The 60948-nt window shown below is 41.9% G+C and overlaps 1 long non-coding RNA gene across 1 annotated transcript; it reads left to right on the top strand.

Annotated features, from left to right (window-relative positions):
• Positions 1–1900: 1900 nt before the first annotated feature.
• Positions 1901–21042, top strand: LOC148152157 (uncharacterized). The gene is made up of 3 exons (XR_015758603.1): positions 1901–2115; positions 2226–2339; positions 20973–21042. It is a non-coding gene; the product is annotated as an uncharacterized LOC148152157 (long non-coding RNA).
• The last annotated feature ends 39906 nt before the right edge of the window (positions 21043–60948 follow it).

Raw genomic sequence — 60948 nt, 5'->3', positions numbered from 1 at the left:
ACACCTCCTCCCTCACCTCCATCCAAGGCCCTAAAGGAGCCTTCCACATCCATCAAAGTTTTACCTGCACATCCACTAATATCATTTATTGTATCCGTTGCTCCCGATGCGGTCTCCTCTACATTGGGGAGACTGGGCGCCTCCTAGCAGAGCGCTTTAGGGAACATCTCCGAGACACCTGCACCAATCAACCAAATCGCCCCGTGGCCAAACATTTCAACTCCCCCTCCCACTCTGCCGAGGACATGGAGGTCCTGGGCCTCCTCCACCGCCGCTCCCCCACCACCAGACGCCTGGAGAAAGAACGCCTCATCTTCCGCCTCGGAACACTTCAACCCTAGGGCATCAATGTGGACTTCAACAGCTTCCTCATTTCCCCTTCCCCCACCTCATCCTAGTTTCTAACCTCCAGCAACACGATCCCCTGACTTGTCCGGACTTGTCTGACCTGCCCAGCTCCTTTTCCACCTATCCACTCCACCCTCTCCTCCCTGACCTATCACCTTCATCTCCTTCCCCACTGACCTATTGTATCTATGCTACTCTATCCCCACCCCCACCCTCCTCTAGCTTATCTCTCCACGCTTCAGGCTCTCTGCCTTTATTCCTGATGAAGGGCTTTTGCCCGAAACGTCGATTTTGCCTGTCCTCGGATGCTGCCTGAATTGCTGTGCTCTTCCAGCACCACTGATCCAGAATCTGTTTTCCAGCATCTGCAGTCATTGTTTTTACCTCTGAAATGTTAACTTTGATTTCTCTGCACACAGGATGCCAGACCTGCTGAGCTTTTTCAGCAACTTCTGTTTTTGTTTCTAATTTACAGCATCCACAGTTCTTTCAGTTTTTATTTTGTAAATTGAGTTGGTGTGGAATTTGCCCATGCAATCGAGTGTGTAGAATAGGGAGCTGGCTAGGATGCCTTGTAGGGTATAGGGTTGAGGGTTATAGTGGGGCAGCTGTGGTCGATTATCCTTCTGTGGTCTGTTGGTCAGGAAGTCAACAATCGAGTTACAGAGGTGGGGAGCAGAGATTTAAGTCCTGGAGTTTGGAGATGAGTTTATTTGGAATTATGGTGATGAAGGCAGGGTTATAATCAATAAGTAGGAGCCTGACATGGGTATCCTTATTGTCCAGATGTTCCAATGGTGAGTGTAGGGTCAGGGAGATGGCAGCCACTGTGGGCCTGTTCCATTGCTCAGTGAATTACAAGGGCTGGAGTCCAGGGGACATCCATTGAAATGATGTAGCAAGCCATTAGTTGGAAAACCTGTGTGCCAAGGAAACTAGTTAAAGATTGAACAACTTCCCGACAAAGCCAGAGCCTCCAGTAACAAGTTTAGAACCAGTTTGAAACCAGTGGCCTGAAAGCTGATTATAAATTAAAATTCCATTCCAGTTAAGTGGTTCCATTCAATTAATGCAGCAATGAAGAGAAAAACAATCTGAATGTACACTAAATTAAGGCTCCACATAAACATCGAGTTGAAAGCTTTTAAACCTTTTTAATTGCTGCCTAAAATCTAAAATCTACATGTTAGCTCTCCACAAGTGTGACCAGCTCTTTCTTGGGTTGTTTATAATGCTGTATCTCATGTCCAGCAATCTCCTTGTCAGCTTCAGGGCAGTTTCTTTAGTTCTAAATCAGTCAAGCAATGGCCCATTGTATTCTGGCTGATTTAGAAACAAGACTGCATGAAACACATTAAGTACATTTTCTCCGAGCTCCTTCTGACTTGTTTAGGAATAGTAGAACACACAAATGGATTTTGAAAAAAATAACTGCAGTTAATATGGATGAAGGCACAATATACTGAAAATGCAATTTTTATTTTTACATATTCTATGATATGATGTATATCTTTGATAAGATATATATTTGCATACATCCTATGGCAAAATACCCTATCAGGTTATGTAACAAATGAACACCGCTGTTGTACTGAAAAAGACTGAAAACTGATCAGGCTGGAGCATTCAGACCATTGCGTCATCAAACATTTTTGTTACATATGATCCAAGGGAGATGAAACTGAAGGGAAACCAGCCCTTTCCTTCCCTTGACTGCCATTGATTGAAATGCTTTAAAACTTCAAATATGTTTAACTGTTGATAAAGGTTAAAAGTATTCCTACAAAATACTGTACAGAAATTTCACTTACTGAGATTTTAAAATCTGTTTATCTTAGTTTATTTTCTATCTTATTTTCTCAATGTTCTTTTTTCAGGCAACCAACTCAAAATGTACAAACACAGCACCACGCCAAATCATGGTACCCCTCCGTGTCCCCATGCCAATCCCAAACCTCCACCAGCAATGCTCCTGAGCCATTCACTGGGAGGTGAGTGAGAATTGTGTGGGAGTAATTTGCCCATGAAATTTGTCTCTTCATAGAAAAACATATTCTGCTGATTGCATATTGAAATTTATGGTGTGGGCCTGGTGAATTGTGCTTTTCTCCTAATACTTGGTGATTTTAGAACATACAGAGGAGAGAACAGGCTGAGCTAAGTTGCTGCTTCATGCTGAATCCTATTATTATTAAGGCAAAAAGACAATCAATCCCTTGTATTAAGAAAGAACAAACAGGAATGCAACTTGACAGAATGTTTTGTGATTCATAGACAAGTAAGGAAGACCGCAGGGAGGTTTGCTTCCTTTTGCAACAGATACACCTGCTAAGGTTGTTACTTTTGCTGTCAGACAAAGCAAAGAATCTGTAAATCTCACAGCAAATTGAAGGTGATTAGCTTCGTACCTAGCAGTTCATGGAAGCAATGATTAGACTGTTCTAAACAGGCAGAAAAATAATGTTACTAAAGACAATGCAATTGTCAAAAAAAGTCCAGATATTATTTTACACAGATATTCTAAAAGGTTCTCTGATGTTTAAAGAAACCTTCATAACTTTATTTACAATGAAGAAAACTAGAGGCAATGCACTGATATAGGTGCAATGATGTAAAATGAAGTTTGACTTTGTTTTCTAAGAAATTCCATAAATTTTCTCTGTCATGATGATGAATCAGAATCCCAAAGGGGATGTAGTGAACTTTTAATTCCATGTGTGTGTTTTTGGAATGGATAATGAGTGGCTACATACCCCACCTGCAGGGAGCTAGCTCCTGCAGACATGTTTGCATTTTTGTACTTAACATTTCCAGAGTTATAAAAGATTAAAAACTGATTGCAACTGTTGCTCTGTGTGCGTGTTTGTGGTCTGACGCACTGGTGTGTGAACTAGCGTGTTATGAAGATGTTTGTGTGTTTGAACACAACTATTTCATACCCCTGCTCTCCAGGTAAAGAAAGGGCACCACACTCTCACAGTTGAATTCTTACAACCAGTCACCATCAAAAATAACCAGGATGAAAGAATTCCAATAAACCTGCAAAGCCAAGAATCTCAAAATACACTGGTCAACTACCAATGTGATACCACCCACAGCAACAATTGCAATGCTTTACCATCTAATTTTCATGAACAGCTGAGAAACTGATCCAAACATCTTCTTTTAAACTTTTGGCTTTTTTGGACTCAATTCTTATTCCTAATCTGTTACCTTGTGTGTTGTGTTATTATAGTAACAAATAAATGCACTGTCATGGCTATTGTGATGCAGTGGTAGTGTCCCTAGCCCCGGACCATGAGGCCCAGGTTCAAGTCTTACCTGCTCCAGAGGTGTGTAATAACATCTCGGAGCAGTTGGATTACAAAAATAGGTAAAATAAACCTACTCTTTTACTAACTCAAAAGCCAGGTCAAATTGGGTCATTTTAAAATAGAAGTCATTTGGTCTGGGAGAAAGGTAACCACAAGGAAAGGGATTCTTTCTGAATTAATCTTGTTGTGAGGGTTAAGCTTGTTGTGACTAACTGAGAGGGCAGGTGGATGAAAAAGTGCCCTCCTTACCCAAGAGTTTGATTTGGTGTATCTTGAGTGGAACCTTAGCAACTAAGGGAACTTGCTTAGAGACTGGTCATAACAAATTTGGGGCTCTGTTTGTTATCTCAATGTCAGGAGTAACTTGCCGCATTTTTCATTTATTGACCAAGCCTTAAGGTGAGATTTTCACAAGGCAGCTGTAAATTCCCAATTAAGAAGGATTATTTATTGTTAAACACCTTATTAATGGTCCAATCTGCCTCATTAGTATTCAGCTTCCTCTGCTACCAAATGCACCAAATAAACTGGATGTCATGAAACCTTGAAATGAAGAATAGAACAGGTACCTGGTGACTGCTGGCTGTAAAGAACCTTCATGTTGCTTAACACTCAATAAGACTTCAGGACATGATCCATGGGCACCCCTCATTCAAAGATGTTGGCATCCAAGATTTGCCAACTCCTCACAGTCCTCATGACGTCGCTCCGATCCACTTACAAGATGCTTATGAAGCATTGTAGAGTGCACCAGCAACTAGCATTGAAAGACTGCTTCAAAGATTGGACCAGACTACATTTCAGTGCTGCTCATTTGCTCTTTAGATTTGATTCCCTACAGAGTGGAAACAGGCCATTTAGCCCAACAGGTCCATACTGACCATCCAAAGAGTAACTCACCCAGACCTATTTCCCTATATTTACCCCTGTCTAATGCACCTAACATTATAGACAATTTAGCCTGGCCAATTCACTGGCCTGCACATCTTTGGTCTGTGGGTAGAAACCCATGCAGATACACAGGCAGTCATCGAGGCTGGAATCAAACCCAGATCCTTGGCGCTATGAGGCAGCACCGCTAACCACTGAGCCAGCGTCTCTTTATGCTTATTCATTTAAAAGCTATCTGCATGCTCACAGCATCCATGCCTTGCCAATTCAGCCAGAGCTTAGAAACTAACAATGCTACCAAATTGACATGCTCTTTTACATAGATGCAGAGACAGGCTACACAGACAGAAAGGGGAAACGTATCATCCCTCATCACTCAGAAGCCCAATTATTTTGAGTATCTCATCTGGAACCGTAATAAATGGGGAACTTCATCCCTGGACTGGTCATAGCAAAAGTATTCTGTACAAGAAATAGGGAAATGGTCTGTACCTAAATCTCAAGTCCTTGCACTGAAATGGATGAAAGGCCTTTGTATGAAACATTGGCCTTCATTTCTCATTGGCCCCATTGTGTCGGGTTTGGAGAAGGAAGTGGACAGGAGGATGTGGGGAAGTGAGATCGGAATATCTCCCAAGCACATTTCTGTCAAGGGATCTCTGAGGTGGCAGTGAAAGGTGGAAGCAGGATCATTTGCAGGAGATTCTGGAACCCAAAATGTATGAATGGGCCTGGCCCTATGTCACAATACTCTGGAACTTGATAATGGCCTATGTTGAGCATTGTAGAGAAGTCAAGGAGGTTGAGAGGAGATAATGCCCACGGCCATGATACCCCCCAAGATGTTTCTCTTCACTTGATTTAGAACGTCTTGCTGGTGTGAGAGCCTGGACACCAGACTTGATTGTTTCAAATAGTGGAAGCTACAGGAACAATGGGTGAGAAGCTGAGAAATGCTACACAGTCAAGAACTTTTAATTATACCATGCCCAAATTCCAAAGACTGTCATTGTCTGACTTGCCACTGAAGGAGTAGTCTTAATCATATGCGTGAATCAAGCTTGTCTATTTTCCACATTATTTTTAATGTCTTATGCTTTTGCATTGGTAGAATTTTTTAAAGTTCCTGATTCCTCAGTCTCATTAGACTCAATATTTGACCAGAAGACCACAGGGGACATCCAGAAGTTTTTTGGAGCTCTGAAGATTTTTTTTGTAGGGGCTGAAGCAGCCAGAAACATTCTTTCTCTTGAAAATAAATTGCTTAAGTGATCACATTTCCCAGGTTCATTACAACTTGGGCAAAACAAGGAAATATTTTCTAGTATCTGGAGAAATGCCAAGGGAATAATAATAACAAACCTGTATTTCACGTCTCTAATATAAAAACAAATTCCATGGCATTCTAGTCATAAGAAAAGGAGAGATTAAGAGTTTGGACAAAGTTGGGTTTTGAGATAGTTAGATGAAGGATATATGGCATTAGGACTGCCACTTGTAGAATTGATAAATTCCAACAAAGGTGGTTGGACGAAGGAACATGTTTCTATTCTGTAATCTCTACATAATTCTTGGAGGTTACAGTGATTGAATTTGATATGAGGCCTTGTATGATTTGAAAGCAAGGTACAGACATTTATTGGGGCCCAAATGATGTGTGCTATGGCAAGGAATGTGAAGCATCCAGCAGTCAGTCACAACTTGCTACATCTTTTAACTAAGTACCAAATGTTGAAATGAGATTCAGTTCTGAATAAGAGTTAATGAACTGAATTTGTTTTATTGTCACATGTACTGACATGAGTGCAGTGAGAAATGTACAAGCCTCCACTTACGGCGCCAACTTAAGTATAACGGTGCCTAGATAAAGATTTTTCAGTACAAACTCTAAGGGAAAAAAGAAGAAAAATTAATCAAATAAATCGACCTTCAAAAGTGCAAAATCGCAGTAATAAATTAGAAAAATAAAGAAATAAAATACTCAGAATAACAGTCCTTCCAGGATAGTATAATTTTCAAAAAATTTAAAAAGAGATATGAGTCCGCCTCACAGCTCTGGGCTCAAAGTCCTAATACCCCTGCTATAGAATCCCGGGATGTTCCCCACATTGCCGAAGAAAAGTGACATGGAGTTACAGACCGACACTGAAGCCGCCACAAGGAGTCCCACACCGCCGCCAATGAAAACCGCCATCGAATATGCTGAAAAGGAATCCCACACCGCTATTTGGAATCCCGGGCCTTGACCCAGCCACAAGGAACAGCCAGATCCATGATACATTCTCCAAAACAGCAGCCTCCTGAAACCACCCTCCTCTATGGCATTTAATCTGGCAGGAGCCTCTGAGGGTGTTGCTATCATGGGATCCAGGTTAACAGCCGCCAACTTCACTGACTCACCAACATATGTTGCCAAACCTACTGAAGTTCTTCAACCTTTCCTCTCTTTGTTATATGCTTTATGCTGCTGTTTTGTAGTAAATCCATGAGCAGTTTACTCCAAGGACAAGTTATTGCTGCCAAACAGAAGCGTGTTTTGCTTCCCATACAAATGAGTAATGAGATATTTGAGTTTCAGTGGTGGTGTAGTTCCAGGTATGTCGGCTGTATGTCTCAAAGATCAGTGCATCGTATCGACCATTCCATTGACCAGTACTTGTGAGCCTTTACAACAATAGGTACACCATTAGATGTGATTCTGTTATTTCAAATCATTCCTTAAATAACCCTGGACTCTGCTAAAAATTACACTTGAAATAAATTTTGTATTATCAGTTGTGCTGAAATATAATGCATTTGCACATGGTAATTTGTGAAATTATATATATTAATACATAAAACTCTGTCTTTTGCTTTCATTTTCACTTATTTTCCTCCTATTTTATCCAGAAGTGCTTTTACATGCTACAAACACTTATTTTACCCCTCACCTAATCACCTGTGTTTTCTTTTATCTATTAACCACCAGCAGTAAATCACCCATGTTTTCCAATTGAATAATGCACACACAAAGCTCATTAAGGGCAATGCAAACCATTGAAGGTGAGGGAGGGGGAAGGGGGGCTGGGTTAAAATGGAGTTGGGAACTTACTTGTGTTGTTCCTTGTTCTTGTAGGTGGTAGTGGTCATGGATTTCTGCAGTGCTGTACATGGCACGCACTGTTGCTACTGTATGTCAGTGATGAATGTTTGAGGATGTGGTGCCAGCTGTGGCCTATATGATGTCAAGCTTTTTTGAGTGCTGTTGGAGGTTCAATTATACAAGGGAGTAAACCATCACACTCCTGATTTGTGTCTTGTTACGGTGCACAGGCTTTCGACAGTTGGGAGTTGAGTTACCTTCTGCATTCCTAGTGTCTGACCTGCTCTGTATTTATATATCCAGTGCAGTTCAGTTTCAGGTCAATAGTTATCCTTAAGCTGTTGTTCGATTGTGTGAGCGTTTTACTGCTGAAGGGGTATGCAGTGGGGATGGGTTACCTAAAGTTGAGAAGAATGCGACTGTTAGGAATGGTAGGGTTCAGCTTTCACATGAGTGCTGCATCTACATTGGATGTGGCCCTATGGGATTTACTCCTATCTTGCATGTCAGAGATGAGCTTTCAAAGATATTCAGCTTTTATGACTACACTTTAGTATAGTGCAAGAGGTGGAAAACAATTGTAGTTACAATTCCAAGGTCCCTCATATTGAGTGCTGGAAGCAGACAGAATGGTTTAGGCGCATTGAGAAAACATTGGCCTCTGGAACATTGTTGTTGGCAAAGGGAAGAAGCAAGATCTGGACAGGCCATAGAGTCATAGAGGACAAAAACAGACCCTTCCGCTCAACACGTCCGTGTTGACTCGGTATCCTAAACTGAGCTAGTTCTACTTGTCTGCATTTGGCCCATATCCCTCTGAACCTTTCCCATCCATGTACCTGACCAAATGTCATTTAAATATTATAATTGTACTTGATTCTACCACTTCCTCTGGGTGTTCATTCCATATATGCACCACCCACTGTGTGAGAAGATTGCCTCTCAGATCCCTTTTCAAATTTTTCCCCTCTCACCTTAAACATATTGCCTCTAGTTTTGTACTCCCCCAACCTGGCAAAAAATTATCTTGGCTATTCACCTTATCTATGCCCCTCTTGATTTTATTAACCTTTATGAAGTCAGCCCTCAGCCTCCTACACTCTAAGGAGAAAGTCACAGCCTATCAAGCCTCTCTTTATAAGTCAAACACTCCTGTCCCTGTAAACCCTTGTAATTCTTTTTCGCTCCCTTTCCAGTTCAATAACCTAATCCTTCCTATAACAGGATGACCAGGATTATATGCAGTACTCCAAATGTGGCCTTACTAATGTCTTGTGCAGCCACAACATGACATCCTGACTTCTGTTCTCAGTGCTCTGACTGATGAAGCCAAGCATGCCAAATGTTGTTCTCACCACCCTGTCTACCTGTGACAACACTTTCAAGGAACTATACGTCTGCACCCCCAGACCTCTCTGTTTGACAACACTCCCCAGGGCCCTACCATTAACTGTGTAAGTCCTGCCCTGATTTGCCTTACCAAAATGCAACACTTCGCATTTATCTAAATTAAATTCCATCTGCCATTCCTCAACCCATTGACCCAGTTGATCAAGATCTCATTGTACTCTTAGATGACCTTCTTTACTCTCCACTATATCAACTATTTTGCTGTCATTTGCAAACTTGCTAACCTTGCCTCCTATATTCTCATCCAAATCGCCAATATAAATGACAAATAACAGTCGACCCAGAACTAATCATTGTGGTAGATCATTGATCACAGCCCTCCAGTCTGAATAACAACCCTCTACCATCAACCTCTGGCTCCGACCATCAAACCAATTTTGTATCCAGTTGCTAGCTCTCCCTGGATCCCATGTGACCTAATCAATGCACCATATGGAACTTTCTTGAAGGCCTTTTAAGTCTGTGTAGACAAAGTCTACCGCTCTTCCTTTATCTATCTTCTTGTTCACCTCTTCAAAAACTTGCACAAAGCCATACTATCGTAATTCAGTCTTTGCCTTTCCAAAGAATTACAAGGGTGTTACAGGGACTGGAGTGTTTGACTTATGTCTTTTATAATCCTTTCCAACAACTTACACACCAGTGACATTAGGTCTGTAGTTTCCTGGCTTTTCCTTGCAGCCTTTTCTAAATGACACATTCGCCACCCTCCAGTCTTCTGTTGTCTCAGTTTTGAACAACATCAATTGTACAGGCAAGTACATGCCTTCATATTGCATGGGAATGGTTAATATTAATATAAATTACAGCATGAGAAATATTATAAAGTAAGCACAGGCGCTAGACTGGGAAAGCAGCTGGGGAAAAGGAGGAGACAAGTTGCTTGCCATGAAGTCTTGTTTGTTGTAGCTATAACTGGAATGTTTAAAGAGAATTTTGCTATGCCTTATATCCAAGTCAGGCAGAGAGTTAGAAAAATCTCATTTCAATATAAACAATGAAGACAATGATCCCACACCACCATTGGCAATTGATATTCAAGCAACATATTTGCTGTACCTTTTGGCAACAGCTGACTTAGCAAATATCCAACATCACTGCAGTTCTGTAGACTTTATGCAAAGCATCCTCCTGTTTAACCTAAAGCTTGTTCCCTGCTCTTTGGATGGTACGATTACACAGCAGCTGGTGATGCTTTTGGAAACTTTGGTTGGACTGGTGAGCAATACCTCACCTGAGCAGCACAAACAACAAAATGGTTGCTTCAATATCCCCTTACTGTGCTTGATGGTAATTTGGCAATAGATGGGTATCATTGTTTCTGTGTTGAGTGCTCCTGTGGGGCTTTTAATTAAGGTCATCTGCTTTAGCTGAAAATATTAGTTCTGGTCTCCAACAAAACCATCTGTTTGTTCTCTCGGGATCTTCAAATAATGAAGGCAATGTGAATTGTAGCATGATGAACACATTCTGGCATTTTCTCAGACAACAGGCTTTAATGTGTAGGATCACATTTCTGTGGTGAGAAAAGACCTGCAATTTTCTGCTGTGGGATAACTTCCTGTTCTCTGTATATTGGAGTCAACGGGTGGAGGTTTGATGGAATACTAACCAGGTGGCCAAAATTCTCAAGTCTTTCAGTTTGTGTCTGATTTCTACTGGAAAAGAAGAAAGATTTCTCAGGCAAATGTATTGTCAGTCACATCTTTTATAGGAGAATGAAGAATGGCTTATTGGCTGCCTGTTCTCTTTCTGTGGCCAAGAATGTTCCTGTGGCACAGAACCTTTATTATGTAAGCTATCCTTCATAGCTATGGGTAGAATATTTCCAGTCCTTGTCTATAAATCAATCAGCAGCAAGTCAAGTGGAAGTGCTGACAATAGGCACCTTGCCACAATTCTAAGGTGCATAACCTATAAACAAATATCTTGGATACTGAAATGTCTTAGCACATGGAAAAGAGTTGTCTTCTCAGATATCGATCCTTATCAGTTCATGCATCACTATAGGGGGCTTTCTTTGCTGCAGTTTGAACTGCAGCCATCAATTGGCAAGATTACAGGAAAGAGTTTCTTAGTTAACAGAAGACTTCCACAAAAATGCAAATGTGTGGCAGCACAGAAAAGTACCCAGGAGAAAGTGAGGACTGCAGATGCTGGAGATCAGAGCTGAAAATGTGTTGCTGGAAAAGCGCAGCAGGTCAGGCAGCATCCAAGGAGCAGGAGAATCGACGTTTCGGGCATGAGCCTGAAGAAGGGCTTATGCCTGAAACGTCGATTCTCCTGCCCCTTGGATGCTGCCTGGCCTGCTGCGCTTTTCCAGAAAAGTACCCAAGATGTTTACTGTACAAAGAGACAATTACTCCTTCAAACAAAACAGATTCAACAGTGAATGAAATAAAAGTAACCTGGTTTTAACAGTCAGTCAAATCAAGGCAGGCCCAGTTCACTTGCACACCATTGTAGTGTCGTCCACATTGGTTGGGAGCAGAGGGGCTTTGGTACCTTCTTTGAGCATTACACCTTGATCCTTGCCTCACCTTTAAAATTGTTATTCTTCACTCCTGTGCCCAAGGTGCATCCTAGATTCTCAGAAATATAGCTTCTATTGATCAACTGTCACAACTGCAGTCTCAATCCATTTCCCAATAAACTGTTGATTATCCAATCTTCTTTTCTACTCCCCATTCAAGGTGACATTGCTTTAATAAAATCACCTTATCCTCTTCCTCAAACCCCTGCCACCAAGCATTCCACTACCTGGGAAAGACGTGGTTGAGCTGAAAATGTGTTGCTGGAAAAGCGCAGCAGGTCAGGCAGCATCCAAGGAACAGGAGAATCGACATTTTGGGCATAAGCCCTTCTTCAGGAGAAGGGCTTATGCCCGAAACATCGATTCTCCTGTTCCTTGGATGCTGCCTGATCTGCTGCGCTTTTCCAGCAACACATTTTCAGCTCTGATCTCCAGCATCTGCAGCCCTCACTTTCTCTCAAAGGCGTGGTTGAGCAGATTTTTAAAAAAATCTCAATTTTCCATTCTGTTCCAGCCCATTTCAGATATTTTCTTGCTAGCACAAGAACACTGGCTTCACTTAGATAAACCCCTCATGGCTGAATGCTAATTAAGATCCGACCTAATAAAGAAGTGGCATTGGAATGGGGACCGGAAGGGAGCAGCTGGTGTACCCAGGCCTCATATCATATTCTTGTAGACGTCAAAGTCGCAGATGCTGACAAATTGTGAGTTATTTTGTGTGGACAAGAGAGTATTCCTTGGACAAGAAGAGATGAAGGATTGAGGTGTCTCCTCCAGTGTAGAAAAGGAAGATGATAGTCTCAACATGGTCCAACAGGATGCTAGCAGACTGAAAGAAGCCACAGTGACAATCAGACATGCCGGTGGAAATCTTATTGTTAACAAACTCCAAAATGAGCAAGCTACACATATCTTTTAACCTTTTTAAAAAATCTACTTGCTGGGAGGCTTTTGCTCATCTACACAGCTTTATTTACTGGATTACATTTCTGTATTATTTATCTGTTTTACTATATTAATAATGTAATTGTTTTGCAATCATTCATGGGATGTGGGAGCCATTGGTGAGGTCAGTATTATTTCCCATCCTGAACTGCCCTTGAGAAGGTGGCATTGAACTGCCTCCTTGATCCACTGCAGCCCATGTGAATGGAGGACTTCATCTCCATAAGAACTTTGTAGTGGCCATACTTTTTGATACTGTCATCGAAGCATCTGCTCCAGGAATATTCGTGAGGACGAGTCAAGTATATTTTTCCCTCTTGTTGGTTCCTTCTCCAGACCCTTTCTAACAATTATGTCCTTTAGGATTTAGACAGCTCAGTAGTGGGGATGTCAATCCACAGTTTGTGATGGACATTAAAATCACATAGCCAAACTATTAGAATTTGAGTAATGAATAGAAAGGTCTACTTATTGCACTATTTTCCTGTGGCTGCACCAACACAACATTACGTATTCCCACAGTGCCGTGTTCCCAGAAGGAAGCATGATTGTGGGCCTTAATTAATGGGCAAGATAACTCCAAACAATTTCCTCCTGTCCTTTTGAGAATATAGAGGGCCCTGGCATGCTGACCATCCAATGTACAGGTGTGGATGCCCTTTCTTGCTCCATCCTTGATCTGATCTGCTAAGGGGGAGGTTGAGCAGCTGGGCAGCTCTGGATTGTTCTCAGAACTGGATGTCTGGCTGGTGCTGCACTTCAGTGTGAGTACCCAATGACTCCTTGGAAAGAGAGAAGTGATGGTCCTTCTGGCCCCTTGCCTAGACATTGCTGTACTGTATCCTTGGCGAGAATGAATTTTTGTGCAGGTCTGAGCTTGTGTCGAAACCAATGTGTGTATTTCAGGACTTCAGTTTCCAAGGCGATTCATATCCTTCTGTGAAAATATTCAAGAACCAACCTACTAGGGCCCTGACAATGGACAAATTATGGACAGATTTCTCTATCTTTTGATTTTTGTCTAGTGAGAGCCTCTGGCATCACTCCTCTTGCCAAGACCCTCCTCTCAGATCAAGGTCCATGGTATAATCAAAGGTCAGTGCATGTAGGGTTCACCTATGTGCACTGACATGCCAGTTATGATCAAGTCTAGAGATTTTATCATTGCCATCGTGATGAGGAGATGCCTAGTCTCCAGCGATCCTCTGAGGGTCAAAGCTAGGGTGTTGTTTTCTCTGGTGGTGGTGAACCTGTGCTTGTGATGTGCCCAGGAGAATGAGTCTCTGAGCTTCATTTGGCTTGCGCCCCTCCCCCTGCTGACTGTCTCTGTGGAGGAGCAGGGTATGAGTGAGTGCCTTCCTACAGTCTCCTCTACATTGTCAGTGCTGGTAGTGAAGGTGCTTGAGCTTTGAGGCTGAGGAGGGGTGGAGTCTCTGCAGAGAGGACACCTCCTCATCTTTTTGATGACTAGTACCTGGAAGGGTTAGAGAAAGATTTAGCTGCCGAATATTCACACTTCCTTAACTGTACAAACTCACATTTTCTGCACGTCTGACAACACAGCCTGAAGGTGTCCTCATTGACTTCCTGTGAGAGTCCCCTTTCTGCATTAGCACAGAAGTCCCCTGCCAGCTCAGCAGTCTGCTCTTCAAAGTGGATGAGGATGTGACAACTTGGTATCCTTTGGCCAGGAGGGAACCACTCCGTCCTGATGTCTGTGTTTTTGTTTGCAGTTGGACAAAGAGAGATGATGAATGTCTTTGCAGTGGTGCACAATCCCTTCAGAAAAATGCATAGCTTCTGACCCGAGTGAACAAACTGATTGGGGACTGGTGGAACGTGACAACAAGAAGTGACTTGTCCTACCAAACAGGCTCTGCACTGGCTCAGTTCGACTGAGTGTTCCTTGCAGTGTCAACTTCCAGTAAATCAATAGGCTCTTATCCTTGCAGAGCTCAGGACAGTGTGAATATCCTTCCTGCACCTGATCCAAGTTCTTTGGTGAACCCTACGTGCACTGACCTTTGATTATACCATGGACCTTGATCTGAGAGGAGGGTCTTGTGCTTTCATCCTGATGGAAGAGGACCTCCTGCTTTTCCTGGGCAACCCGGAGTAGGACTTCAAGTGTGGCTTTGCTGAACAATGGGGCCATTTCCTTCTTGTAGTGAGACTTCTCCAGGGTGAGTGGGGCTGAGCAACATAAGTTCCAGTGATCCTCTTGGTTTGGAATGAGTGAATGACTGTGCATCTTCCCTTTAAAACCGGGACCTGACCACAGAAGGTCCTGGCAGGGGTTAAAACATTTTGTCCACCCTTACCTCATCAAATTTACTGGTGTATTCATGCAAATAGTCATGTACTTTTGGGCAGCACAGTGGCTCAGTGGTTAGCACTGTTGCCTCACAGTGCCAGGGAGCTGGGTTCAATTCTACCTTCGGGCTACTGTCTGTGTAGAGTTTGCACATTCTCCCCATGTCTGCGTGGGTTTCCTCCAGGTACTTTGGTTTCCTCCCACAATCCAAAGATGTGCAGGTTAGGTGGATTGGCCATGCTAAATTGCCCATAGTGTTCAGGGATGCCTACGTTAGATGTATTAGTCAGGGGTGGATTACTCTTCGGAGGGTCAGTGTGGACTTATTGGGCCGAAGGGCCTGTTTCCACACTGTACATGCATATGTAAGGAACTTAAAAAATACAAGGCCATGTGAGAAATCTCTACCTACCTGGCCTGCCTCTGTGTTTAGGTTCAGTAATGCTGGATTTCGCCCAGCATTATTTCTTAGCCTAATAAGAGCTAGGGATTGATCTACTTAAATACAGCCTTAATATCAGTACCACAGCTACAACTCTTCATAACTTTGTCACTTTGATGAATGTACAGTAGTTATTAACTCAGCTAACAATATGCAAGATATTATGTCAAATCCAGTTAAAGTATAATTTTAAAAAATTACAGAAGCTGTAAAACCTTATAAAAGTGTCAATATTACAGATCACAATACAACACTGATTTTATTAAGTTCATAATTTACAAGTCAAAAGCATAAATTAATACTCTTGCATATATTCACATGAATGTTAGCAGGTTGCACTGTTTGTGGAGCCACTGTGTGTAAATATGTGTAGGCACTAAATACAAGGTCTATTCATGCCATCCAAGTGTCAGGCAATGACCAGTCCCAACAAAAGAATTAAACTATTTGCTCTTGATAATCAATGATATTTGCATCAACACGGTCACAATGGGAGTTAGCATTGACCAAAAATTAAATTGGAACAGCCATAAAAATATACCAAGGCCACAAGAGCACATCAGAGGCTAGGAATTCCCCCCCTAATGGCCATCTATGAATCCCAGGGACTGTAGCAGTTCAAAAAGGCAACTCATCATCCCCTCCTTGTGTGTAATATGCGATAGGCAAAAAAATGCTGGCATAGACAGCAAGACCTGCATTCCATGAATAAATAAATAACAAGAAAAAAGTCAAATACCCTTTAGAATGCAATCAAGTTTACATTTTCTAATTTCTAATGAGTATTTTTTTCATGGAATTCTTAACAAAATATAAGCAATGAATGAATTATTCCAATGATAAAGTGTGGAAGTACTGAAGGCAACTCACTTACGCCCATTGCAACCCAAACAAGTCTCACTATGAAAACAGAACACTGTTTTGAATGAAGTAATTAGTTCTGTTAATCCAGCCATTGACTGCTTCTTTGAATGGCTTAATATTTCTGACTAGAAAAACTGAGACAGCTTATTTTTCTCAATGGAGTAGACATTCTTTTTTTCAGTAAATTTTCATTAACGGGGTAAATGATAAAAAATTAATAAGGTGAGTAAACGACAGAAGTGCTGCTGTCAGATCCAGCACGTTGCAGCGCTTGATCTGATGGGTGAATGGCTGCTGTTGCAAATGTATTTGGAAAATTCAGCCACCTGAGGCATGGAAGTTCAAGTATACACTACAAATATCAAATACTTATGTTACTAGAGCTTCTAATTTGTATCGAACATATGTATCGAATTACTAACTGTAATAAATACTTCAGGATATGCTTTACTGGTTAGGGCACTGACGTGGCATAATTGAACACTTTAAATTTGTGAAGCTTACCTTTGGAAACATAAATATGCAGGAATCTTCACAACAGACACTTGTAGAAAAGATAAAAGCTGACAAGCGCCAATATTATATGTAGAAGCTTGCCCTACAGTATTTTTATCCAGCAAAGTCTTTCTAGGTGAGGCAGCGATTTAAAATGTGCTGTTATATGAATTGTTAGGAAATTGGCACTTGTTAATGAAGCTGCATAACTGATTTTAGCTGGATTATTCAGAGAATGGATTAAATTTTATTCTCCAGGTTGTTTTCTAGCAATTATGCAGCGGGAGGAGATCACAAAAAACAGGGAGAGTTGTGAGCCTGCAGAGGAATTTGAAAAGAGGGACTTGAGAAAGGAAAGTGAGGTTGGAAATGGTACTGCAATTTGCAAGGTTGATGAGGTCAAGAAACGTACTTTTTGAGAAGAGAAATGATGACAGCAAATTTGCAGGAGAGGGACAATACTTGAAGGAAGAGATACACTAACGTTGTCAGTGAAAGTTGGTACAAGGAGGAGAGGTTGGTGGGAAGCAGGTTTGGAGTATCAGATTAGGGGAGAATGAGATCACTCAAGATTGAGGTGGGGGGGGAGGAGTTGATGTTAGATAAGAAAGAAACTAGAGAAAGAGACAAGCAGGGTTAGGGAAGGGGACAGCAGGTTGAGTAGGTAACTTAGTAGAAAGGATGGATGAGCCAAAGGCAGTTGATTAGATGTTCTTGATTTTTGAGACAAAAAGTCCATGAGCTCCTGTCACTTGGAGGAGAGCATAGAGAAGATGGGAGAGGGGCTTAAACAAATGTGTACAGTCAAGACTAAAAGCTGTGGTTACCATTTGTATTCTAGGATAAGCAGTTTTGGTAGATGAGAGCTGGATCTGATAGTGTGTTAAATTGTCCAACCAGATCAGCTGGTGGTTAGTTTAATTGGTCATTTGTAATATTCTTTAGATGGAACAGTGATAAGAACTGTAGAATTAACATTCAGGTGAGAGAGAAAGTACTGATTTACTGGCAGCTAAAGGTGGAGCTCAGGGTGCTATTGAGGAAAGTAGAAGCAGAAATATGAAGGGCCAAAGACTCGACAGTTCGGAGTTTAAAAGTGCAGTTATAGAATCATAGAGTCATAAAGATGTACAGCACAGAAACAGACCCTTTGGTCCAACTTTTCTATGCCAATCAGATATCCCAACCAGAAAGAGGAATAATATTTTCCAGAATGGAGGTAGGGATAGAGTGTGGAAGGAGGATTTGTGTGGTGAGTGATATTAAGAATAATCGGACATAGATTTCTGTGTTTAAAAAAAACAGCCATTGAAGTTTCCAGTTCAGAAGGAAGCTTCTCAGTCCATTATGCTCTTTGTTAAAAACAATCCAAACAAATGACAGTGACCAGCATTTCCTGAGCTTCACGTATTTATCCCCTTAAAATTGCAATGGAGTCTGCTTCAACACTACCCCTTTATAGCTCCAACAATGCTCAGTGTAGTACTCCTCCTACCCTGTCACCTCACTCTCATTTACCATTCTAAATTGATGACCCTCAGAGAGTTATTATTGATAGGCAAAAAATGCTGGCCTTGTCAGCATCTCTCACATCCCATGAAAGAATACACAAATAATTAAGTATACTGATTATACACATCAAAATATAAAAGCTGAAAGAGAATGTCAGGAGGTAGCAACCATACAACTGTGGAGATGACAATCATTGCATCGAGACAAGAGGAAGCCCTTCCTCCTGTTCTGAGTATCGTCAAAGACTACTTTATTCGAAGATCAAAAAAGAAGTGGTTGCGGAGATAGTAAATGAATTGGTTTTAATTTTCAACAACTCCCTCAATTGTGAAAAGGTGCCATCAGATTGGAAAATAGTGAGCGTGACTCCTCTCTTCAAGAAATGAGGCAGGTAGAACCATAACTTTAGGCCATGTAGCTTAACCTCTGTCATAGGGAAGATATTGGAATCTATTATCAAGTAATTTATAACAGAATGCTTAGAAGTTCTCAACACAACCTGGCATAGTCAACTCGGTTTTGTGAAAGGGGAATTATGTTTGACAAAGATGTTGGGGTTCTTTGAGGAGGTCACAACCGATGTGGATAAAGGTGAACTTATTGAAGTGTCTGTTAGATTACAGAGGAGAAAGTGAGGTCTGCAGATGCTGGAGATCAAAGTTGAAACTTTATTGCTGGAACAGCACAGCAGGTCAGGCAGCATCCAGGGAACAGGAGATTCGACGTTTCGGGCACAGGCCCTTCTTCAGGAACCTTCTTAGAAGGTTCGGCCTGTGCCCGAAACGTCGAATCTCCTGTTCCCTGGATGCTGCCTGACCTGCTGTGCTGTTCCAGCAATAAAGTTTCAATTCTGTTAGATTACAGCCATTGGGAATGATGTCCTCACAGTTTTCTCTGCAGGACTGGTTACAAGATACTGCCAGCGTTCTATATGAACATCACTTGTGAAGACATTTGAGAAGGTGCCACATGTATGGTTGCTAAATTTGCTGAAGGCACAAAGATAGGAAAGAAAGTAAGTTGTGAAGGGGACATAAGAATTTGCAAAGGGATAGAGATGGGTTAAGTGAATTGGCAAAAAAATTGGGAAAAGGAGAATATTGTGGGAAAGATTAACTTTGACAAGAAGAACAGACAAAAGAGCGTATTATTTAAATGCAAAGTGATTAAAGAACTCTGAGGCACAGATCTGGACATCCTGGTGCATCAATCACAAAAGTTTGGTACACAAGTATAGCAAGTGATTGTGAAGGTAATTGGAATGTTGTAATTTACTGCAAAGAGAAAGGAATGTTAAAGCAGAGATGTTTACTACAGTTGGACACAGCATTAGTGAGATCACACCTGGATTTGTGTGTGCAGGCATTGTCTCCTTATTTAAGAGAGGGTTTAAAGGAATTATCAACAGATCTTAGAAGGTTCACGATTTATTTCTGAGATGGCATTGGAGGAGGCCCAGGACCTGCCCTTGGTGGAGTGTTGGGAGAAGTTGAAGTGTTCAGCCACAGGGCAGTAGGGTTGGTTGATGCAGGTGTCCAAGAGATGTTCTCTGAAATGATCCTCAAGTTGACATCCTGTCTCCCCAATGTAGAGGAGACCACATTGGGCGCAATGGATACAGTAGATGACATTTGTGGAAGTACAGGTAAATTTCTGTTGGATGTGGAAGGATCCTTTGGGGCTCTAGACGGAGGTGAAGGGGAGGGAGGGAGGTGTGAGTGCAGGTGAGAGTGCAGTAGCAGGGGAAGGTGCTGGGAATGGGGTGAGGGCTGGTTGGGGGGGGCGCGGACAAGGGAGTTATGGAGGGAATGGTCTCACTGGAACACCAATAGGGGTTGGGAGGGAAATATAACCTTCGAGGTGGGGTCTATTTGTAGGTGCGGAAGTGGCAGAGGATGATGCGATGAAGACGGAGGTTGGTGGAGTGGAAGGTGAGGACCGGGAAAGTTCTGTCCTTGTTGCTTTGGGAGGGGTGGGGTTCAAGGGTGGAGGTACAAGAAGTGAAGGGGATTGCCGACCCATGTGGGAGGGGAAATTGCAGTCTTTGAAGAAGGACGCCATCTGGGATTTTCTATGGTGGAATTGGTCATCCTGGAACAGATGCATCCAAGGCCCCAAAGGATCCTTCCACATCCGACAGAAATTTACCTGTACCTCCACAAATGTCATCCACTGTATCAGTTGCACCCGATGTGGTCTCCTCTACATCAGGGAGGCAGGACACCAACTTGCAGATCATTTCAGAGAATATCTCTGGGACACCCGCACCAACCCACCCCACTGCCCCGTGGCTGAACACTTCAACTCCCCCTCCCACTCCACCAAGGACACCTGCAGTCTTCAATTTCTCCCTCCTGATTCCTGAGATGAAGCATCATTTAATCAGGAGAGATTAGGTGGAAACATTGTACTTCAGAAGAATGAAAAGTTGAAATGTACAAATTCTTGAGAGGACGTGACACAGTGGATGCTGAAATGACCTAATTTGTTCGAGAGACTAGAACTCAGGGTGGCAGTTTAAAAATAAAGACTCACCCACTTAACACCAAAATGGAGGAGAAATCTTTGCATTCCAGTGTGTTTGCGAGTTTTTTTAGTTCTCTTCTACAGAGAGAGTGTTGGAGACAGAGTCATTGAATATCGTTAAGGCAGCAGTATTTAGACTAACACGAGTCAAAGGGCAATGGGATAAGTTGAGAAGTAGAGTAGTAGCCTCAGGAAGGTCAGTAATAATTTTATTAAATGGTTGAACAGTCTCAAAGGAATAGTGAAATAGCCTCCTTCTGCTCTTAATTCATATATTCATTGTTTGTAAACAGGAGGGACAATGCTGAAGTCCAGCTTGGATATCTGTGCAGAAACATAAATTTTAGCAAAATCATCAATGCTTCTGAGGACACAGTGAAAATACAGGTACATTTTCCCTGATTAACATTATATCACAATATGACATTGAGTATTGCCAGCAGGTTTGGGGCTACAGATGCCATTTACTGGGAAATAGCCATTTTCGTTCACTTCCTTCAAGGGCCTGGTTGAAATGCCATTTGGAAAGGTTGGTTATATGATCTTTCAGGAGAAAGTGAGGACTGCAGATGCTGAAGATCAGAGTCGAAAAGTGTGGTGCTGGAAAAGTACAGCCGGTCAGGCAGCATCCGAGGAGCAGGCGAGCAAGTGAGTTCTTCATCAGGAATGAGGGCAGCATGTACAAAGAGCTAATGCTCGAAACATCGACTCTCCTGCTCCTCAGATGCTCCCTGACTGGCTGTGCTTTTCCAGCACCACACTTTTCGACTCTATGATATTTCAGACATGTGACAGATCACAATATCGTTCAGCATCAAACTTGACGTCAGTGCTATTTTTTTCCACCTCACAGCTGTGGCTAAACATCTCTGTTATTAAATTCACAGCTAAACATCTATTTAACAGCAGGAAGGCTCCTGTCTGATTTCACACAAACTCTACCCAAGGGGAAGTTTAGTTGCTGACTACTTTCTACAAGCTCTGGTTGAATTTGTGGAAGGGCTGGGTGTTTTGCTTGCATTTGCTAATGATTGCAGGACAGATTGGTGCATTTGAGGAAACTGTTGACTATACTATTAATTCCTAGTCATCAGGGTTATAGCAGCAGTCCCTGTGGACTGCACATGAGAGGGAAATAGAGCATTGGCAGTGAAAACAGTGAAAACTCACAGAAGGAAGAAGAGGACGAGGCCTCATCAACTTTGGGATTCCCAGCGGTAACTGCTCTTCATAGAATCCCTATAGTGTGGAAGCAAGCCACTCGACCCATTGAGTACACACTGACCCTCTAAGGAGCATCTCACCCAGGCCCACCCTGTAACCCTGTATTCCCCATGGTTAACCCACCTAGCCTGCACACTATAGTCATTTTAGCATAGCCAATTCGCCTAAACTGCACTTCTTTGGACTAGATTAGATTAGATTAGATTAGACTGTGGGAGTAAACTGGAGAACCTGGCGGAATCCCATGCAGACATGGGAGAATGTGCAAACTCTGCACAGTCACCCGAGGCTTGAATCGAACCTGGGTCTTTGGAGCTGTGAGACCACAGTGCTAACCACTGAGCCACCATGCTGCCATCTTGTCTTTAGGTAGATCAGGAGCAAGGTGCACATTAATTGTGATTCACAAATGAGGTTCAGATCGAACACTGGTGGCATCCTATAACCAGTCTGACAGGATCAGAGCAATGTGAGGGCATCACTTTCATTAACTTTGGAGGTGATCAGTAGCCAAAACCTCTTCTAATCTGGTTACTTCTGGGCTCAAGCTGGATCAGATCAATACTCCTTATTCACTGTCCTGGTACCTGAGAGATAAGGTATTTACACCAGGGGAAGGGACTTTATCACTTTTTCTTCGAAGAGACAGGGGAAGGTTCAGCTAACCTATTGCTTTGAAAGGGCAGTGAATTTGCCCATTGTGCAAAGTACCATTGGCTGTATGCACATGGCTTTGGAGGGACTCAATGCTGAAGTTATACCAGCAGGGATTACCATTCCCTCAGTGTGTAGATGTCAATTACTCACACTCAGCACATCATGCTGGTGAATACTTGACATTTTGGCAGTAGCCGTGATGCTTTTATTCTGTTCCATCCTGCTGCTCCACTGTGCTCAGTCACCACCTGAGGGTCATTGCTGGACACCAAGGACTATCTATTCTGCACCATTCGTCAGCCCCTCTGAAAGCACAAAGGGTCAGCACTTGTAATCACCCTGCCATGAGACTCATCGCAAGCAGATGTTTGTGTGTTGAAGGAGCAGTTCACACAGGACTTCTCCAGTTTCTGTTGGAGTGGCTGCCCTGATTCAAGTTGGGGGTTGCTGTTTCCTCCATCCTTGATCAACATGTGGGCGGCACGGTGGCACAATGGTTAGCACTGCTGCCTCACAGCGCCTGAGACCCGGGTTCAATTCCCGCCTCAGGCAACTGACTGTGTGGAGTTTGCATGTTCTCCCCATGTCTGCGTGGGTTTCCTCCGGCTGCTCCGGTTTCCTCCCACAGTCCAAAGATGTGCAGGTAAGATGAATTGGCCATGCTAAATTGCCCGTAGTGTTAGGTAAGGGGTAAATGTAGGGGTATGGGTGGGTTGCGCTTCAGCAGGGCAGTGTGGACTTGTTGGGCCGAAGGGCCTGTTTCCACACTGTAAGTAATCTAATCTAATCTAATCTAAACATGAGGTCACAGCCCTTACCATCTCATTCAGCGACTATCTAAACAGGAGGAGATGGAAAGCAGGAGGCAGCCAATCTATCTATGTTCCAGCTGGGCTAAAAATAGAAAATGCTGGAAATGCGCGAGAAGTCAGGCAGCATCTATGGAGATAACCAGTTAATGTCTTGGGAAGATGACCTTCAAGTGTTCTGGTGTAACTTGACTGACCTGAAATGATAACTGTTTCTCTTTGCAGTGTTTGCCTGACCTGCTGGGAATTGCCAGTATTTTATATTTCTTTTAATATACCTTTTTGCCCTTCAGTCATGGACCAAGGCCCTTTTGACCACATTCCTGAAATAAAAATCAGGACAAAACATCCATTCCACAATAACTTTATCCAAAAGAAATCCCATATTCCATTTAACCCAGTAATAATCTTAAACAATTCCATAACTGCCAGTCCTCTGTGTGCTGTTGCCTGGCCTTATGCTCCTGTACAGTACCACTTCAATGGTTGCTAGTGAAAGGCTGCCGGTGGTTGGTGGGACTGCAGATGCCCTTACAGAATGCCATTAACATGCAACGGGACCAAAAGGCCTGGCTTCGAGCTGCACAACCCCCAACATGAGTGGCAGCAGCTGAAGCTGGCTGGTTACCAGGAAACAGCAAGCTCGGCTGGCAAATACCGGGAGGACAAATGCTGCTGTCATCTTGAGAGAGAGAGAGAGAGAGAGAGAGACACTAACCATTGCTACAGCACTTTGTGTACTCTGTTTACAGATGCAGAAAATCGTCTCAGCAAAACATAAAACTTGGTACGTGACTTACAAAGCATTAAAGAGTTTCAGCATCAGTCATTGGAATGAATAAGAGATGATCTGTAACCTGGGACTGAATAAGGTCTTGTTTAAGTACCTACATCAGCAGTAGTTCTTCAAGGGTCAGATTCCTCATCAATCTTGTTGCTAGATTACACAAATGAAATGAATACAGAAATTAAAGGTGAATTAGTTTAATTTGTAATTTTTTTAAAAAAAATCTGTTCTTGGGATACACCTTTTGGGATATAAGACATGCCTTAATCGCCCTTGAAAATGTGCCTACAACTGAGTGGCTTGTTCTGCCATTTTAGTTAAGGGGCTATCACATTCCTGTAGGTCTGGAGTCGTATTTAGACCAAATAAAGACAGCAGGACATGAAGGGCATTAGTGAGCCAGATGGGTTCTTGAGTTATTTGGTGATTTTGGTATGATTATTAATGAGATTATATTTGTATTTCCAGACTGGGGGATTAAATTTAAGGTCCCCAGCTGTAGGGCCATGCCTCCAAAGCATATAGCTGAGTCTCTGGATTGCTGCTTTGCTGCCAGGATTATTAGCATTTTGAGCAATTAGCTCTGTTGCTAAGATATTTGTTCAACATTGGACATGTTAAGTATCAAATTCAATCAATGCAGAACAGAAATCAACAGCAGGTTGGTGTTCCGTATATCGTTGATGGCAGTTAAGTCAGTGGTTATGTCACTGGACTAGAAAGTTTAGAACTCTAGGGTAACATCAGGGGAACATACATTCACAATCCCATCGTGGCAGATAGTGAAAGTTTAATTCAATAAACTCGATAATTAAAGGGTTATGATGTAATCATTTTCGATTGTAATCGGATTCACTAATGCCATTTGGAAAGGAAATCTGCCATGTGAATCTGGTCTGGCCTACGTATGTTTCATTCTTTGCTGCCCTCTGAAATGGGAGGTCTCAAAACAAACAGTTGAATCAAAACTGCGACAAAGCCTAAAGAAAGAAATGAAAATGACATTGGCGAAGACTCCATGATCAACAATGAGTCCTCCTTACTGACATCAGTGCGGAGGGGTGGGGGAGTAGGAAGGGGGGGAAGGGGGGGGGGGTGGTGGTGGTGGTAGTGCCAAAACTGGGAGCACTGTCCCAGAAGAGTGGTCAAGCAGCAGGAGAAAGAGAGGACTGCAGATGTTGGAGATCAGAGTCAAAACGTGTGGTACTGGAAAAGCACAGCCAGTGAGGCAGCATCCGAAGAATAACAGAGTCAACGTTTTGAGCATAATCCCTTCATCAGGAAGGTGGGGGAGGCCCAAGGGGACTGAGAGAGAAATGGAAGGGGATGGGTTTGGGGGCAAGGTAGCTGGGAATGCGATATGTAGGTGCAGATATGTGGGGGGTGATGGTGATACGTCAGAGTGGAGGGTGGAGCAGATAGGTGGGAAGGAAGATAGACAGGTAGGACAGTTCAAGAGGGGATGTTGAGTTGGGACAGTTCAAGAGGGCGGTGTGGAGGAGCAGTCTGACATAGTCATATTCAGGAATCATACCTCACACACAGCCGCCACCATCACCAAGCCTGGATTTGTTCTGTCTCAGAACAGACCCAGAAAAGGTGGCAGTCCAGTGGTGTAAAATTGGGAGGAAGCTTCTCTGGAAGTCCTCAATATTGACCCAAATCCCAAGAAATCTTATCATATGGAGTCAAATATGGGTGAGAAACTTGCTCCTAATTACCATGTACAGTACTGCACCCAACAACATTCCCCGACCCTCCAACACACCTCACAGTTGATTCCCTCCCAGACTGATGAATCAGTGCTCCTCTGTATTGTCTTTCACCAAGAGTGGATCAGTAGTACCACTATAGATTAAACTGCTTAAGTCTTAAAGGACATAGCTGCTAGACTGGGGCTGCAACGTGGATAAGGGAAGAAACAAGCGGGAAAATCCAAGTTAATCTCATCCTCACCAATATGTCTGTCACAGATATATCCATATATGACAGTATCGATAAGAATGATCACTGCATAGTTCTTGTGGAGACTGTCTTCAGACTGAAGATACTTTCCATTGTGTAGTTATCACCATGATAAATGAGACCTAGCAATTCAAAACTGGACATCCATGAGATGCTGTGGGCCAACAGCAGGAGAATCGTATTCAACTACAATTTGTGCATGGCCAGTTTTTTTCCCCATTCTTCCATTAACATCAAGTCAGGAGATGATTTCCAGTTCAATGAAAAGTGCAGGAGGTCATGTCAGGAGCAGCACTATTGGCTTATCTAAAAATGAGGAGTCAACCTGGTGAAGCTACAGCAGAGGACTACTTGCATTCCAAACAGCAGGAGCAGCAAGGGCTAAGCAATTCCACAACTAACAGAATCAATCTAAGCTCTGCAATCCTGCCACATCCAGTTATGAACAAAAACTAACAGAATATCCCTGTTGTCATTGTTGGAGAAACCAACAAATTAGTTAAAGATAAAGATAATGTGTATCAACTATGAGCCAGAAGTGCTGAGTGGATGATCCACCTCAGCCTCCACCAAAGATCCTCAGCATGACAGATGCCAGTCTTCACATAATTTGATTCATTCCATGTGACATCAAGAAATGGTTGGAGTCACTGAAAATGGCAAAGGCTTATGGTCCTTGACAACATTTCAGCAATAATGCTGAAGATTTGTTCTCAAGAAATAGCATCATCTTTCGCTGTTCCAGTTTAGCCAAAATACTGGCAGATAGATTTATTCTGTGCACATAAACAGCACAAATCTAACCTGATCTATTACCATCCCATCAATTTACTCTCCATCATCAGCAAAGTGATGGAAAGACCATCGATAGTGCAATCAATTGACGCCTGCAAAGAAATAACCTGCTCACCAAGAGTTCTGCCACGGCCACTCACATCCTGACCTTGTTACAGCCTTGGTCCAAGTATAGACAAAAGGATTGAATTCCAGAAGTAAAGTGAAAGTGACTGCCTTTATCATTAAAGCAGTATTTGACTGTATATGGCATCAAAGAGTCCTTGTAAAACTGAAATCATAGAATAGATCATAGAATTTCTACAGTGTGGAAACAGGCCATTTGGCTCAACAAGTCCACACCAGCCCTCTGAAGAGTATACCACCCAGACCCAATCCCCTACCCTATTACTCTACATTTACCCTTGACTAATGCACCTAACCTGTACATGCCTGAACACTATGGGCAAATTAGCATGGCCGATCCACCTAACCTGCACATCTTTGGATTGTGGGAGGAAACCGGAGCACCCAGAGGAAACCCATGCAGACATGGGGAGAATGTCAATGGGAATTAAGGGGAAAACTCTCTGCTGGTAGAAATCACACCTGCATAAAGGAAGATAGTTGTGGTTATTGGAAGTTAATCATCTCAACTTCAGGACATCTCTGCAGGAGGTCCTCAGGGTAGTGTCCTAGGCACAGCCTTCCTCATCTGCTTTTTCAGTGACCTCCATTACAAGGTCAGAGGGTAAAGTCAAACTGGCACTTCTGATGAACCATTCTTCAGGTATGAGGCAATTTTGGAATTAAAATGGAATTTGTATCACAGAGAATTCACAGATGCAATTTCCTTAGGGCTCATAAAAGGAGCAGGAAACTGAGTGGTTTTTATGTTTCTATTTCTAGATTACTAATGCCAATGTATTCTCCTTACTGTGACTTGGTTTGAGATCAGTTAACTCAGCAAAAAAAGACAAATTAAAACCCTCATTGTCTATTTATAGACTCTTTCTAATCTAACTGTTCTGAGACACCCCTCTAGAGAGGGGGGGACTAGAATCCATGCCTCCTAGTTCAGAGGTAGGGAAATTACCACTGTGCCATAAGTACCCTAACCAGCTGGCTTATCAGAAGATCCCCATAACTGGTGTGCAAGCCTTTCATTGTTGTGACATACCTTTTACACACTTTAAAATGCACAATGTATCTTACCCTCTCTAGAAAGACTCTATAAATAAATAGTTTCATTATTGGACTTTTTTCTAAATCAAAAAGTTCTTTTAATCTATTTTGTTCAAGTAAAGAAATAAGTAACATTTGTATGATATTATAATCAGTTTAACTGCATTAATGTAAAATTTAATTATTATCTGCTATAATAATCTGGTGTAAGTAACTGAATTGACTGCTCTCTAAGTCATCTACTCAGAATGGTTTAACAGCGACCAAATCTAACAAACTCTTTAATTATTGATAACAAAAATCAAGCAAAACAAAAAGAGAGAGAACTTTTAAATGCTGATCATATCTGTGATTTGTTCGTTCCATGATTGATTATATTGTTAATGACCTACAGATCCTGTATGGGTCTGCTGTCCACCGGGTAAATTTCAGCAATAACAAATGAAGCTGAGTTATGCAATGTTGGCAAAGGTGCAAACTCTTTGCAGAATCTGTCCTGTTTGGGGGAGGGGGTGGGGCGTAATGATCTTGCCACCAACTCAAATAGGGAATGGAACAATTTTTAATATTTCACAATAAGGTATAACTGTGCTATTCTGATTCAGGAACATTTCAGACCTTGCTTTATTTCTGAAATACGAGTTTATATTATATTATATTCAAGCCAAATAATGCAATTTTATGAAGAGCTGTTTAATATCAATATCTGTATCAGCAAGAGAAAATGGATTTTTAAAATTACATCAATGTATTGCTGAAGTTTCTTTGATCATATTTCACTCCGCCAGTTTCTGCTAACTCCATTATTCAAAGGTCCTTCAAATTCTTCAAGGCATAATCCATTGAATATTGATAATGGGACAAATCTCCTGATATCTGGATCATTGGAGACTGGAAAAATGCTAAGATGCAGAAATCTGGAAGCATGACCCTACAAAAGGATTGCCTGGGAAAATTCAACTTCTTTTGGGCAATTTTCTCAACTCCCTGCGACCCTTTACAAATGCCTTCAACACTGAGTTAGAATCAGAGACTTGGGACAGCTCCTATGTGTTTATCTGAGTAGATAATCAGGAAATGGTGGATAGATTGAAATATGGTCTAACTCTTGGCCCAGGCAATCTGCTGATCTCTTGACCATCTACTACCTCCCAAACTGACCACCCGCTCACTTGCCTATCTCACCCACCCAAACTTTGCCACCATGTAACAGCTACCCATCTCATCCACCTATCCTCTAACCACATATCCACCTACATCCTACCCATTTCTGCATATTCCCCACCTATTTGCCTCAAGCCACTGATAACCTATCCATTTACCCCCTTATTGCTTTACCTACTGTTCTGCCTAACTTATACATGTTTAATCACTTAACCCATTCACCCACCTCTTTGCTCCTACCTAAATACTCAACCCATTTATTTCCTTCATACTTATACACTTACCCATCTCACCTACTTCACCACCTTACCCATTTGCACAGCTACTCTTGCCCTATCCCCTACCCGCTCACTCCTTCACTAGCATTCAAACTGGACATTTAAACTTTAACATATTAAAAGCATGAGCATGTCTACTGAAAACCAATTGACCTCTCTGTCTGATGTTGCACTGAGCATTTCTACCTCGGAAACCCAGCAAGAAACATCTACTTGAGAGAATGATCCAGCTACAATGGCAATCCAAAGAGCTTTGCTGCTGCTGCTGCTACTGCTTAGGAGATCCAGACATTATTTTGATGCAGTTCACATTCTAAATTTCACTTTTTGCAACCTGCTTGGATTTTCCCCAATCAACCCATTCAGAAATGTTCTTAAGTACCACTTGGGCAGGTGGGGTTTGAATCCAGTGTTCTGAGCGCAGAGGTAGGAACACTACCACTGTGTCTCAAGAGCCCCTTTGTATCCTAAATCCTGTTACTACACACCTCTGGAGCAGGTGGGACTTGAACCCGGACCCCTCAGTCCAGGGGTAGGTATATACAGCACATCTCCCCAAAGACGTTCTGCCTGAATTGCTTTCTGCATCTTCTACTTTTTATTACAGATTTCCACCATCTCAATATTTATTTTTATTTTGGCATGTTTTGCACTGATCATGCACTGTGTGTCTCAAGTTAGTTGCTGTTAGGAGTAGATGGTGAAGGGGGGGAAGTGTGGGAATAAAGAAGAAAGAGAGTTTGGAAAAATGACCTTTGCCTCAAGCATTTCTGTATATAGGTTAGCAGGTCACGTTCCTGCACAGCCTTAACCAGCTGAACTGTGCTCAATGAGGTTTTGTTTATTCGTCAAGCTACCAGCTGGAATATCCCAAAGGGCAGACAATGTCTTGAGTGGAGATAAACTATAGGTACCCATTACCTGTCCTCCACCAGCCCCAACCTGATTGTTCCTAATGATACACTCCAGAAGACCAGTGACATTGATGAACATCACAAGAATGTCAAAAGCATCATTTATCTTACACTTTTAGTTAAAGAGACAAGTGTTGTTTAAAGTTAAGTGGTATCTGGGAAGAAACAAAATAACTGTGAAGTGGCAGCAGAATTTTAGGAATGTAGTCACCACAGTGCTTGGTTGCTAGGTGATAATTTGATATCCTGCAACTGATTTTAAATGAAAGAATGATGATGACTTTAAACAAGGTGGAAGAAAAAAAGTAAGCATTGGAAAGAAAATATTTCATCACAATTTCTTATGATTCAATTTAAAAGTAGACATTTGTTTTAGTAGCATGACTTCAAGAGTGAACTTTGTATATTCTGACATTGATAGAAGAGTTAATACTGCTCATTATCAAAGGCACCATTGCTGACTGCATGATTAGTGGTAGGGTTGAACTCATTGAAGGGGAAAACTCCAGATAGCCTGTATTCCCAGCCTTATCTCTCCATCAATGTCCCTGTCAGCAGTCAGCTGTGACTGTTGTTGACCAGGAAGACATGTCAACATGCCAAACTCTCCGAAAACTAAGCTGTCTGAGATTGACTTCTTAGGTTACCCTGCAGTCCCGTGGACTGAAAGCAAAGATAGTCATGTTTCAGCCAGTGGGGAGCACTAAAAAAAGCAAAGGCAGGCATGAAGGGAGTGCACATTGGTGATTAATATAAGTTTGTATGCAGTATTCTATGATTTAATTTGTAAATTTAGTTTAAAATTTTTACTTTGTATTCCACTGACCTTGCAAGTTATCATTCCACCTCCAACCTTCTTCACCAAAGTTCTTAAATCTCCCAAAATCATGGAGAAATGACTTTCTTGACCAGAACTGATAGAAACATAGAAACAAATAAAATAGGAGCAGGAGTAGGCCATTTAGCTCTTCGAGCCTGCTGTGCTCCTCATTATGATCATGGCTGATCATCCAACTCAGTAGTTTGTTTCTATTTATCCCCAATATCCTTTAGATTCTTTGGCCTCAAGTGCTATATCCAACTCCTTCATGAAATGATAGTGTTTTGACCTCAGCTGCTTTCTCTCCCACTCTCCAGGTTAAGAAATTTCTCCTCATCTCAGTCCTAAATGAATTACTCCGTATCCTGAGACTGGTTTGGACTCCTTTGCCTTAGGGAAACATCCTTCTTGCATCTACCCTGTCTAGTCCTGTTAGAATTTTATAGTTTTCTATAAACCACATTCATCTGACTTCAGCGAACATAATTATAGTTGATTAAATCTTTCTCCATATGTCAGTCCCACCATCCCAGGAATCAGTTTGGTCAACCTTTTCTGCACTCTCTCAAAAGCAAGAACATCCTTCCTCAGATCAGGAGATCAAAACTGCACACATGTTCCAGGTGTGGTCTCACCAAAGTTGTAGAATTTCAGCTGTAGAATCCCCGCTCCTGGACACGATTTCTCTTGCAATAAAGGCCAACATATCATTTTCTTTCTTTACCGCCCCCTGCACTTGCATGCTTACCTTCAGTAAATGTCAAAAATCTCACAACACCTGGTTATAGTCTAACAGGTTTAATTGGAAGCACTAGCTTTCGGAGCGCTGCTTCATCATGAAGGAGCAGCACTCCGAAAGCTAGTACTTCCAATTAAACATGTTAGACTATAACCAGGTGTGTGATTTTTAACTTTGTACACCCCAGTCCAACACCGGCATCTCCAAATCATGACTTCAATGACTGGTATATGAGGACACCCAGGTCCTTATGTACATCTCCCTTTCTTAATTTATTGCCAGATAATAATCCGCCTTCGATTTTTTGCTACCAAAGTGGATGACTTCACATTTATCCACATTATACCGTCTATGCTATGCATTTTCCCTATTCACTCAGCTTGTCAAATTCATACTGAAGCATCTCTATGTCCTCCTCACAACTCACCCTCCACCCAGCTTTGTGTCATCTGCAAATTTTGAGAGATTAAATTTATTTCCCTCATCCAAATCATTAATTTATTTTGTAAATAGCTGGGGTCCAAGCACTGATACCTGCAGTGTCACTGTCTGTCATTTGGAAAAAAGATTTGTTTACTCCTACCCTTTGTTCCCTGTCTGTCAATTGTTTTCTATGCATCTCAATACATTACCCCAATTACATGTGCTTTAATTTTACACAATAATCTGTTATGTGGGATTTTGTCAAAAGCTTATGAAAGTCAAAACAAACTGCTTCCACTAGAATCCCCTTACCAACTCTACTCGTTATATCCTCAAGGAATTGTCAAGCATGATTTCCCTTTCCTAAATCCATGCTGACTCTGTTCAATCCTGCCATTGTTTTCCAAATGCTATGCTATTAATTTGTTTCTCATGGACTCTACTGTTTTCCCCATTGCCGATGGCAGGCTGACTGGTCTATAATTCTCAGTTTTCTCTCTACTTCACCTTTTAAACGGAGGCATTACATTAGCTACCCTCCACACTGCAGGAACTGTTCAAGAATCATAGAATCTTGGAATACGACCACCAATTCATCCTGTATTTCACGACCCACTTCCTAAGGTACTCTGGGATTATCAGGACCTGGGGATCGGCCATCAATACCACTGATTTCCATAACACTATTCTCTGAGTAATACTGATTTCATTCAGTTTCTCCCTCTCAGTAAAACCTGTGTTCCCAAACATTTTGGGTATGTTGTTTTTGCAAATTCCATTGTTTCTGACTATAAGGTACGTACATTTGTCTTCACCAACCTTTTTCTCTTTCCATAGCTACAGAAATTTTTCTAGTCAGATTTTATGTTCCCTGCATGTTTACTCTCATAATCTATTTTCCCTTTGTTGATAAATCCCCTTGTCTTTCTTTATTGAATTCTAACCTGCTCCCACTCCTCAGCTCAGTTGTTTTTTTCTGGTGAATCTGTATGCCTCTTCCTTGCATTTAATCACCATGAAGCCATGCTTTGCTCACCTCTCCCATTTTACTTTTGTGCCAGACAGGAATAAACAATTGCTGCAGTTCACTCACATGCAGTTTGAATGTTTGCCATTGTCTTTCTGCCATCAGCCCTTTAAGTAAGCATCCCCAAACCATACAAAAAAAAGACCACAAAAGCTGTAAATCTGAAGCAAAATAAGAATTGCGAGAGAAACTCAGCAGTTTGGTACCATCTATGAAGAGAAGGTCACTGGACTTGAAAACATTAACTCTGCTTTATCTCCATAGATATTGAGTTTCTCCAACAATTTCTGTCCCTCAAAGCTATCATTTGTGTCTCATAACATCGTATTTCCCTCTATTTCAATTCAGCATCATAGTCTCAGAATCAACTATGCCACTCTCTGTCTTGATGAAGAATTCTGTTGCTCAACCCCAAGGGGCTTCGCACAATTAGATTGCCAAGTATTCCTTTTCATTTACACAATATCCAGTCAAGCTGGTCTGTTCTCAAGTTAGTTCCTCAATGTATTGGTCCAGAACACCAACCTTTATACACTCCAGGATTTCCTCCTTTATGGTATGGTACTGTTACTAATTTGATTTGCCCGATTTTGATACATATTAAAGTCAGGAGAATTGACATTTTGGGCATAACCCTTCATCAGGAATGAGGTTTGTGGGCCGGGAGCTTATGCCTGAAATGTCAATTCTCCTGCTCCTTGGATGCTGCCTGACCTGCTGTGCTTTTTCAGCACCACACACCCAACTCTGATCTCCAGCATCTGCAGCCCTCACTTTCTCCTGTGTATTAAAGTCACCCATGATTACTCATGTTCCTTTATTGTATATGTCTCTATTTTCCTGTTTAATGCCATTCCCAGCAACACACTATAGTTTGGGGATGTATGTCCAACCGCCATCAATGTTCTTTTGCCTCATGGTGTTTCTAAGCTCTATCCATATAGATTTCACTTTGTTAGAGCTAAAGTTTTTCTGTACTATGGCATTAATTTCCTTTTTAATCAGCAATGCAACTCCACCTTTTCATTTCTGTCTGTTCTTTCTAAATGCTGAATACCCCTGATATTCAGATTCTCATTCTTGGTCATCCTTTAGCCATGTCTCAGTAATACCAACTATATAATACCTGTTTTCATCTGTTTGAGTGAGTAATTTATCCACTTTATAGTGAGCTTTACACATTGTGTCTCAAAGCCTAGAGGCTTGTTTTTTTTGACATTGCTTGGCCTATTCCCATTACCTTTCACAGTGGCTCTGTTTGATCCTGGCCTTTGATTTCTGTACCACTTTTCTTATTCCCTATCTTTTCTTTCTGCCCTTCTTCTTGTCCTTCTTTTGACTGTTTGTAGAGATTCCCAACCCCCTGCCATTTGCCTTTGTCCAATATTTGAATTCATGTTTGAATCCATCCAATTAGATTTCCTCCCCTGCCACAGTGCAAAACACCTCCTATCAAAATCCCAAACAACAAATTTGTGACTGTGATAAATATGAACCATCCTTTCTCATCCATTGTGACCTCTTCAAAACCTTTGCAATAATTGACTATACTACACGCCTGCAATGCCTCACCATTGCCATCCAGTAAGTGATGCTGCTATCTCCTGGCTCTCATCATATCTATCTTCAGTGCATTACTTCTAACGTCCCTAAAGGTCGATCCTTCTCCCCTCCTATACCTCATTAACGTGTTGCTCTTCAGTAATCTCATGAAAATACAGCATTACATTCCATGTGTACAATGATAACATCTAGATCTACCTCTCTATCATCCTTCTCAATCCCTCCATAGTTGCTAAATTATCCAGCAGTTTATCTAATATCCAGTACTATAAGTAGCTATTTCCTTCAATTATTTATTGGGAAAACTAAAGCCAATGTTTTCAGTTACTGCTCCAAACTCTGTTCCAACTCTCAATCCTCTACTTTCTTTAGCAACAGTTTGAGATTAAGCCAGTCTGTTGGCAACATTTCTGTCATACTTGACATTGAAATGGGCTTCTCCACTAATAATCATATCATCTTATGTCAATCTATACGAATTACTTAGACAAAGAAACTGTAAGTAATATATATCAGTTCACTGACAAAACAAAGCTATAATTGGATCCATCATTAACTGATTCGGAAGTGCCCTTGGATAGGATGCATGTACAACTAGCTAACTTAGTATGACTTTGCATTTGGGAGTGTGGCTTATGATAGAATGAAAGGGTTGAATGCCTCTGAGTTCAGTGGAGAAAGGAGAGAAGTCATAGAGTCATATGGAACAGAAACAGACCCTTTGGGTTTCAACCAGTCCACACCGAACATAATCCCAAACTAAATTAGTCCCACTTACCTGCTCCTGGCCCATATCCCTCCAAACCTTTCCTATTCATGAACTTATCCAAATGTCTTTTAAATGTTGTAATTGTGCCCACATCCACCACTTCCTCAGGACATTCATTCCACATGCAAACCACCCTCCATGTAAAAATCTTGCACTCATGTCTTTTTTAAATCTCTCTCCTCTCACCTTAAAAATGTGCCCCCAGTCTTGAAGTCCTCCATCCTAGGGAAAAGACACCTACCATTAACTTTATCAAGGTCTCATTATTTTATAAACTTTTAACAGGTTCCCTCTCAACCTCCTATGCTCCAGTGAAAAAGTCCCAATCTTTCTTTATAACTCAAAACTTCCATTTCCGGTAATATCCTGGTGAATCTCTTCTGAACTCTCTCCAGCTTAATAATATCCTTCCTATAAGTGGGCAATCAGATCTTGATATAGTATTCCAGAAGAGGTCTCACTAACGTCCAGTACAACCTTAACATGACTTCCCAACTCATATATACTCAAATGTCTGAGCAATGAAGGCAAGCATGGCAAATGCCTTTTTAACCAACCTGTTGATATTTGACGCAAGCTTTAAAGAATTATGGCCCTGCACCCCTCGGTCCCTCTGTTCTACAAAGCTACCTAAGGCCCTACCATTATTTGCATAAGCCCTATCTTTGTTTGTTGCAAGATCTCACATTTATCCAGATTGAACTCCATCTGCCATTTTCAGCCCATTGACCTATTTGATTAAGATCCCTTTTGATTGGTGAGTATTTCCTGACTTTAAAGTGGAAACAAAGTCTTCAGTTTGTATTTTGGTCTCTGGTGTGATTTTCTCTTTTTTTTAGAAATAGCTTGTTAGATATTGATACTAATATATAAAAAAAAATGCAATAAAATTTTAACAGTGGAGATTCTTCATGTATAAAGACACAGATAATTTTGTGGGGACTTGGTTTCAAGCCCTGGCATAGCAGATTGTGAAATTTGAATTCAACAAAAATAAAATCTGGAATAAAGAGGCCAACGATGACCATGAAACTGTTGTCAATTGTTGGCAAAACCCATTCGGTTCACTACTGCCTTTTAAGGGAGGAAACAGCCAACCTTATGTGGTCTGGCCTATACGTGACTTCAGACCCAAAGCAATGTAATTAATTCTTAATTGCTGTCTGAGGAATTAGAGATGGGGAATAAATGTTGGTCTTGTCAGTGACAGCCAATGCTGTAAATGAATAATAAAAATAAATACTAAAAGAGCAGATCAAACAATAGCTCAGCTGGTAGGGTGGAGGACAGTAAAGTTCATAAAGGCATCCTTAGGTCGTTGGTTCAATTCCAACTAGTAGCGTAGTAGTAGCGTCCCTATCCCTGAATCGGGAGGCCTGCATTCAAATCCCACCTGCTCCAGAGGTGTGTAATTACATCTCTGAACAGGTTGATTAGGAAAAACAGGTTAAATGAAGAAAAAAGCAGATCGAAGGCTATGCATCCTGCAATAAACAACTCACCTCCTGTTTCTCCAAAGATTGCCCACCATGTATAAAGTGCATGTTAAGGGTGTAATGGGATATTCCTCATTTGCCTGGATAAGTCCAAAAATGCTCAAGGACAAAGCAGCCTAGTCATTTTGCACCACATCCATCACCGTCACCATCACCAATGCACAGTACCATTTACAAGATGCTTTGTAAAAATCACCATGACTCCTTAGAACAGCACCTTCAAAATCAACGATCACAGCCATCCAGAAGCACAGGACATCAAATACTCAGGAAAATTACAATACTTTTCAACATTTGGTGCATTGTCCTGCACTTGAAGTGCATTCAGATTTTATAAATGGGTTGAAGTTTCTGCCTCAATTACTCTTTCAGGAAGTGAGATCCAGACTCCCAGTACCTTTTGGGATTCCTAATCTTCCCTCTAATCTTTATCGCAGTGATATAAAATCTTTGCCTTCTAATCACTCACCTCACTGCTAAGGTCCTTTCCATCCATTCTAAAACTTACAGAATACTGAAAGGCCTGGACAGAGTGGATGTGGATAAAATGGTTTCCCCAGTAGGAAAGACTAGGACCTGAGGGCACAGTCTGAGTGAAGGAATGACCCTTGACAACTGAGATGATGAGGAATTTCTCCAGCTATAGGTGGTGAATCTGCGGCACACAATGATGCAGAAGGTTGTGGAGGCCAGGTCATTAAGTGTCTTTAAGACAGAGATAGATAGGTTCTTCATTATTTAGGGGATCAAGGGTTATAGGGAGAAAACAGGAGGATGGGATTAAGAAACATTCAACAATGATCAAATGGTGGAGAAGACTCGATGGGCCAAATGGCCTGATTCTGCTCCCCTATCTTATGGTCTTATCTATTCAGACACCTCACAATTCTCTACATCTCGATGAAATCTCCCCTCAGACTCCTCTGTACAAAAAGAACAATTGCAGGATAACCCATATTTTCTCAGAATTACATTTTTCAAGACCTTGCAACATCGTCATAACTCTTCTCAGTACCCTCTCTTGTGCACTTCTCCAAGTTGTGGCCTAACTAATGATTTAAACAGTCCCAGTATGATCTCCCTTAACCTTACCACATTCTATACCTTGGTTAATAAAGGAAAGGATTACATGCATCTTCTTGATCACCTTGTCAACCTGTCATGCTCACTTCAGCAAACATTTACTCCAAGATCCTTACATCCTGTACACCTCTCAGTATTCTCCCATTTATTGTGTCTTCCTTTACCTTGTTTGACCTCCCCGAATAGGTACCTCCCACGACATGGGGTTGACACCATCCATTGATCTTAGAGTCATAGAGATGTACAGCACGGAAACAGACCCTTCGGTCCAACCCCTCCATGCTGACCAGGTATCCCAACCCAATCTAGTCCCCTCTGCCAGCACTCGGCCCATATCCCTCCAAACAGCTTCCTATTCATATACCCATCCAAATGCCTCTTAAATGTTGCAATTGTACCAGCCTCCACCACATCCTCTGGCAGCTCATTCCATACACGTACCACCCTCTGCGTGAAACAGTTGCCCCTTAGGTCTCTTTTATATCTTTCCCCTCTCACCCTAAACCCATGCCCTCTAGTTCTGGACTCCCTGACCCCAGGGAAAGGATTTTGTCTATTTATCCTATCCATGCCCCTCGTGATTTTGTAAACCTCTATAAGGTCATCCCTCAGCCTTATAGAGGGATGAGGGATGACCTTATGGTCCAGGGAAAACAGTCCCAGCCTGTTCAGCCTCTCCCTATAGCTCAAATCCTCTAACCCTGGCAACATCCTTCTAAATCTTTTCTGAACCCTTTCAAGTTTCACAACATCTTTCCGATAGGAAAGAGACCAGAATTGCATGCAATATTCCAACAGTGGCCTAACCAATGTTCTGTACAGCTGCAACATGACCTCCCAACTTCTGTACTCAATACTGTGACCAATAAAGGAAAGCATACCAAACGCCTTCTTCACTATCCTATCTACCTGCAACTCCACTTTTAAGGAGCTATGAACCTGCACTCCAAGGTCTCTTTATTCAGCAACACTCCCTAGGACCTTACCATTAAGTGTATAAGTCTTGCTAAGATTTGCTTTCCCAAAATGCAGCATCTTGCATTTATCTGAATTATCTGCCACTTCTCAGCCCTTTGGCCCATCTGGTCCAGATCCTGTTGTAATCTGAGGTAACCCTCTTCGCTGTCCACTACACCTCCAATTTTGGTGTCATCTGTAAACTTACTAACTGTGCCTCTTATGCTCGTGTCCAAATCATTTATGTAAATGACAAAAAGTAGAGGACCCAGCACCGATCCTTGTGACACTCCACTGGTCACAGGCCTCTAGTCTGAAAAGCAACCCTCCACCACCACCCTCTGTCTTCTACCTTTGAGCCAGTTCTGTATCCAAATGGCTAGTTCTCTTTGTATTCCATGAGATCTAATCTTGCTAATCAGTCTCCCATGAGGAACCTTGTCGAACGCCTTACTGAAGTCCATATAGATCACATCTACTGCTCTGCCCTCATCAATCTTGTTTGTTACTTCTTCAAAAAACTCAATCAAGTTTGTGAGACATGATTTCCCACGCACAAAGCCATGTTGACTATTCCTAATCAGTTCTTGCCTTTCCAAATACATGTACATCCTGTCCCTCAGGATTCCCTCCAACAACTTGCCCACCACTGAGGTCAGGCTCACCGGTCTATAGTTCCCTGGTTTGTCTTTACTGCCCTTCTTAAACAGTGGCACCACGTTTGCCAACCTCCAGTCTTCCGGCACCTCACTTGTGACTATCGATGATACAAATATCTCAGCAAGAGGCCCAGCAATCACTTCTCTAGCTTCCCACAGAGTTCTCAGGTATACCTGACATGGTCCTGGTATACCTTTTAACCATTTCAAGACATCCAGCACTTCCTCCTCTGTAATCTGGACAGTTTGCAAGATGTCACCATCTATTTCCCTACAGTCTTTATCTTCAATATCCTTTGCCACAGTAAAGACTGATGCAATATATTCATTTAGTATCTCCCCCATTTTCTGTGGCTCCACAAAAAGGCCACCTTGCTGATCTTTGAGGGGCCCTATTCTCTCCCGAGTTACCCTTTTGTCCTTCATATATTTGTAAAAACCCTTTGGATTCTCCTTAATTCTATTTGCCAAAGCTATCTCATGTCCCCTTTTTGCCCTCCTGATTTCCCTCTTAAGTATACTCCTACTTCCTTTATACTCTTCTAAGGATTCACTCGATCTATCTTGTCTATACCTGACATATGCTTCCTTCTTTTTCTTAACCAAACCCTCAATTTCTTTAGTTATCCATCATTCCCTTTACCTACCAGCCTTCCCTTTCACCCTGATAGGAATATACTTTCTCTGGATTCTTGTTATGTCATTTCTGAAGGCTTCCCATTTTCTAGCCGTCCCTTTACCTGCGAACATCTGCCTCCAATCAGCTTTCGAAAGTTCTTGTCTCATATCGTCAAAATTGGCCTTTCTCTAATTTAGAACTTCAACTTTTAGATCTGGTCTATCCTTTTCCATCACTATTCTAAAACAAATAGAATTATGGTCTCTGGCCCCAATGTGCTCCACCACTGACATCTTAGTCACCTGCCCTGCCTTATTTCCCAAGAGTAGGTCAAGGTTTGCACCTTCTCTAGTAGGTACATCCATATACTGAATCAGAAAATTGTTTTGTACGCATTTAAGAAATTCCTCTCCATCTAAACCTTTAACACTATGGCAGTCCCATTCGATGTTTGGAAAGTTAAAATCCCCTACCATAACTACTCTACTAATCTTACAGATAGCTTGGAGACTGCTCCACAAGATCAGAAGGAATGAAATGAGTGAAGTATTTTCGAAATGGATCATATATCTACTGAAAGAGAGGAAGCAAATAATAAAAAAATGGAAGCTTGTCTTGGAAGGTGGAATCATTGTCGATGTTTGGATGTTTTTAATGTAGCTAACTTTTGTGGAAGTAAGATTCTTTCAATGGCCTTATCCAACTCTCTTCTTGTAACCTCCTTAAGTTCGAAGTTCTCAAAGTCTCCAGTGCTCTGACTCAACAGACACTTTGCATTGCCTCCTCCTTTCACACCAACACTGGTACTTGTGGCTTCAGCTGCCCAGGCCACAATCTTTTGATTTCATTCCTTAAAATCTGCCTCCCTCCACCTCACCAATTCCTCTGAGATTGTGACCTTTGACCAAGTTTTAGATCAGCCTTTATAACACCTCATTTATTGGCTCAGTGCTTCTGGGAAGTGCCTTTGGCAGGTTTCCTGCATTAAAAGGTGCAACATAGTTGCACGTTGGTGACGAACTCCTGAAGCTTGCAGATGATGCCAAACTGGGAGGTAATGTAAACAGGAACTGCCTAATCACATACAGAAGGACCTGGGTACATTAAGTGCTGGATTGACAACCAATAGATGTTATTTAATGTAAAAACAATGCAAAGTTGCTATGGCAGGAAAGAATAATAAACAGTGGGATTATAACTAGATATTATTCTCCAGAATGCAATATATAAAAGGATTTTCAGAGTATTGCCAACTATATACACAATGTGAGGGAGCAACAAAGATAGCAAAATCAGTTTTGTGTTTGGAACCAAAGCAATAGAGCACTGAGTATTGCACAATCCTGGTCACCTTCTTATGAGAAATATATCCAGTTATGTAGAAGATACAGTGAAAGAGAATGAGACTAAGTGACATTGTGATATCTATGGAACTGAGGAAAGGCTCATTGATGATGTTATAGAAGTATTCAAAATCCAAAAGGGCACAGGCAAGATAAGGCCAGGATTTTTAGCATTATCATAAATTTGACAAGATTTCACAGTCATAAACTTAGAGGAGAGAGGGTGAAAAGACAATTTGGATTAAATTGTACTTGTTGTATGTGTGGGCTGGTCACTAAGCGAAGCAGTGGGGGGGTAGCTCGGAAAATTCAACTGCAAATTGGTTAGGTCCTAAGGAAAAATGTCCCTGCACTGCTTGTGAGATATTTTGTATTTTGTTATATTTTATATTTTGAGATATATTATGGTTCATGAACACTGAAATCAGGAAGTTTTACTTCAAAGGTCTTCTTGAGTCCTGACCACTACTGTAATGCGGCATACCCTCCCCACCAAAGGAGGGAAAGGTGGTGGGAGAGGAAAATAATTGGCTGGTTACCTTTCTGTCACTACAAAAATTCATTTCTAGGTAGGAAGGCTTTTCCATCCTATTATCAATTATCGCCCTTAAAGTTGAAAACATCCAGTTAAAGACCACACTTTATTCCATTTCTGTTGGGCTGGAATGTTGCAGCCTTCCTGACCAATACAATGGAGCAGTCAGCGTGCTGAGTGAGTGTGGCCTTTAATCTGCCTCTATCTGGGGGATGGGGATGCAGGGAGGTAGCTGCTGAAAGCCACTCCTTCTCTTCCTTCTGGCCCCCGAGGCCTTTTTCTCCCAGTACACAACCACCTTCCCCAACCCCACTCCAACCCCCACTACCACCACCACCAGACAGGAATCAGCTCCAGTACCTGCTGCTCCATCAACATTGAGGTTGTGAGCTACCAGCAGTCATGACCTTTGACAAGTTGCAGTGACTCCCACTGCCTGTTAGCTTCTGATTACCCTGTCCTGGGAAGTGATCCCTTGGTGGATTGCCTTAAGTGCTGGGCTCAAGATTAGTTTTTCGTTCATTCACAGGATGTCAGTGCCATTGGCTCATCCAGCATTTATGCCTATCCTTAGTTGCCCTTGAGAAAGTGGTGCTGAGCTGTTTCTTCAACTGCCTCAATCATTTGGTTTATGAACTCCAACAATTACCCACAGGATTTTGATCCAGTGAAGGAATGGTAATATATTTCTAAGTCAGCATGATGAGTCTCTTGGAGGGGAACTTGCTGTGGTGGTGGTGTTCCATGTATCTACTGCACTTGTCCTGTGAGATGGAAATGGCTGATAGTTTCAAAGATGCTACTTTTGGAACCTTGTAGAATTTCTACAGTGCATCTTGTAGACAATGCACACAGACTGAGTGACGGTGATGGAGAGAGTTGATTTTTTGTGGATGTAGTACCGATCAAATAGGCTGCTTTGTCCTGGATGGTGTGAAGCTTCTTGAATGTTGTTGGAGCTGCACTCATTCAGGCAAGTGTGGAATATTATATCACACTCCTGACTTGTGCCTTGTAGATAACGGACAGGCTTTGCAGGGTCAGGGATGAGTTACTTGCTGTAAGATTCCTAGCTTTTGACCGATTCCTCTAGCCACAGTGCTTATATGACTAGTCCAGTTAAGTTTCTAGTCAATATTAACTCCCAGGATGTTAATAATGGGAAATAAGCTTCTTCCCCACTGTTATTAGACTTCTGAATGGACCTCTTAAATTTTAAATTAGATGTTGATCTCACTTGTTCTGCAGCCGACATATTGTATTCCTCACTCTGTTCTATTACCCTAATGAACTTTGTACTGTATAATCTGCCTGTACTGCATACAAAACAAAACTTTTCACTGTATCCAGGTACATCTGATGATAATAAATCAAATCAAATCAAATGTCAGCGATGATGATGTCAATGAATGTCAAGTGGCAATGATTAGACACTCTCATGTTGGAGATGATCATTGTCCGACACTTGTGTGGCATGAATATTAGGTTTCATTATCAGCCCAAGCATAGATATTGGAAGATTCTGCTCAGTCTTTATCCTTGTGCACCCAGTTCTGCACCATTTTGTTGGTTTTAGCAGCATTTTCTGAATCAACTTGAAAATGCTAATGTTCGGGTGTTTTCAAAGATTTGGGATGTGCTTGGTTGTGGATGAGGTGGTTGATGACGATGCCATCTAGCGAGACGACGAAACGCCTGCAGAAACACACACCAGCTCAGTGAACAAATCTATGACCTAATACTAATATTCTTTTTGGCACTTTCAGTTGCAACAGTGCACATCTGCATAAGATCACAGCATGTGTGAAAACCATAACTTAGCATTGCGAGTATTTTATCAGTGCTAAAAGAGTTTATTTGTACCATGACTGGCATAAAGTTCAACTTATCAGTGGTCAACATATAGAAAATTGAATAGTGGTCCTTGTGTAATCCTATATAAGCACCTTTCAAGAGTGAATTTCAGCAATGCTGTGCAAAGTGAATCAAAGTTTTGTGCAGTGAAGAAATAGAAGGGTCAAGAAGCAGTCAAGCTACCATTATGGAGGCAATATTCGTAAAAGTTGTTAAACACTAAAGGCCACAGCTGTTGACTGGTGTCTGAAAATCTGTGGCAAACAGTACATTTTTTGTATCAGCATGTAACCTTTACTCATGTGGGTTTCATTTCCTTAGGGCATGTTATTGTGACACAAAAACCAAATGCAGGCTAGTTGGATACTATTATTCACTGTTCTAAACCTAAGGGTTGACTTTGTCAATTCTTGGAAACAAAAAGAGAACAGATAATATGTAATTCAGCAGCAGCATTGTATGTTATAGTTCACAGTATTGGTCATGCCGGTAGTGAATCTGTAACTAAGTCAGGAAAAATAACGGCAAGGTAACAGAAAATTGAAATTGAAAACTTCTTGTATGTTTATTGGGTGTGACATAGCCCAACATTTGTAAATTTTCAGTATGACTAACTGAACTTTATTTGAGCAGACGTTGGCTGGCGAAGAGTGAGACCTCACCGGATGGATGCGTTTATATCATCAGACCCACCCATTTACTTTACCTGACAACGCACTCATGCCACCAATGCAAATAACCCCATCCCTGTGGGCCAGAACTCCATCCTACTCTACAGTTTCATGATTGCCCACTTGTCTCCATACTGCGCCTAGTACTACTCCAAACCTTCCTGCTCAGCAGCAACTTTGGGCTTCAGTGAGTAAAACTAGGCTGATTATTAATATGCTTGAGGATCAATTTTGGGCCAGCCTCGGGCCTCCTAGTGTAGCTGCCTTAGTGTCTAAAGTTGAGCACTGACAAATTTATACGCAGGGCCTTCCACACTGGACCAAAATAAATAGGAACTCTAGTCCTGCAGCAGGGCCCTGGAATCTTCAAATTTGTCTCTTAGATCATGAGGAATATTAGGTATTGTTACGAATTCATGCTTCTCGAACAATAAGAGAATTTATACATTCACACTGCTGGTAGGAACCTTTGTGCAGAGATCAGGAGGCCCCAAAGAATTTTCTGTCAAGCACATCTTAAATCCTGCTATGGAAATAAAGCACTGATGTTGTCCTGTGGTTGCTGAGTGCATAACTACAGTACATTGTTTCTGGTGTACCAAACTGAAAAATAGAAAGCTTTCTGGCAACAATGAGGATATTTATCAGAACACACATCACTAAGCTGGATACCTCTTGCGTTTCCAGAATAGGTATGTCAGGAATAAAAGAATGACTAGGGTAGGAATAGGTCCAGTCAAGGATAGTAGTGGGAAGTTGCGTGTGGAGGCTGAAGAGATTGGGGAGACACTGAATGAATACTTTTCGTCAGTATTCACTCAGGAACAAGACATTGTTGCCGATGTGAATATTGAGTCACAATTAAGTAGAATGAATGGCTTTGAGGTATGTAGGGAAGAGGTGTTGGAAATTCTGGAAAGGGTAAAAATAGATAAGTCCCCTGGGCCTGATGGCATTTATCCTAGGATTCTCTGGGAAGCAAGGGAGGAGGTTGCAGAGCCATTGGCCTTGATTTTTATGTCCTCGTTGTCTACAGGGGCAGTGCCAGAAGACTGGAGGCTAGCAAATGTGGTTCCCTTGTTCAAGAAGGGGAGTAGTGATAACCCTAGTAACTATAGGCCGGTGAGTCTCACTTCTGCTGTGGGCAAAGTCTTAGAGAGAATTGTTAGGGATAGGATTTATGAACATCTGGATAGGAATAATGTGATCAAGGATAGTCAGCATGGTTTTGTGAAGGGCAGGTTGTGCCTCACAAACCTTATTGAATTCTTTGAGAAGGTGACTAAGGAGGTGGACGAGGGGAAAGCGGTAGATGTGGTGTATATGGATTTTAGTAAGGCGTTTGATAAGGTTCCCCATGGTAGGCTACTTCAAAAAATACAGAGGTATGGCATTGAGGGTGAGTTGGAGGTTTGGATTAGGAATTGGCTGGCTGGAAGAAGACAGAAGGTAGTAGTTGATGGTAAAGGTTCATCTTGGAGTGCCGTTACTAGCGGTGTTCCGCAAGGATCTGTTTTGGGACCATTGCTGTTTGTCATTTTTATAAATGACCTGGAGGAGGAGCTAGAAGGTTGGGTGAGCAAGTTTGCGGATGATATGAAAGTTGGAGGAGTTGTTGACAGTGAGGAAAGATGTGTCAGGTTACAGTGGGATATAGATAAGCTGCAGAACTGGGCAGAAAGGTGGCAAATGGAGTTCAATGTAGCTAAGTGTGAGGTGATTCACTTTGGTAAGAGTAACAAAAAGATGGGGTACTGGGCTAATGGTCGGATACTTGGTAGTGTGGATGAGCAGAGGGATCTTGGTGTCCATGTACACAGATCTTTGAAAGTTGCCACCCAGGTAAATAGTGCGGTGAAGAAGGCATATGGCGTACTGGCTTTTATTGGTAGAGGAATTGAGTTCCGGAGTCCTGAGGTCATGTTGCAGTTGTATAAGACTCTGTTGCGGCCGCATCTGGAGTATTGGGTGCAGTTTTGGTCGCCATACTATAGGAAGGATGTGGAGGCACTGGAACGGGTGCAGAGGAGGTTTACCAGGATGTTGCCTGGTATGGTAGGAAGATCATATGAGGAAAGGCTGAGGCACTTGGGGTTGTTTTCATTGGAGAAAAGAAGGTTTAGGGGTGACTTGATAGAGGTGTACAAGATGATTAGGGGTTTAGATAGGGTTGACCGTGAGAACCTTTTTCCACGTATGGAGTCAGCTATTACAAGGGGGCATAGCTTTAAATTAAGGGGTGGTAGGTATAGGACAGATGTTAGGGGGAGGTTCTTTACCCAGCGAGTCGTGAGTTCATGGAATGCCCTGCCAGTAGCAGTGGTGGACTCTCCCTCTTTATGGGCATTTAAGCGGGCATTGGATAGGCATATGGAGGATAGTGGGCTAGTGTAGGTTAGGTGGGCTTGGATCGGCGCAACATCGAGGGCCAAAGGGCCTGTACTGTGCTGTATTCTTCTATGTTCTACACCATAAGGACCAGTCTAGGAACTCACCTTCGCACCCACTATTTACTGATCCTATTTGGCAAATAATCAGTGATGTGTTTGCCCCAGAGAATATGAGCTTACAAAAGTGGATAGAGAAGAAATTACGAGTAGAAAAGAATGTCAACCTGAAGTAACAAATGTTACTACATTATTCCCCTGGTTTCCAATTCAAAACAACTTTGAATTACATCATAAGACAGACAAAAATGTTTCACTTGGACTGTTGCGGTTGTAGTTTTCTTTTGTTCGTTGTGGAAACAAGATGCAATAAATTAGAAATCTATCAGACCAAAACTTTGCAGGGTGTGTGTTTTAATGTCACCACATCATAACACTGTAGGCATGAATCTTTCTCTTGGGCATATTATTTAAATCAGTTACCTCTGGAGACATTATAAATGCATCGATTGATATTACTTTCATGTTTCGTCTGTGGTGGCGCATTGCAAAAAGAAACTGCTGCACATAAATGCTACTTTGATACACATAAGCAGTACTCCATCTCTCATGCCTGGGAATGTTGTTGCCTGTGAGTGCCTTGTCACAAAACGTAAGAGGTATCCAGCTTAGTGATGTGCAATGGTTTGCATTGAGAAGAGGATAAAGCTAGTCTGACACTTGATTTTAATGTGTCAATACTTCTCTTCACTTTTTTCATTTTATTAATGATCTGTGGTAAAACCTAACTTTTTGTAGCACATAGTGAGAAAGAAGAGAACATTGAACTCTGGAATTTACCCTGTTACAGTCATTGTATTATAAGTGCTAGAAGAACCTATTCTAAAATATGGAATAAATTATTAATATTGTTTGTCAGTTTTATTTTTAAAATGTTACTTTAAATAGTGTGAGCAAAATGCATTTTAACTGTTCTGGGACCGAGAGCACTTCTGGAGGAATAGGTAATTCATAAATTACATTAATAATCTAAAAGGGCAAAATCAACATTTAAAGATTTCCTCAGTTAGCACTGCTTATCTCTACTTAAACACAGAGAGTAATTACATAGAGTCATAGAGATATACAGCACAGAAACAGACCCTTCCATCCAACTTGTCCATGCTAACTAGATATCCGAAACTAATCTAGTCCCATTTGCCAGCACTTGGCCCATATCCCTTGAAGACCTTCCTATTCGTATACCCACCCAGATGCCTTTTAAATGGTGTAATTGTAGCAGCTTTCACCACTTTCCTTGGCAGCTCATTCAATCCATGCACCACCCTCTACGTGAAAAGATTGCCCCTCACATCCCTTTTAATTTTTTTCCCTCTCATCCTAAACCTTTGCCCTCTAGTTCTGGACTCACCCACCCCAGAGTAAACACCTGTCTATTTACCCCATCCATGCCCCTTATGATTTTATAAAAGAGAGAAAACAGTTATATTTTGGGTCTAGTTTTGAAGAAGAGTCACTCTCCAGAGCTGCTACCAGACTGGCTGAGATTTTTCAGCAATGTCTGATATTGTTTCTGAAGTCCAGCATCTGCAGTTTTTTAATGCTTGATATCAACATTTATTTTATGAGATGTGTCAACTTTCAATGTCAGTCATTTTGAAGAGTAAAAACATTTCACCAAAAGTAAAGGTGGGTATACAAGGGCCAATTCATGTACCGTAGGAAATCCTTGATACTGGATTGTCCAGTAACTAAAATTAAGGCAAGGAAAATAATGAATATGTCGATGTTTTCCCACAATTCAGTGCTCTTCTCTACTCAGAAGGCCAAATTCCAGAGCTTGCTCTATAAATATGAAGAGGTCAAATATTCTCTAATTGACAATTTTGACAATGTGGCATGTCTGATCCTTTGAATAAAGCAATGGTGACCTGGGTGACGCATTCCAACATATGCATGACTGCTTGACTAGTTACATCTCTGTCTGGTAACAAAAAAACATAGGCCTTACTGTTGTAGATGGTTTGTGATTCCTTTCTGTTCCACTTATTTAGAGCATTCGAAATTCAAACATATTTCTTTCACTTGAGAAGAGAAAGAAATAACTGCCTTTTAAGTAGCAGTTTTCTCTCCCTCAGTCAGTGAATTACTTTTGAAGTGCCACTAATTTGCTCAAGATCCTGCAAAACAGCTTTGTTAGTATAGAGGTTAGTATTGTTGGTCAGGACATCAGGAGAACTCCTATGTGCTTCCTTAAATTGAATAATAAGATCATTTAAAACTGGTTTAATATCTCATCTATAGGAAGGTGGTCCAACGACACCATACTATCTGAGTACTACTTGTAAGTGTCAGTCTGAATTATTCATTGGAGTGGCTTGAACGCGTGAGTGTTGATGAGAATGTGGCTGTAAAGGTTAGGCTGACAAAAACAATTTGCATTTATATAGCACCTTTAATGGAATAGAACAACCCAAGGTACTTTTCTCAACACAATTTTGCTCTTTAATTTAGCTTTCCTGCTATTTATGTCTGTGTGAGCCTCAAATAGTGTCTTTGTTACTTTGTTGTAATTAATTATTTCTACAATTCACAAGTAAGATTCTAAATAATAATTGCAACTGAAAGAGCAAAACAGTTGAATGGAAAAACCTCTGCAGTAGTAACATACGCTTGGCGATGTTTTAGCTGCTATATGTGAAAGGTGTCTAGTCCTTCCTCTAGCTTGTATTTACGTATATGCCACAAATCTATGCATGACCCCACTGGGCATCACACCTTAGGAAGGATATATTGGCCTTGGAGGAAATACAATGCAGATTGACAAGAATGATACTGAACTTCAGGCCTTAGATTATGTGGAGATTACACGAAATAGCCCTGTTTACTCTAGAATTTAGGAGTTAAGGAGTGGTGTGATTGAAATCTTCAAGATATTAACAGGAAAAGACTGGGAAAATAAAGATAAAGATAAAGATGGTTAGGGATTTTAGGACTAGGGAGCATAGTCTGAGGATTGGGCCAGACCATTCAGAAGAGATGTTAGGAAGCATTTCTATGCACAAAGGATGGTAGATGTTTGAAAGTCTCTTCCACAAATGACAGTAGATGGCTGATGACTGATAATTTTAAATCTGCGATAGATAAGTTTTTGTTAAACAAAAGAGCCAAAGGCAGTTATATGGAGTTAGGCCACAGATTAGCCATGATATCATTGAATGGAAGGATAAGGTCAAGGGGCTAAATGGTCTACTCCCATTCCTATGTTCCTACGTTCTTATTGTCATGGGCACAAATTCACAACAGCAATTTCTAATACAGCAAGTTTCAGATTTTGACGGTGCCAGGATTAGCAGGCAGCAACTGAGTTACTTGTTTAAAGATACAGAGGGAAATTGCCAGGCAAACGTTCTTCCAGCCTCCTGCTTGTCTACTTTGGATTCCAGCATCTACAGTTTTTTTGCCTCTAATTAAGATTTTTGTGTATGGCTGACTGCTCAAAAGGAATCTTCAAAATCATTGAACCAGAGGAACATTACAGTCATTCTGCTCATTGTGTTCCTGCCAGCTGAATATACTAGTCGTCCACTCTAATCCCTCTTTCTGGCACTTGGTCCATAGACAGTGCTCAGGTGCAGATCCAGGTTCCTTATAAATTAGTTGTGGTTTTCCGCCTCAACTACTAAACTGGGCAGTGCATTCCAAACACCCAACACCCTCTGTACGAAAAGATTTCCTCCTTTTGTCCCTAATCATTTTAACGATTACCCTAAATCTGTGCCCCCTTGTAATTAACCTTTTCCTCAAGGGTCAACTGTATCCAAGCTCTTCATTATTTTGACATCTCAATTAAGTCACCCTTCAGCATCCTCAGTTCTAATGAAAATCACTCTGACCTATCCAATCTTTCTTTATAGCTGCAATTTCCAAGTCTGTTAATGGTGTTTTAAACTTCCTCTGTATGCTAGCTGGGGAAATCATGTCTTTCCTGTTCCATGTGACCAGAAGCCTAGAACCATAGAAATGGTACAACACAGAAGTGGGTCATTTGGCCCATTTTGTCCATGCCAACCCAAAGACACACAGGTTCCTTTTCTAATCCCACCTTCCTGCACATGGCCCATGGCCCTGCAGTTTACAAAACTTAATGTGTAGATCCAGATACTTTTTAAAGGAATTTAGGGTCTCTGCCTCCACCACCAATTCAGGAGCGAATTCTAGACAATCATCCCTCTCTGCATAAAAAAAGATTGTCCCTCTAATCCTTCTGTTACTTAGCTTGGATCTATGACTCCTTTTTTGAACTCTCTGCCAAGGGAAACATGTTCCTTCTGTCTAATCTATCTCCTCCCCTCACAATTTTGTATACCTCAATTATGTCACCTCTCAGCCTTCTCTGTTCCAAAGAAAACAACCCAACCTCTTCAATCTCTCCTCATTGCTATAATTATCCAGCCCTGGAAACATTGTAGCAAATCTTTGCGGTCTCTCCAGAGCCAGTACATCCTTCTTGTAACATGGTGACCAGAACTGCACATGATACACCAGTTGTGGCCTCACCAGTGTCTTATGCAGTTTCATTATCGCCAGTTTTGTTTCTATACCTCTAGCAATGATAGAGGACATTCTATAAGCCTTCTTTACAACCATATATATCTTTACTGCAGCCTTTAGGGACCTATGCACTTACATGCCAAGATATCTAATTCATCTACCCGTCTCAGTATTTCTCATTTAGTGTGTATTCTCCTTAAGTTCATTATCTCACATTTACCAGAGTTGAACTCCATCTGCCACTTTCCTGCCCACTCCACCAACCCATCTGTATCATTTGATTAGATTAGATTAAATTCCCTACAATGTGGAAACAGACCCTTCGGCCCAACAAGTCCACACCGACCCTCCGAACAGTAACCCACCCAGACCCATTTCCCTCTGACTAATGCACCTAACACTATGGGCAATTTAGCATGGCCAATTCATCTAACCTGCACACCTTTGGACTGTGGGAGGAAACCGGAGCACCTGGAGGAAACCTGGGCAGACACGGGGAGAATTTGCAAACTCCAAACAGACAGTCGGCCGAAGCTGGAATTGAACCTGGGTCCCTCGCGCTGTGAGGCTGCAGTAGTAACCACTGAGCCACTGTGTCTCCCAAATTTTGGAGATCACAGCTATCTTCTGCACTATCCATTACATAGCCAAATTTTATGTCATCTACAAATTTCCCAATTTTTCCCTCCATGTTCAATTCCAAATTATTAATATATGAAACAAACAGCATGGGTCCCAAAACTGAGCCCTGTGGAACACCTCTTGATACAGTTTTCCATCCACAAGAGCATTATCCTCATTGATCCACCTTGTCAGTCGCTCAAAGAATTCAATCAAATTTATAAGGCATGATCTTCCCTTAATAGAGCCATGCTGATTATCTCTGACTAGCCCATGCCTTTCTAAGTTATAGTTTATCTGATCTTTCAGTATGGATTCTATCAATTTGCCTACCATCAAAGTAAGACTAACTGGCCTATAGTTGTTTTGCATTTCCTTTGTACCTTTTTTAAAGAAGAGATCCACATTTACATTCCTCCAGTTGTCTGGAATCTCACCTGTGTTTAGTGAAAATTGGAAAATATCCTTGGAAAATCTACAATTTCCTCCCTGACCTCCTTTAACATCTTAGGGAACAATCCACCTGGCCCTGGCGACTTATCCACTTTCCAGGGATTCCAACACCCCTAACACTTCCTCTATCATTATGATTATTTTAATAGTTCATACTGCTCTGCTTGGATTACCACATCCATACCATCTCTTTGTAAATCCGGAGACAAGGAATTCATTTTAAGTTTTTCTCATATCCTCTGCCTCATCACACAAATTTTCTTTGTCACTTCTGATTGGTTCAACATTTTCCTTGAGCATCCTTTTGCTCTTTATACACTGGTAAAACAAATTTGGGTTGTCCTTTATTTTGCTTGCTAATATTATTTTCATGCTCCCTCTTCAATTTCCTTATTTCGTTTATAACTTGATCCCTATTTTCTATACTCCTCTAGGCTATCTGCAATATTGAGTTCTTTTGTGATTATCATAAGTTTTCTTTTTCTGTTTAGTCTGCCCCAGTATTTTTCTAGACAACCATGGGAGTCTAGATTTGGGAGTGCCATTCTTATTTTTGGAGGGGATATGTCTGCATGTGCCTTAAAGATGTTACTTGTTAGTGGCTCCCACTGGTTTTCCACTGATTTATTCTTTAACAGCCCTGTCCAATCCGTTTTAGCTAAATCACTCTCAGTTTCACAAAATTTGCCTTCCCACAGTTTAAAACTTTTACTTTTGATTTATCTCTGTTGTTTTCCATAATAATACTAAATCTAACTGAATTCTGATAGTTGCCCACTGTCACTTCTCCCATTTTCATTTTACAAAACTAAATCCTATTCTTGTATTACTTAGATTAGATTACTTACAGTGTGGAAACAGGCCCTTCGGCTCAACAAGTCTACACCGACCCGCTGAAGCGCAACCCACCCAGACCATTCCCCTATATTTACCCCTTCACCTAACACTACGGGTAATTTAGCATGGCCAATTCACCTAACCTACATAGTTTTGGACTGTGGGAGGAAACCGGAGCACCCAGAGGAAACCCACGCAGACACGGGGAGAATGTGCAAACTCCACACAGTCAGTCACCTGAGGCGGGAATTGAGCCCGGGTCTCTGGCACTGTGAGGCAGCAGTGCTAACCACTGTGCCACCATGCCGCCTACCCAAAGGAGCATGTCCCACTTCTTTGCCACCTCACCTGACCCATCGATCAAGATCCTAGCATCCCTCCTCCCCAGGCCTTCTCACCAAGAAAGGATTCCCTTACGTGGTCCTGGTCACTGGGGCCTAAAATCGATGGGTGCAGTCCTGACCACTGAGTTGCTAGAGTTGCTGAGGCTAATCAATCATAGGTGTTCTCATAACCATCTTCACTATAGCTCATCACACCCCATCCATCCCATTCACCCATTCCTTCCCCTAAGTCGCAGGGTTGAGAAACCTATCAGCCTTGATTGAATGGTGGACCAGACTCAATGGCAGGATGGCCCAATTTCTGCTCCGGAATCTCCTGCTGCTGTGGTTTTCTCTATTTGGATCATGCCACCTTCTAAAATAGTGTTGCTGACATGGCTTGCTTCTTCCATAACTGTGGTTTCCCACCCACTGTGGTTAACAAGACCCTCAACTGCATCTGTTCTATCACCCGTGCTTTCACCCTTGCCCCTTTCCATCGCTCACAACAGTGTGATCGGGTTCCCCTTGTCCACACGTTTCATCCCAACAGCTTCTGCATTCAAAAGATCATTTTCTGCTATTTCAGGTAACTCCAGCAACAAATACATTTTCCCCTCACTCCTCCTGTCTGCATTTCAGAGGGATCATTCCCTCTGAGTCACCTTAGTCCATTCATCAACCGCTAATACTAATCACCCTTCCCACTGCACCTTCCCATGGAATCGCAGAAGGTGCAATACCTGCTCCTTCATCTCCTCCCTGCTCACCATCCAAGGGCCTACACAGTCTTTCCAGGTGAAACAGCATTTCACCTGTACCTCATCCAATCTTGTGTATTTCATTCACTGTACCCAACGTTACCCACTCTAATTGGAGAAATCAATTCAATTCAAACACAGACGGGAATACCACTTTGCAGAACACCTCCGGTCTGTGCACAAGCAGAACACTGACCTTCCCGTAGTCAGTCATTTGAACACAGCGTCCTGCTCACATCCCACATGTGAAGTACTAGAAATTATTTAACTCATAAATTTGTATAAATTAATTGAATAGGTAGAGATGGCTGGACAGGTGATGTGCTGTAGCTGTATGATGCGGGAGCTGGCTGATCCCATTGGGATGGCTGCGAACAAATCTGCAGCAAGTGTTGGTTGCTGGAAGAACTCTGTATCACAATTGATGATCTGGAATCTGAGCTTCAAACTCTGTGGCACATCCAGGAGGGGGAGAGTTACCTGGATGCTTTGTTTCAGGAGGCAGTCACACCTGGTAGATTAAGTATTTCAAATTCAGTTAGTGATCAGGGACAACAGGGTGTCACTGTAAGTGAGGCAGGTAGGAGGATTCTGAGTTCAGGAGTGGAGGAGCCTCAGCCCTTGACCTTGTCCAATAGGCATGAGATTCTTGCTCCCTGTACAGTTGAGGGAAAGGGATGTGGACAGGATGAGCCAGCTGACCACGGTACCATGGTGCAGAAGGCCATTCAAGAGGGGGGAGCAAAAATACAAGTAGTTGTTATAGGGGATTCTATAATAAGGGGGACAGATAGTATCCTTTGTGAGCTGGATCAGGAGTCCCTCATGATGTGTTGCCTGCCCAGTGCCAGAGTGCAGGACATCTCCGACCGGCTTGAAAGGATATTGGAGTGGGAGGGAGAAGATCCAGTTGTTGTGGTCCACGTTGGCACTAACAACATAGGCAAGGCTGGGAAGGAGGATCTGTTTGGGGATTATCAAGCATTAGGAAGGAAATTGAAGAACAGGTCCTCAAGAGTCATAATCTCTGGATTACTGCCCAAGGCACGGGCTAATTGGCATTGGGATAAGAAAATTACGGAAGTAAACATGTGAATTGGAGATTGATGTGGGAAAGAGAGATTCCATTTCATGGGACATTGGCATCAGTTTGCAACTAAGGGCATCTGTACCAATGGGATGGTCTCCACCTGAAACAATCTGGAACCAGTATTCTAGTGAAAAGGATGAAGTGGGTAGTCATAAGGACATTTAAACTTGTGAGTCAGGGGCAAGGGAAGGGGAAAGCGACAGGGAGTATGGAGTCAAGTAGAAAGATAAGCATCAGGTTAGCATGTATACAGGGTTTAAATTCATGCAGACTAGGAATAAAGCTAAAATTTTTAAGATGTTGGAAATCATGAAGATAAGAAAATTAGCATTTAAGGCGCTTTACCTGAATGCTCGTAGTATTCATAACAAAGTAGATGAATTAGCAACACAAATCATTGTGAATGATTATGATAGTAGGCATCACAGAGACACGGTTGTAGGGGGTTCAGGACTGTCAGTTAAACATTCAAGGATTTACAACTTATTGAAAAGTCAGGGAGGTGGACAGAGGGGGCGGGGTTGTCTTGTTAGTCAAAAATGAAATTTAATGTATGGCACTGAATGACATAGGGTCAGATGATGTGGAGTCTGTGTGGGTGGAGTTGAGGAACCACAAAGGCAAAAAACCAGAATGGGAGTCATGTACAGACCTCCCAGCAGTGGCCAGGACCAGGGATGCAAGATGTACCGGGAAATAGTTAAGGCATGTCAGAAAGGCAAGGTTAAGGTGATCATGGGGGACTTCAATATGCAGGTGGACCAGGTGGATCCAAAGAAAGGGAATTCATGGAATGCTTACAGGATGACCTTTTGGAACAGCTTGTGATGGCGCCCACAAGGGAGCAGGCTATTCTGGACTTGGTGCTATGTAATAAGCCAGACTTTATAAAATATCTTAAAGTAAGGGAACACTTATGAGGCAGCAATTATAATATGGTAGAATTCAGCCTGCAGTTTGAAAGAGAGAAGACAAAATTGGATGTAATTGTGTTGCAGTTAAATAAAGGTAATTAGAGGGGCATGAGAGAGGAACTGATGAAAATTGACTGGAAGCAAAGCCTAGCAGGGAAGACAGTAGAGTAACAATGGCAGGAGTTTCTGAGTGCAATTGAGGACACAGTACAAAGGTTCATCCCAAAGGAAAGAAAGATTATCCAGAGTGTGGGGGTGGCAGGGAGGGGATTAGACAACCACGGCTGACAAAGGAAGTCAGGAAATGTATCAAAGAAAAAGAGAGAGCCTATAAAGTGGCCAAGAGCACTGGGAAATCAGAACATTGGTAAGGCTACAAAAATAAACAGAGGATAACAAAGAGAGAAATAAGAAGGAGAGGATCAAATATGAAGGAAGGCTAGCCAGTAATATTAGAAATAATAGTAAAAGTTTCTTTCAATAGATAAGAAACAAATGAGAGGCAAATTGATGCAGGAAGACTAGTGCTGGGAGATTGTGATCTTTCAAAAGTCACTGGAGTCAGCGAAAGTCCCAGATGATTGGAAAATTGCTGTTGTAACCCCCTTGTTCAAGACAAAAGATGGAAAATTATAGGCCGATTAGCCTAACCTTGGTTATAGGTAAAATTCTATAATTTATCTTTAAAGATGAGATTTCTAAATTCTTGGAAGTGCAGTGTCTGATGAGAACAAGTCAGCATGGATTTAGTAAGGGGAGGTCGTGCCTGACAAACTTGTTAGAATTCTTTGAAGAGATAACAAGTAGGTTAGACCAGGGAAAGCCAGTGGATATTATCTGCCTAGACTTCCAAAAGGCCTTTGATAAGGTGCCTCATGGGAGGCTGCTGAGTAAAGTGAGGGCCCATGGTGTTTGAGGTGAGCTACTGGCATGGACTGGGGATTGGCAGTCTGACAGAAGGCAGAGAATTAAGATAAAAGGTTCTTTTTCAGAATGGCAGCCGGTGATAAGTGGTGTCCCACAGGATTCAGTGTTGGGGCCGCAACTGTTCACTTTATATATTAATATCTAGATGAAGGGACTGGGGGCATTCTGGTGAATTTTGCCGATGATACAAAGTTAGGTGGACAGGCAGATGGCACTGAGGAGATGAGGAGGCTGCAGAAAGATTTAGACAGTTTAGGAGAGTGGTCCAGGAAATGGCTGATGAAATTCAACGTGAGCAAATGTGAGGTCTTGCATTTTGGAAAAAAGAATACAGGCATGGACTATTTACTAAACGGTGAGAAAATTCATAAAGCTGAAGTACAAAGGGATCTGGGAGTGCTAGTCCACGATTCTCTAAAGGTTGACTTGCAGGCTGAGTCTGTGATTAAGAAAACAAATGTAATGTTGTCATTTATCTCAAGAGGGTTGGAATATAAAAGCAGCGATGTGCTACTGAGACTTTATAAAGCTCGGGTTAGGCCACATTTAGAATACTGTGTCCAGTTTTGGGCCCAAGACCTCAAAAAGGACGTACTCGCACTGGGGATTGTCCAGCAGAGATTCACACGGATGATCCCTGGAATGGTAGGCTAACATACAATGAACGGCTGAGGATTCTGGGATTGTATTCATCAGAGTTTAAAAGGTTGAGGGGAGAACTAATAGAAACTTACAAGATAATGCATGGCTTAGAAAGGGTGGATGCTGAGAAGTTGTGTCCACCAGGCAGGGAGACTAGGACCCGTGGGCACAGCCTTAGAATTAGAGGGGGTCAATTTAGAATGGAAATGAGACATTTCTTCAGCCAGAGAGTGGTGGGCCTGTGGAATCCATTGCCACGGAGCGGAGTGGAGGCCAGGACATTAAATGTCTTCAAGGCAGAGATTGAGAAATTCTTGATCTTGCAAGGTATGAAGGGCTACGGAGAGAATGCAGTTAAGTGGATTTGAAATGCCCATCATCCATGACTAAATGGCAGAGTGGACTAGATGGGCTGAATGGCCTTACTTCCACTCCTATGTCTTATTGTCTTATGTCTGTCCTCAGCATGGTGCAGTGTTCTAGTGAATCACAGCACAAACTGGAGTAACAACAGCTCATCTTCAGACTAGGCACTTTACAACCTGCTGAATTTAATATTGAGTTTAACACCTTCAGATTGTGAACTCACTCCCATTTCTTGCCTTTCTTTTAGCTTTGCTTATTACATTCTGTGTCACCATGTCCTCTCTCCCCTTCCCCAACCCTAGTGGGATTGTCTATCCTTTTCAGTCTGGCAGTCAGACACATCATTGGTCTGCCATTCTCACATTCCGATCACTTAATCTGAACTATTAACTTTCTCCCTGTGCTACACTCCACCTTACACTCCACCAACGCCTCCCCCTCAACTCTAGCATAAATGCTGCCCCCTTCACACTTCATGAAGAGTCATCTAGACTTGAAACATTAGCTTGCTCCCTCTCCATGGATGCTGCCTGACCCAGTGTGATCTCCAGCATTTGTTGTTTTCACAGCAGTTCTGGGAAGTGTGACTTACCCCTGGGTGAGGGACTAAAATTCAGGATGAAGTAAGAGAGCAGCTGGACCCAGGATGGGCATTATTTTAACTGACTTGTGGGAAATGTTGGCTGGCCAACATTTATTACCCATCCCTAGTTTCCATGGAGAAGTTATTGGTGAGCTGCCTTCTTGAGGTCCGTGTGCAACAGAATCAAATAACAGAGCCTGTACTCCTCTGGGTTGTGTTATACCTGGAGCAGGTCTGGGTAGGATGGGGCTGAGAGGCCAGCAGCAGTTCTGACTGTAATTTCTGTCCATGGTGTTGGTAGTCAGTATTGGAGAATGTGTTCCATGCTGACTCTTTGAGTATTCGGGCAGGAAACCCCTCCATCCAAAAAATTGTGTTCCTAAAATCTGAGGTCTTGTAAGAATATGTACACTAATTGGGGATGATCTCAGCACCGCAGTAGCATCCAGTGCAGAAGTTAGCACTGAATATGAGGTTCCCTTGTGTGCAATCAAGTGTGACATCTGCACCCATCCATTCCCAACATCAGACTGCAATCAGACACTGGCTGGCCTTTTGATTGCTGACCAGCAGGAATCACAGCTCCTGAGGAACAAGCGACGTTTGGAGGACAGGCTAAGAGGAGGAAGATGTTTCTGGTGGAAGTCTTGAAGGAACATCAGCAATGTGCATTTGCGCAAATGAGGTGACTGGAGGTGAAGGTCGGAGGGAACAGATGAGTCTGTAATTGACAGCAGGCTACAGTCATGTGCAGCCTTACCAGTGTCATTGTAACTGATTGAGTGAGAGCTCACAGAGGCTGAGGAGGGAAGCTTAAAGGATTGCAGAGTCAAAATCCAACATTTTCCATCGGCAATGACTGGGTATGTTCAGTCATGAGGTTAGATGTTGGATCTGGCTACATTGCAGAAAAATGGGTGAGCAACTTCCTCTGTTCACTGACAAGTCAGTAAAGTGAACAGATACGTAGCTGATGAAGTACAAAATAAAGTAGTGTGATGTGCTATATTTTGGTCGAAAGAACATGAACAGGCAGTGCTAAACAAAGGGGACCAGTCTAAAGAATGTGCAGGAGCAGAGAAACATGGGTTATATGTTTAGAAGTCATTAAAGGTGGTAGTTCAGGTGGAGAGGGCAATTTCTATGGCTTTATTAACTGGGGAATTATGTACAAGGGGAAGGCAGTGATGTCAAACTTGTATAACTCACTGATTATACATCAGCTCAAGTATTATGTATAGTCTTTGCTGCTACATTTTAAGGAGCATGTGAACACGTTGAAGGGAGTGCAGAGTTATTTACAAGAATGGTTCCAGGGATATGTTTGGAAGGAAGAATGGCGAAGTTGGAACTGTTCTTTTTGGAGACAAGAAGGCGAAGGTGAGATTTCATGGAAGTTTTCAACATCGGGAGGGGTGTGGGCAGAATGATTAGCAAGAAACAATTTCCAATCATAGAAGAATTGAGGACAAGGGGGCACAATTTGAAAATAACTT

Source organism: Chiloscyllium plagiosum, unplaced genomic scaffold (assembly GCF_037043375.1).
Source record: "Chiloscyllium plagiosum isolate Xiang-an unplaced genomic scaffold, Cpla_swu_hap1 HiC_scaffold_1, whole genome shotgun sequence".
Lineage (NCBI taxonomy): Eukaryota > Metazoa > Chordata > Chondrichthyes > Orectolobiformes > Hemiscylliidae > Chiloscyllium > Chiloscyllium plagiosum.
The sequence above is the reverse complement of the archived record's forward strand: the minus strand, read 5'-3'. Positions and strand labels throughout refer to the sequence as shown.